The sequence below is a fragment of the Equus quagga genome, chromosome 2, assembly GCF_021613505.1.
Source record: "Equus quagga isolate Etosha38 chromosome 2, UCLA_HA_Equagga_1.0, whole genome shotgun sequence".
Lineage (NCBI taxonomy): Eukaryota > Metazoa > Chordata > Mammalia > Perissodactyla > Equidae > Equus > Equus quagga.
In genome coordinates, this window is record NC_060268.1 from 149582462 (window position 1) to 149643409 (window position 60948).

The window sequence follows — 60948 nt, forward strand, 5'->3', positions numbered from 1 at the left end:
AGTTGAGTTTCACAGGAACGCTAAGAGATGGGGCAGGAAGGGTCATTATTCTCCCTTTATAGTTGGGAAATAGGATCAGCAGTTCCAGATGATGAACTAGGAAAAGAGAAACCGCCATGCAAAACACTCATTTAAATGACTGACAGCCCTAATGGGACTGAAGCCTGGAATTATATAAAGAGAAGGATAAGAAAGGTGAGCAAGGCTCATAATCTTGGAGCTTCACATGTAAATATTTAAAATGAAGCTAATGCTAAAAAGAAAATGTAAAAGGAATGTCTCTAGAGATAATTCAAAGCTATTTATCCCTAAGGGGACAAGGTTACTACTATAATACCTTTATAAGTTTACTACATATACAAGTAGGATTTTAGGGGGCTGGCCCCACGGCCGAGTGGTTAAGTTCGTGCACTCTGCTTCCATGGCCCAGGGTTTTGCCAGTTTGGATCCTGGGCACGGACCTAGCACCACTCATCAAGCCATGCTGAGGCGGCGTCCCACATAGCAGAACTAGAAGGACCTACAACTAGAATATACAACTGTGTACTGGGGGGCTTTGGGGAGAAGAAAGGAAAAAAAAAAAAAGATTGGCAAAAGATGTTAGCACAGGGCCAATCTTTAAAAAGAAAACAGTAGGATTTTAGTTATGGGCTAAGTCTTATTTTTTTCCTTGGTAATATAGTTATGTGTGTGTGTGTGTGTGTGTGTGTTTTATCAAAGTAATATGAGTGCTTGTTAAAATAATTTAATACTAGTCTAGAAGGTCTCTGGCCCACCTTTCCCATCGCATCCTAATCCCTATTTCCTCTTGCCATCAGGGCAGCTGCAGTTAACATTGTTGTTTTTAATTTTGGTAATTGTCACCTTATCTATAAATAGTGAGCTTATATCCCTTTTTGTTGATTTATCTTCTTTAGATATTAGTGACTTTTCCTCCCCCACAGAATAGTTATGTTAGTATTTTTAGTTCTTCTAGTTATTAGTTTTATAACTTCAAATAATGTACCTGAACTTCTGTTTTTTGTTCTGTCACGTATCAACCCTGTCTCTTGACTCTGCATTTTGTAAGGTGATCTTGTTTGTAGAAACATGTTCTTGTTCATGTTTATCTTTTCAGGAATATTATCTGTTTTATAAAATGAGTTGTACTCTGTTGTGTTTGTCATAGGTTGTCTTCAAGAAGAAAAGCAAAAATATTACAACCAGCTCTTGGCAAATGCAAAAAAAGATCTTGAGGTTGAACGACAAACCATAACTCAGTTGAGTTTTGAGCTTAGTGAATTTCGAAGAAAATATGAAGAAACCCAAAAAGAAGTTCAAGATTTAAATCAACTGTTATGCTCACAAAGAAAGGCAGATGTACAACATCTGGAAGATGATAGGCATAAAACAGAGAAAATCCAGAGGCTCAAGGAAGAGAATGATATTGCTAGGGAAAAACTTGAAGAAGAGAAGAAGAGATCTGAAGAGCTCTTATCTCAGGTGGGCCTCACCAGTAAGGTTTTCCATGATTCATAATTCAAAATTTTCATTGTACTTACTGTGTGTCAGAGGCTATTTTAACCACTAGGAAGGAGCAAGGAACAAACCAAGCTCCTGCCCCCTCCTGGGAGTTCATGTTTAGATCGGAAACAGACCATAAACAAGTACCTAAATAAACAAGTACCTAAATAAACAAGTAAACTAAAGCAAATAAAGCAGGGTAATTTGACAAGGAGAAGTTGGGGGCCAGTGGAGGCCTCACTGAGGAGATGGTATTTGGACAAAGAGCTGGTGACAAGAAGGGACCAGGGAAGTGAGTGACTGTGGGAATTTCCTCCTGGCAGAGGAAATCACATACACAAGTCTCTGAATGAGGAGGAGGTAGATATGTGTGAGAACTCAAAAGAGGTGAAGTGAAGAGGGACTCAAGGTTGATTCCTAGGCTGGTGCTGCTGATGCTGTGCTCACGTTAATTCATGTGACGCCTTCCACGTTCTCATCATACTCACAGCTTTATGCCAGGAGGTCTGTCTCAGTAATGTTGGAGTTAGTAAGTTAGGATTATTAGAATTGAATACTACTTCAACAGAACCTCAATTTAAATTTTGCTTGGCAGCATAGAATAATGGAAGAAACATCATTTGGGGTCCATACAAGGTCTCTAGGTCAGGATGTGTGGCCTTAGGAAAATCAGCTAACTTCTCTGGCTTGCAGATTATTCGTGTGTCCATTAATAATAATTACCTCTTCTTGCCGTATGGGGCTTTTGTGCAGGTCAACTGAGAGAGTGTAAACGTGCTTTGTAAACTAAAGGGCTAGGTAAATGTTAGTTATTGCTACTAGTAGAGTAGGAATTTTTTAACTCCTCCAAAAGTTGAGAGAGGGGAAAAACTAGTCTGTAACATTTGCCTTCTTAGTCTTTACCACCCGCACTTCTCCCTACAGGTGCAAGCAGTGATATTTATGAAAGATTAAGCAAAAATGATTGAGAATTTTTCTCCAACTCTGTGGCCAAGGAGGCAAGGCACTGCTAGCTTTTTTCTCCCACTGAGAAGTATTATAGATGTCAGAACCTCCAGGAAAGTGGGTGTGTCCGATGTAGAGTTCAGTGATGGTCATCAGCTTTCAGTCTGGGCCTCAGGGAACTGTCCACCTGGGTGGTTCTGCTCAGGTGCACAGATAGCCATCAAACCACCAGCTGGAATGACTCACCCCGACTTGCAGGTGTTGTCCGGGTTAGCAGGTGTTGTCCCGGTTAGGGATGTGAGTCTTGTGAGCCTTTCGTGCATCCCAGGTCAAGCGATAAAAGCTCGGATATGACGCTGTTGGCTCTGTTTACATCCTTCAGGTCCAGTTTCTTTACACGTCTCTGTTAAAGCAGCAAGAAGAACAAACAAGGGTAGCTCTGTTGGAACAACAGGTACTCATTGACATTGCTTCTAAATTCAACTTTACCCATTAGAAAATGGGATTTTTTTTTCCCTCATGTTCACACTATTCTGTGGACCATTTGAAAGTTGTGAAAAATGTTGTTAAAAATTTTTTTTTTAAAATGCTTACTGTGACTATCTATGCTAGCTATATATTCCTATTACTGTCTTTAGGCTAAACCAGTTTCTCTGAGATGAGATGGCAGTTTTCTTGACAGGTAGATGTTTGCCTTGGCAAATGTTATTCTTCCCCAAACGGCTTCTGTAGTTCCTACTCCAATTACAAGAGTAGTTCTAACAAGATCTCCATAATAGTGCTATCTTATAACCTCCAGTAGAACTCAGAGAGACACCATTCATTCTCACAATACAGACCAGAGATTTTTAGTATATTCCAAACCAGGGAATAGCCATCTCTTTCCCTTCTCCCCCTTCCCCACAAAAAGGAGGATGGAGAGGACAAATTCTAAGCAGTAATTTCTCAAGCTGCTCCTTACTCACCTGTACCTCAAGCATTGGCTTTGCCCCTTGGATAAACCAAATCCTCAACCATAAGCTTCTTTGTTTATCAGCATCTCACTGTGCTCAAATGAATTCTTGCTCTGATGATACAACAGATGTTTGCTTCTTGTGCTAATGAAAAAAATGCAAGCATCCAGTCAAGAGAACTGGACAGTGTATACTAGCTGTACTTGTCTTGTCCTGGGCATTTTTTCCAGATGCAGGCATGTACCTTAGACTTCGAAAATGAAAAACTTGACCGTCAAAATATGCAGCATCAGTTGCATGTAATTCTTAAAGAGCTCCGAAAAGCAAGAAATCAAATAACACAGTTGGAATTCTTGGTGAGTCTGGAATGGATAAACTAAAACTTATTTTCTTCTTTCTCTTTCTTCCATCTTTCCATTTATATATCAAACCAAACTAGGAGGATACAGCTGAAAGAATGTTGATTCTCAAATCAACAGGCAGAGCCTCTGCCTCATTTGAATCAATTGCCCTTTGAGCATCTATTCAGAGCACCAGCAAGAGGGACGTTATGAATCTCTTGGTGGTGATTACATCACCGTGCCTGGGGTCATCCCCTCCAACCCCCTGGGTGCTGTGATCCCAGAGGGAGAGGGTGAGGGAGGAGAATCATAGATCCTGAGCTGGAATTATGTTTTTCTATTTAAAGAGAAAGAAAGAAATGCTTTTTGAAAGGATGATGGACGATTACTGTTAATACACTGTTTTAGGTGTATTGAATTAAAGCACATTTTGTGGGATACACTGAACACATAATCTTTTAAAACAAACCTTTTAAATAACATTGTTCCTATTAGGAAATGGTTTTGACTTACCTATTTTCATCTTACTAATAAGCTTTTGGACCAAACCTGTTGGGTTCTGTGTTTGTGTGTGTGTATGTCCCATTAGCACATATTTGACATATCGTCTTGCAGAATATTTGCAGATGGTGAAACGTTACAGGTAGAATTCTTCAGTTTTCAGAAGAGAAAAAAGCAGTTGTTAAAAAAAAATCATTTGTAACTTCTTTATGAATAAAAGACAGAAAATATATTTTTGGCTCTGTTCTTTAGTATGTCATTGATTTTGACCATTTATAATATTTGAAATTGAAGTTTGTAATTCATTTCTGTTAATTACTGTTTTTCAAAGTATTGAAAGCCAGAGGGTATACAAAAGAATCCCTAATTTTCCTGTACTTTTCTTTGTGCTTTTATTGTCTATCATCTTCACAGTATACTGTAAAATACTCATTTTTAAGCTTTACTGACTATTCTCAGTTCTTCAGAAAAAAAACATCAAAAAGGAAAGTCACAAAGGTATTATACCATATCTTAGTTGTTTCTGTGTATAACCTGTTTGATCTGCTAAAATTCTTTAGTTAATTAATTCTATATAGTTCTTTATTGATGAAGTTGACCCTCTTTTACAAAACTACCAAATTTTGTCAGCCTTGCACACAGGCCTACCTTAACATTTGGCTCTAAGCATTTTAATAAAACCTATCCATATAAACACCCAGGCTTAGCCCTTCCTGGGTAATTTGGGTAATTTATAGCCACCTTGTATGTTACCGCCATAATACTGATGAACAGAGATTCAAAAGAAATTTCTGTCTGCAGGGCTGAAGCAGCTGGAGCCTCTGGAAGCAGTTACAACTGTTGAACGGTCAGCCTTATATACAAACGGTGTTCATCTGACATTTATTTTTCAGAAGCAGCCTCGTGAGCTTGCCTTCACAGAGCCATTATTCACTTTCCAAGGAGAGGCTGAAAACAGAGGAAAAGTTGCCTCGCCAAAAAGTCCCTCTGCTGCACTGAATGAAAGCCTGGTGGAGTGTCCCAAGTGCAACATACAGTATCCCGCCACCGAACATCGTGATCTGCTTGTCCATGTTGAATACTGTGCAAAGTAGCAATGTAATTATCCTTTGTTTTTGTGTCAAAAGATTCAGTACTGTATCTTATGTGAGCTTATGGACGTTTTGAATTACTTGTTTCATCTCTTATATAAGAAACTGCCTGTCTACTTTGAGACTCTGGCATAGGAGTGAATCATTGTATTTTTTTGGCTACTTTGCATTTTCCTTGGCAACTATACCTCCAGGCTTCAGTGACAGCATGTGGTGAGCAGCGACTGCTGAGACCTGAGACGACTAACATTTTGCACTATTAAAGTACTTGATGGAGAAAAGATGGTTTGGGTTATTGCTCATGGGTTAAATCTGTTACACTGGCAAGCAAGTATTTTATGTTTTGTGGCTTTTTTAAAATCAAAGACAATTAACCAAGGATCTTACCGTATTAGCATTTTTTTTCCAAGTGTTTGGTATACCTACAGTTGAGTCCATTGTTAAAAGATGGTGGTACCTTTTCCATTTTTTTCCTTGCTATTATAGAGTGGTTATTAGAAAAGTTGAGAATTTTCTTGATCTTTTTTGCTGCTTACTGTTGAAACTGTAAACCTAGCTATGTTCTAAGCACAATGCAGATTCTACTTAAGGAATACTCCTAAGTAGCCACACACAATGTTTTCTGTCATATTAGCTGGCTGTAACTTTAACTTGAATTTCCTTAGCACATGTTGGTTGGCTAAAATTGTTAAAATGAATTTTAACAAAACTATCTAGCCTTCTCGTTTGGTTTCCAGATATTTTATTTATTTATTTTTGGCACTCTTAAAGCTGGGCAACGTAATGAGCAGATATTTGCTTATTTGAATATATATTTTTATACATACATGTGTAAACCCCAAATTTTTTTATTTCTTCAGGTTTTCTAAAATGCTTAACACTGGGCTACTGTTAGTAATATAAAGGAAAAAAGAATAAAATTATTTAATGTTTTCATATGTCTAGTCTATATGTATATAGATAAGTATTCTAAGATTTCTATCCTGAAAGGAGTGCTAGAGAGTTAACGATTCACATACAGTGTCAAATGATACGGGAGTTAAGGATACTTCAGAACCGAAAACTACACAAAACTCAGAAGGGTTAAGCAAAATCCTCACAATCATTAAAAAAAAAAAAGACAGACATTCTTGGGTTTCAAACTCCAAGTCAACTCTAAGGTCCATCTTCTCTCCACTATGCCAAAAGAAAACCCTTAGGAATTCTCCAAACTCAATATCCTTAAGCGATAACATAACTGGAGTAATGGGATGTTCCTTCAGTTAGAGAGAAAAATGGCAGGACACACCAGCTGGTCTCTTCCATCCCTCTGGTCTGATAGGTCCTGCCTTGTCACATCTTTCCAACCTCTTCCAGTTTTCCAACATCTTTAATTTCATTCTATTAACATTACTAAATGCCAACTATATGCAGGGCTCTGGGCTAGGCATCAGTGACACAGTGATAATAAAATGCTGCGCCATCTTCACAATCTAGTAGAAGACCAACATCTAAACAGGTAAGTATAGTACCTTGTAGGAAGTGCTATAATCAAGGTATATGTAGGGTAGAGGAATTTAAACCCTCACTTTTTTTTTTAAAGATTTTATTTTTCCTTTTTCTCCCAAAGTCCCCTGGTACATAGATGTGTATTTTTAGTTGTGGGGCCTTCTAGTTGGGGCATGTGGGACGCTGCCTCAGCATGGCTTGATGAACAGTGCCATGTCTGCGCCCAGGATTCGAACCGGCGAAACCCTGGGCCACCGAAGCGGAGTACTCGAAATTAACCACTCGACCATGGGACCAGCCCCCAACGCTGCCTTATTCTAATAAAGATTGAAGGTCTGACTCTTCAAAGATACAAATCTTATACTAAGATAAAATAAATAAAAAAGAAGTAGGAGAAAGCAGTAGTAAAACAAGTAAAATGGGGCCACTCATAAGGGTGGACCCCAGGGCAGGCCATGGAGTGCTTCTGAGAGGTGAGCCCTGAGGTTGGTGCTGAGCACAGAGGAACAATCCTGTGCACCATGCACATGATTTACAAATACAGCTGATCTTCAAGAGAAACCCCAGTATCGCAATCCGGGTATGGAGACTATAAGGAGATTTCTCCAGTGTGCTGTCATTGAGAAGAAACCATGTGACATACAGGCGCGTGGCCTCGACAGCAACCTTGCCATAAACACAGCAGTGAGTTCCACTCTGCTGATTTCTTAACAATGTTCTTACGGTGGGTGAAAACGTCATGTCCAGAGGCAATTCCATAATCCTCAGGGGCAGGCGGTGCCATGCTCTCCCAGTGCGTAGCTCTCTGCGGCTCTGGCTTTATCCCAGAGCAAATTTTAGACTCGGAGCCAACTCAAAAGCCCCCTCTGACGGGCCAGGTGGTGAGTGACTGAGGCAGCCGGCGGGCGGGATTGTACGGGCCACGAAATGCTGCCTTCACCCAAAGGGGGCGCAGCTGCTCAGCTCCAGCCCACGTCCTGCGTGGATGTGGGTCCAGGCTGGCTCATCCTGCAGATTTTCCAAGAGAAATCCGGAATTTTCACATATGAAGTCTTCCAGTTTTTAAGTGTTGGAAAATTAAAAAAAAAAATAACACTGTGTGGGCCAAACACAATTCTAGTTTGTAACCTTTGTTTAGAGCATCTGAGTGGGGCAGGAGACGGGCTGAGCTGAGGCGGGCTCTCCGTCCTGCCCACTGTCTTAGGACTGAGGTCTCCTCAAGTCCAGTTCAATCCAACATGCACTGTCTGAGGGACACTGAATCTAGCCCTCCCTGAGCGGCCCTTCCTCCTGCCATCTGGCTTGCTTTCGTGGCTACACTTTCCTAAACAGAACTGGCTGGCTGCCAGCATTTCCTGGCTACCCTCTGCTCCCCAAACCGGACAACTGAGGGAATGCCAGGGTTGGAGGGAGCTGTGAGATTTGGGTCCACGAAATCACTTCGACCCTGGAGCCTGTTGAAAATGTTGATTCCTTGGCCTCCCCCAGCTCTCCTAAATCAGCGTGCGGGGAGCATGGAATATGCATTATTAACAAGCTTTCCAGGGCATTCTGGTGTTTTCCGGAACATGGAGAATGGCTTATCTAGTCCAACCTTGACTTCCTGATGAAACAGAATCCCAGAGAGGGGAGTGACTTATCCAAGGTCACATAGCAGGTTTGCAGGAGAGTGAGGGAGGCCCAGGATCCCAAAGGCAGTGGTTGCAAGAACCCCTACCATTTTGGCTTGTGTGCCATGATTCCAGCAGAATTACTCTTTCCGAGATCCCCAATGCTCTGTCTTCCTAAAGCAAATCCAGTGATATGTTGGCTTGGTTCTCTTTTTTCCTTATCCTCTGTGCTGTACTCTCTGCTTTGAATCTAAAGATATTTTGTCTTTGGATGGTTGAGTGGGAAATACTAGCAAGACATCCAAGTGGCCAATCTAGTGGTGGCATTCAAACAAGGGTGAAAGGTCGGGACCCAGCTAGGGATTTGCATAGAATCTGGAGAGATAATGAAGACGGGAGTATCCTGTGGCCCAGAAGTCGATAGGAGAGCTCAGAATCAAATCAATGTGTGTCTCCCAAACCAAGCAACCAAAGAAAGAAGGAATGGCACGCACCCGAGAGAACAAGCTAGCGTCTAATAATAACCTTCCCTTCTTGCCTGCCAGACTCCCTATATTGATTTAACTCCACGACCAGCATATCTTCCACTACAAGGTTTTAAGTCTCCTGAAGAAATCTCGCCCATTTGAGGGGATGTACCAGGCACTGATCTCATTACTTGACTGACAAACATTGAGTCTATCTGCACCAGGCAAGGTGCCATGCAAGGCACTAGAGTTGGAGAGAAGAGTAATAGCAGAGCCAAGGCAAGGTGGACATCAACGCAGATCAATGACAGCACAGTGACGTAAGTACCCCATTAGAAGTCGCGCCACCACTGAGAGAGGAGAGGCTTTCCAAAGCACGCAGTGACTGAACGAGGTTTAAGGAAACAAATAATATTCAAGTTTTAACAGTGTTTGTTCCTGAACTTATGTTGAAAGGAATCATTAAGCAGAGCTTAAAGAAAAACAGGGCCAGTGGTATATTGCTCACTTTCTGATGCCAGAGGGTGAGGGTGTAGAGGAAAGCTGCAGCGTGCATCCAGCTTCCGGGACAGCGAAATGCATCCCTTCGTATCCCGTTGACTTGATGCTGAAAGTCACGTAGCCACAAAGAGACAGAAAGCAGACTTTTTTGAATGCTAAAATATCAGAGGAGATAATGCATAAACTAAAAGTTTTGATGAAGAAGAAAAAAACAGAAAAAAGCTTTGCTATTTTTACAGATAATGCAGAACGGCACCTATGCCCCTTGTATAGATTATGAAGGTGTGCATTTTCACTTGATTTTTATGAGGTGAAGGTAGGTGGAGGAGAAAAGCTGATACTAGAAGATTAAGAAAAAACTTTGAGAGTATATTATTTTCAGTATAAATTTAACAATCTCTCACATTCGCACATATGCTACAGTAATAATTCCTAAAGGAGTGAACTTTGTGAAAATGATTCTGTTTATTGGAGATCAAAAAGGAAGCATCTCAAAATTTAAATTTTATTTTGTTTTACTTCTTTGGCAATTTCAGGCAAGCATGTTACTGTGGAAAGAGTCCTGAAATGGAAACCACCAGACCTGAGATGAAAATCTGCTTCTGACCTGGAGCAAGTCAGCCCTTCTGAGCCTCAATTTCCTATACCATAAGGATGTTAACGCCTGCCCCAGCTATCTTCCTAGGATGTCCCGAAAGTCAAAATCTAATTTATTTGAGGGAATCCTGTGCAATAAGTGTTTTTAGTGTCCCACACAATATGCTAAAACCTTCATTTGTGTCATGTCATTTTATCCTCACAGGAACACTATATGGGAGTTTCTATAATTGTTCCATTATACAGATGAGAAAGCTTTGGTTTAGAGAGCTCATGTCACTTGTCCAAGGTCACACAGCAAAGAAAGTGGCAGAGCCAGTATTTGATCCCAAGTATGCCCGCCTCTAGAGACTGAGCTGTGAGCTCCTACATTATGAGGCCATTCTCCTCTCACCGTAAAGCCAGAAAATGCACGTGAATGCACATTGCAGACGAGGAAATACCGTCCAGGATTATTTTTATTTTTTAGCAATGATTATAGTGTGGATGGGGATGAAGAGAAGACAAGAGATGACAGTGACATTACCTACCCCCAAGAACCTCCAATCATTTTAGGCATCCATTTTAACCACACTCCTCATCCTCAGCTGCAACTAGCATCCGTGCAGAAGCATTCAGATGCAAGTAACAGAAAAGGCGGACACCATTGGCACATTTACTGTTCGTTAAAAAAGAATTCTGTAATCAGACAATCCCGGTTTAGGTCAGCAGTTTCACAATGTTAAGGTTCTGGATTGTCATTTCTAGAATTTGCTTGGTCCCTACTTTTGTGCACATAATGGCTGCTGCAGTTCCAAACATTATAATCTAATGAGACTTTTTTTAAAATCCAAAAGCAGACAGCTAGCCAGGGTAATGACAGCTAGCCAGGGTAAGTGTTCCTTATATGTCTCTCCTTTTAGTCAACAAAAGGATATTTATTGGAAATGGAAATACCCATTCAGAAACTCCACAGGACACCTCCCTTCCATCTCCTTGACTGGGACTGGATGACACAGAGTGTTGCGATGGGCTAGGCCAGGCTCTGGCAACAAGCCCTGAAACCTCAGTGGCTTAACGCGATGTAGTTTATTTCTTGCTCGCCTCACAATTTTTGTGGGCTGGAGGCCCTCCTTTATCTTGTAGCTACGTCACCTGGAACGAGAAACCCCAAAAGTCATGGGAGCTGAGAAACAGAGGTCTGAAGGCGGCCGCACCAGCTATTAACTGCGCCAGACCGGAAGTGATGCACTCCACTCACATTCCTGTTGGTCAGAATGTGGTCTGGCGGCCCCATCTCCTACAAGGTGGCTGGTAGGACAACTGGCCCAGCAAAGAAAACAACGTGAGGAGCACAGCGTTGTGTGCCACTCATGGCCACCCCTAGATGTCAGAGAAGAAATAGCTGCTGGGTGGGTCTGCCACCCCATTTCTTGCATGCTTGCTCCCTCACCAGGCCACAATGCCTGGTTAAAGATAGGCAGGAGATGTTCTCTGGGCTTCCCTGATTCTCATGGCTTCCTATTCACAGCCCTTTTCTCTCAGTATCATCATCTTTCACTTGCCTGTCACTCACTGCCCCCATCCACTCTGCCCCCAAAAGACTGTGAGCTTGAGTGAAAGGTTGAGTGGTCTTCCCTTCCCATCTCTCATGCCTAGACTAGAGTCTGGCGGTAGTAAGTGCTCAACAGATGTTTCTAGAGCAAGTGAATGAGAGTCTTTTAGAAACAGTGATTCAACCATTTGACTGTCTTTAAGAAATATCTGACTCTTATCTTTAGAATTTCCGGTAGACTCATTGAGGAACAAGAGGTATGATTCAACCTTTGAACAAACATGGGTGCAAAAGAGACTGCGCAGCTGACTTCAAGAATGTGACCATAAAATCAAGTAAATATTTGATCAATGACATCAACATATGGAAAACAGTTCTTTAAGGAAGCTGACGTTTGGAAACTCACTTAGAATACCTTCAATATAGCTTTGGGACTTTAACCAAAACTACATGTCCAAGGCTGAAAGTGCTGAGAATCTGTTGCATGCCCAGAGAAGCCATCACAGTGATGGCAGGTGAGGCAGGGGTAAACATATAGGGTAGTTGGATATATACTCTTTAAGAAATTTAAGGGAGCCAAATAAGTGAGGCACTTTATCAGCAGGGACTATCACCACCATTATAGTTGAAATGTATTGAGGACTATGTGCCAGATATTGTGCTAAAGACTTTATGTGCATATCCAATTCGATCCTCTCAGCAGTGCCAGGAGGCAGGTGCCATGATCATGCTCATTTTACTGATTGGGTTAGTAAGGCTCAGAGAGTTTACTAATTTACCTAAGATCATATAGCTGCTAAGAGGATGGTGGCAAAAATTGAGAACCAGGCTGTTTGCTTCCAAAGACAACGACTCTTAACTATCAAGCTTTAGACTTGCCCCCAGATTCAGGGTACCGGAAAAAAATTTGGCAGGTGTTTTGCTCATCCATTACTATGTAACTATACAGCCCAAAACCCAGTGGCTTAAAACAAAAATGTATTACTACCTCTCGTGGTTGTGTGGATCGACGGGGTCAGCTGGGCGGTTCTTTCTTGGAGTCTCCCATACTGTCTTAGTCAGAGAGTCTTGTGGCCTCACTTCAGAAGCCACACAGTGTCACTTCTACTGCATTCCACTACTTAAAAATGGGACACAGGACCAGCCTAGATCCAAGGGGAGAGGACCACACACAAGGGAACGAGTACCAGGAAGCATCCTGCTTTGGGGCCATCCGGGGGACTGGTTACCACAGTAGACAGAGCTGAATGAGCAAATGGGAAGCACCCCGGGGTGTGTGCAAGGGCGTACCTCTTAGAAAAGACTTTCACATCCACTTCCCATGCCATCCTTTGTAGCAGGCAGGCCAGGGGCAGGCCTAGAGCTCTATTTCACAGAAATGGACACTGTTGCTCAGTGAACGAAGTGACTAACCTAAAGTCACAGCGCTCCTAAATGTGGGTGTGGGGTGTGAACTTTGGTCTTCTGACTCCTAGCCCTGCACACTTTATGGGTTTTCTTAAGCTGCCAAGGCGCAGAGCTCTTTGGCACTTCGAAGCAGGAAGAGGAGACAGAGTCTCCACCAGCACAAATTAATCAAAGGGAAGCAATCATGGATCTAAATTTAAAAAGAAAAAGGATATCGGAGTTGCAAGAGTATTAAAATATGAGAACCCCTACTATAATAGCTGATGCAGGAATGGACGCGTATCTACTGCTCATGGGAGTATAATTTGGTGCAACTTTTGGATGTAAAATAGACACAGCCTTAGAGTTTTGTAAAATCTTTGACCCAGAAATTCCATATCTAGAAGATTTTCTGAAGAAATAGCCAGGAATATGAACAAATATTTAGTTATTAGGGTGTGTTCTGGAGTATTTTTGCTAACAGGGAAAAATTGGAAACAATGCAAATGTGTAACGAGAGGTTTTGTTAAACAGTGGAAGACCATTTTGCCTTTACACTGATATTGTAGAAAAATACTTAATACCACATAAACGGTTTGCAACGTCACTTATGGGGGAAAAGCAGGCTTTAAAGAGTATTGTCGTATCCCATTTTTATTTTAAAAACCGTAAGTATGTCCATGCTCACAGAAAAAGACACGAGGAAGAAATGATACCAAAATGTTAATAGTAGTTATTCAAGGATGGTAGGATTATGTCATTTTTTAATTTAATTTAATTTTTTCTTCTCTATGTTTTAAAATTGCTTATAGCATGTGTTACTTCTATAATGAGTTTTTAAAATGGAAAATAAGAAAGGGAATTAGGAAAATACAGAGGGTTCTAAGCTAATTCCAACTAACCAAATGGAAGGTGTGCACGGGAATAATCTAATACCTTATATTTAACCCTTCAAAGTGCTTTTTAATTCAAGGTCTAATTTGGTGTCTACAACTACTCAATGAGGGATATTGCACAGGTGTTGTTATTTCTGTTTTGCAAATGGGAAAAGTGAGGCTCGTGGTGGTTAAATCTGCAAGGTCAACCTGGCTAGTTAGTGTCAAAACCAGAACGAGAGCCCAGATCTCGTGCGCTGTTCATGGACTTCACGGGAAGTCGTAGCCGACGCCAGAGTCACACCTGGCTTTGAACTGGCACGTCCACTTTCTGTGTTACCTGCTCCCCTGCTTTAGCCTACCCAGAATCCCTTCCCTGTCTTTGGTCTCAGTGGTCCCACTTTTTTCTGTGGAAGCTGCACTCCCTCTGTCTCAGTGTAGATTCCAGCAACGGGCATGTAACTCAATCCCGCCCATGAGAGCCATCCTTGGAAACTGCCAAAGTGTCAGAAAAGAGTTTGCTGAGTTGGTAGGAAGTAAGCAAGAACTGCTATGGCCTCTTTGCTCCCACTAGGGGATTGATGGGCTGCCTGAAACAAACCAATCAGAAAAAAGAGTCAGGAGGCAAAGACACATGCCCGGACGCATTGTTTGGGTACCTGGAATCCTGGGGTACCCAAAGATAAATCCACCTACTGGACTTTTTGCTCACCTGAGCCAGTACATTTCTTTTTTTCTTCCTTCTTCTTCCTCTTTTTTCATTCAAGTTTGAGTTGAATTCCTGTTAGTTGTAATTGAAAGACTCCTGACAATGATACTCTTCCGTCTCAGTTTTCTTATGTGTAAAATGGGGATACTGTTCACCTCCGATGTAGGAGTGCTGGGAGATTTACATGAGTCAATGCACATAAAGCGTTTGTCACATAGTAAGGGTCAGTAGATGCTACCTATTATTTTTAAGGAGTTAGGAAAAATCGAATTCAGAAAATCTCATTATCACCCCAAAAAGAAAAAGACTGCTTCATGCAGAAAAATATAGAGAATATAATGCAAGTTGTGAGAAAAGAGAAAGAGCTGTGTCACCAACTTCCACTGGGAGTCATCTTTTTTTTTTGGTGAAGAAGATTGGCTCTGAGGTAACATCTGTTGCCAATCTTCCTCTTTTTGCTTGAGGAATATTGTCACTGAGCTAATATTGTCACTGAATATTGTCATCTGTGCCAGTCTTCCTCTGTTTTGTATGTGGGATGCTGCCACAGCATGGCTTGATGAGTGGTGTGTAGGTCTGAGCCCAGAATCTGAACCATGAGCCCCATGCCGCCAAAGCAGAGTGAGTGAACTTAACCACTACCACACCAGCTGGCCCCAAGGGAGTTGCTATTTCTTTTATTTCTTTTTTTATTTTTTTAAAGTTATTGAAGATTTTATTTTTTTCCGTTTTCTCCCCAAAGCCCCCTGGTACATAGTTGTATATTCTTAGTTGTGGGTCCTTCTAGTTGTGGCATGTGGGACGCTGCCTCAACGTGGTTTGATGAGCAGTGCCATGTCTGCGCCCAGGATTCGAACTGACGAAACACTGGGCCGCCTGCAGCGGAGCGCGCGAACTTAACCACTCGGCCATGGGGCCAGCCCCAGGAGTTGCTATTTCTTAATTTATAGTCAGGTAGAGGCTCAGCTAGCATCAGGCCCCGCCCTCCCATCTCTCCTGCGTGGGAGCCACCGACCCCACCTTCTCACACACTCCTACACACTCACTCACTGGCTCAGGGCCCCTTTTCAATGCCAGGTGATGCTGGGCCTGGGAAAAATGTTGTGTTGGCAATTGTCCAAGCAGCAGGAATTGCAAGAGAGGAGGAGAAGAGGGAGGTGAAGTGGTTGGCAAGACAGGAATGGCTGATTTTGCAATGCAGTTTGGAGAGAGAGAAAGTAAACTAGGAGAAAGTTAGCCAGGCCTTATAGCCTTGTTCCTGCATTGGTTACAGAAAGAAAGGGCATGGTGCCCACACTCTGCAAATGCTCAGTTAAGGCCACTTGTCTTTTCAGGTAGCTGGGACTCTGATGAAGCTGGGCCAGAGGGCTCTGAGGCTGAGCAAGACATCAGCACAGGAGGAGCAGCATTCACCCCCAAACCCACTCTGCAGGACTAAACAGAAAAGGGTATTATGGAGCTCACAGGATCTCAGAGGGGAGAGCCAGGGAACTGCTCTTGGAGACTCCTCGGTCTAGAACAGTGTCCTCACAGTGGGGGCTGCTCCGGTGGGGTGCCCACTGTCACTACCCCAGGGCCTAGACCCCTCGCATGGTTCACACCACTGGTGCTGGCCACTGGGTGCCAGAAACCCCACAACTGTGCCCTAAACCCTTACACCAAGATGGATTCTGTGCAGCCCCAGCTCCCTCACGTCCTCTCCTGGAGGCTAAGTCTGTCATGGACATCTGATTGGCTAAGCCTAGCGTACATGCCTTGATGTAGTGTCAGCCTTTGACCTTGGGGAGGCAGGACTTATAATGTGGGAAATTTCCCAGTCACAGGATAGGGTTCAAAAGGGCAGTCAAGTATGCGTACATCCTCAGCAGAATTTCTACAGAGTGTGTGTACACATATGAAATAGGCATATGATCCATGTCTCAAGTTACCCTTTCCAGGCTGCTATCATCCTTAAAAATCCAAAGAACCATCACTCAAGCCCCCACCAGCAGCAGGAGCCCAGTCTCCTCATTTGGGTGTCAGCACCTCCGAGTTCAGACCGCAGCTCCAAGTTCCGTCTGGTGACCCCTGCTCCTTGCAGCTCTGCTCCTTCCAGTCGTTATCGCCCCCCTGACATGGACCCAGGTCTCCTTCTCCGCCTCCCTCTGACATGAAGAGCTGACACAGTCCTCAGAGACATATCCCGCCAATGGGGAAGACACTTGCCTCCAATGCAGCAGAGCAGTGGGCTCTGATTTGTCACATCCTCTCCCCTTAGCACTCAGTTCTGGTTTTCCCTCTGCAGAAGCAAAGACCTATTAAAGTGGCCTTAAAGATGAGTTCAGCCACCAAACCTAGGATGCAAGGACAGAAGGAATGTTTTTTAAGCTCTTGGTTTTGGTCTTGTCCCAGGTGAAACTCCATTTTAGGAGAGAGAGTTGAGATACCTCTCTAATGGGTTTCTCCTTTAGAAAAGCCCAGAAAGAAGATTAAGGGCAATGCCCCAGAGCAGTCCCTGTCCCACACACCAGGGTGACTGTGCCTGTCAGGAGCCCCACAGGCCTGGACAAGGGGAGGAGAAACTATGGGTGGAGAATGATTCTCCTTCCTCTGCTTTCCCGGGTCTACCCTTCCCCTTCGAGTGACGTTCATGCACTGCCTGTGTTTGCTCGTGCCCCACCCCCACCCCAACTCACTCTGTATGTCACTCAGTGCTTGTCTGTTGAATGACCCACCAGCTCCTCTATGCATTCTGCTTGAGTCCCCCAGGAGAGCCAGCTACTATCCGCACCTGTCCCCAACAACATTCTGTCCAAGGCCCCTTTGGAATATTTAGTCGGTTGTTCCATATTTATCTATGTTTTGTGAATTTACCTTTAAGACAGGGAGAACATATCATTTGCTCTGAGGTCCTCAACAACTGACAGACTGCCTACCAGTGTTTTTGAATGGAGAGGAGGATGGATGCACGGATGGATGAGCGGACTCCGGAGCTGTAAGGAACAGTGGTCACTGCAGCCAGACACCACGAGGGGGCGGTGTGGAGCAGCTCTGCAAGGTCTCCCCAGACTCTTCCTCCAGACCGGGTCCGGCAAGCTTGCTACAGGTTGTTTTGGTGAACATTTATTTTCATCTGTGACAGGAGGAGTCGAAGCTTGAGAGGGCAATGGCTGTGCCCAGGGGCCCATCGCTCCCGAGCTGGGCTCTTGAGTGGGCCCGGCACTCTCCATTACAGCACGCCCAGAAACCCAGCTCCCTAGGAGCCTCTGGCCCTGATGCCGCCCAGCCCCTGGCAGCTGTCGTTACCCCTGGAGTCCTCCCTGGAGCTGCCAGCGGCCGCTGGCTGGTGAACACGTGCAGCACGGAGGAAACGCACCTCTGAGTGCACCAGGGCCTGCTGGTCTCCCCAACCCCTCAGCGGGGTCCCTGCTTTGGTGACTCGGGCTCTCACTGGACTCTCTCTTTTCCTAACAGACAGGCCTCTTCTTTCCTTTTGGGACCCAAGTCACCTGAACTCCTATTTCCCTGGAAAGGAAGGACCCATTCTCAGCACATATCCTACACCAAATTATCCTTTTCTCCTTAAATCCTACTTCTCTCTGCCATTTCCTCTAGCCTTGCTTTTTAATTTCCTCCATCTCTTTTTTGGTGGGTGGGAGGGGTACTGGGGAGAATGCTAGGATGGTGACGGCTCTCTCCCTCCCCCGTGGCTGCACACATTTTCACAGGAGGCTCCAGAGCACCATGCCTTAGATAGCAGAGGGAGCTATCTGGAGGGCACATGAAACCTCAAAATTTCCTTTTCATTCATGCATTCACTCATTTATTTATTTACTCAATTATTAAAAATATTTTTAAGCATTCAATATGTGTCAGGTACCGAAAAAAATAACACAATCTTACATTTATTAAGCCCTTGCTATGCACTAGGAACCATGCTAAGGGCCTGACATTCATTATCTTTACACACACCTGTGAGGGAGGTGTTATTAGTCCCATCTTGCAGATGAGGAAACAGAGGTCCATAGAAACAACGTCACTCGCCCAAGGGAGCACAAGCTGGTGAGCTACAGAACCAGAAGTCACACCTTCAAGGCTGCCACCCCAATGATCAGGGATTTCCTTCGAATGTTCGTTGTTGGGCTATGTCTGCTCGTGCCCCGGGCTCTCCCCTGAGTCTGCACCTCCGCAGGCAGCCGCAGTGGTTAAGCACACAGCCCCTCGGGTGAAGGGATGAGCAGGAGCAGCAGAAACCCCCAGGCCTGGTAAGCCTTAAGTGTATTGTAACTTTGTAGCTCCTAGAGCAGAATTCCAGAATGTTCCATCAAGTTTGATTCTGCAACTGCACATCTATACTTTGTTTTGGGGCCCAGCATCACCTCAAAGCTGTGGCTCAGAGACGACCCCTTCCAAGGTCACCGGGATGGGAGTCAGGAACAAGGGTCTGCTCAACTGGACCCTAACAAGCCGCGTGAGGTAGACCCTCTCCCTTGCATGCTGAGCCCTTCTGCTGCTTCATCTGTAAAATGGGGGACTATGTTACCTGCCCTGGAGAGCTTTCCCCCAGGTGAGGCAAGAGCATGAACGCAAGAGGGTTGTATTATCACCACAAGCCGAGCTGGTGTGCCTTGACTGGGTTCTCCTGGGGGTCCAGCACAGAAGCTCCTGGCCTTTGGGACCGCACAGCCGCACAGGTCAGGATAATTTTTCTGTTATAAATCTCAGTAAGTCACATAGAGTTGTCAACTTTTTTATGTAGAGTTATTTCTTTTTTTAAATGACTGCCACAAACCCTCTGTCCTAAAAGAAAAAGAAGTTTAACAAAAAAGCAGGCAGGACGTAATCTTGCAATTAGAAGTGGCTGTGTTCAGCCTCGTGGAATATTACACGATCTGTGTGTTTCTCATTTCACTTTAGAACAGTGGAAACTGAAGCAAGGATGGCCTCAGGGGGCCCTTGCTGGAGAGTCTGTGTGATTTATAGGTGTGTCCTTCCACCTTGCAGCCAAGCCCTGGGCTGTGAGAGATGCGCCTACCCGGTCATGGGGCAGTCATGTGCACTGCAGGAGCTAAAGGACAGAATAGAAAAATAATCTTCCAGGAAATTTTCTTAATGCATATTACAAAATAGCTTGCACACCATGACTCCCAGTTTGTAAAATACCCGTATGCTTACAGACAGCCCCAGATGCTCAGAAATACCCCAGAAGGCTATACAGCAAAATCCCACAGGGTTATCTCTGCATGGAAGAATGAGGGCTACGTTTATTTTCTCTGAGTTATTTCTTGCATTTTCCACATCTTCCTGTTTTGTAATCAGAAACAGAACAAATAAAGGAGCCAAAAAAAAAAAAGTGATGCAAGAGGAATCATGCAACACACTGTATGAGACCTTGGCAAGTGGTCTCCTTGGGACATGCGGAATTTCCGCGAAGCTCCATCTTGGACTGCAGAAGACTCCTTTGGCCTTGTGCTGGTGTCACTCACCTCCTGTCTTCACACATCTAGGGCTGGTCCTGGTACCTGGCCCGTGGTATATGTTCCATCGGTGTGTATTGAGAGGACTGCTGTCCTTACAAGGCCAGTCACACTGGCCAAGAGGGGGTCACAGAGAAAAGCTGCCACTTAAGTAGAAGGGGACCATCCCTAAACCGCTTTCCTTTCTGAGTCCAAAAATTTGTATCTGAAGACTTTGATTGCGTCTCTCCTCAGAAGAATGGAACAAAGTGATTCCCAAGGTTCCTTGTATGAGTTTAAGCTCCTGTCTTAGAGGCCATCTGGCTGCTATTAAATGAAGACCGTCTTTAAGACAACAGGGCTTGCGGAGGGTGGGTGTCAGGTCCTCCATTGATTAGGCTTCTTGGTGACAAGCAGCAGGAGTTAATTCTGGCCAATTTAAGCAGGAAAGAATGCATTGGAAAGGCCCCTGGTAACTCCCAGTTTAGACAGGAAGACTGTAAAATGGGCTGGAGCCAAGATCAGTCGAGCTGTGGGGCCCACTGCTGAGGTTCCTGAGTCCTGCCTCCTGTACAGGCCTCTGTTTTCTCATGATTCTGAGTCTTGACAGGTTCAGTGTGGGGGTTAAGAGCATGGACCCTGGAGCCAGATGGCCTGATTTCAGATCACACTTACTAGGACCGTAGGCAAATTCCATGACTTCTGTCTTCTGTTTCCACATCTGTAAAATGGGGATAATGAAAGTATCAACTTGCATCCATTACCTTTTGCTGTGAAACAAATTACCGCAAAACTTAGTGGCTTAAGACAACAGTAAACATTTCTTCTCTCTCAGTTTCTGTGGGGCAGGTATTGGGGAGTGGCTGAGCTGGGCAATACTGTCATGAGGTTCCCATGAGGTTCAGTCTGATGTGGGCTAGGGCTGCAGTCATCTGAAGGCTCAGCTGGGGCTGGAAGATTTGTTTCCAAGGTGGCTTACTCACATGGCTGGCAAGCTGGCTCTAGCTGTTGACAGGAGGCCTCAGTTTCTCCCTAAGTGGGCCGCTTCGGTGTCCTCACAACGTGGTGGTTGCCTCCCCACCAACAGCAAGTGATACCAGAGAGAGCGAGCCAGGCACGGGTTATATGCTTTCTGTGACCTAGCTGGTGAAGTTACATAACATCACTTCTGCTCCATCCATTCATTAGACGAAAATAAGTCCAGCCCACATGCAAGGGGAGGAGAATTAGGCTCCACCTTTTGAAGGGAGGGGTGTCAAAAAATTTGCAGCCGTATTTTACAATCACCAAGTTACCTTATGATTGTCATGAAGATTAAATGAGTTAATACAAGTAAGGGCATAAAACAGTGCCTGGAATATGGTAATTACCACATAAGTGTTTGATTGCAATATTATTATTACTACTATTATTGCTGTTATTCTCCCCTACCCACACTGCGAGTCCACCTGCTCCTCACTCTTCCATCCCAGTTACCTCCGAGGCGAGGGCTGACCCCTTCTTGACTTGTTGGCTCCTAACAGCCCCTCAGGGAAGCAGAGGCTCTTTAGGACTAGGTCCCACCCTCTTTATCTGCCTCAGGAAACAAAGTTTAGTCACACTGGGACTCCAGCACGAGGCACCAGCCCCTTTTTCTATGTCTCAGTCCTTGCAGGTGCTACGAGGCTGACCCTTGCTCTCCTCTCTTCATCTCCTCAGGTGACACACTCGCAACAGTGAGCTTGAGGAAATCTCCCAGGCAAATGATCGGCTTGGTGGGACATGCTTCTGCCCAGCTGGCGCCCCTATTGGACTGGGTCTGGGGGTGGGCTTTGAGGGCTTGAGCGGAAACCACCACCAAGTGGGCAGGGAGAGCGGGTGAGAAAGGCCCTTGCTGCCACAAGCCCACAAACCACAAGGCAGAGCCACAGCAAATCAGCATGAGGGCGCTCCTTGCAAAAGACACCCACCCAAGGGGTGCACACGGGGGCTGAAGTCCAGCCAGGCCCTGCCTGCCAAACTCGGACCTTGGCCGCATCCATACTGAGGAAGGGCTGCCTTTTCCCAACTGTCTGCTCAGAGTGGGGCACTTTTTTCTAATTTACACAAAGCATTGCAGGTGCTAGCTGTGGCCAGGCCACCAGATCTCATTGTAAGATACCTGCCCGGGGCCACTAGTATGCAAGTACTTTACAACCGGGTGGCAAGTGATCGCTCGTTCCCCTTGAGTTTAGCTTTTTCATTTTCCAGTTTCTACTTGGATTCTTTTCTTTTGGCTGATGGCTTGATATGGACAGTAGGATGATTACAGGCCCGAGCACACAGAGCCCTTCCCCTTTCCCAGGAACGGCACGTTCTCTCACGCCTTCCCACTTTGTATGTGCTGGAACACCACTCAATCCTTGTCTACTTGGGAACTCTTGGGTCTCCTTGAAAAGGGAGCATGAGGAGCCTTTCTCAGAGCGCGAAGTGGCCCTTCCTTCACCCCAGGGGCCTGGCTGAGGCGGTTCCTCAGCTGTGAACGCTCTGGGCAATTGGGCCTGAGATCTGGTGGGACCCGCCTTGACAAGATGGGAGGGATGGAGGTACAGAGGCAGGAGGGAGACCCAAAATCATTCCACAGGGACAAGCACCCTTTGCATTCTGCTCTAGAGGAGATCTGAATTTTGCAAGGAGATACTCTGATCTCCGTAAGGACTTATGTCTCAAACCCAGTAGACATAGATAGATAGGTAAATAGATAGATGATCAATAGCTGCTCACGGAGAGGTTTGGAGAGGAAGCAATGGGCCAGTAAGCATTTTCACGTGAACTTTATAAAACTTTTCCAGAGGAAAATTCAGAAAACCACACACAGAAAAAGTTCCCTCCTCCTGTTTGGTTAAAAATGTAAAATAAACAGGCACAGAAGTCGTCCCTCAAGGTGGCCTTCCCTTTAGCTCGGAAACTGGACTGTCCCTATTTATATTTGGTGGATCCGTGTCTCCATTTCTACCATTTTATCTAAGAGGCCAAGGAACATGATAATAATAGTAATTAATGACCATGAGCAATAAATACAACTCTCACAACAAGGGCTCAGCCGGTGGTTTCCTGCCATCTTGTCTCCAAGGAACATGTGAGGTCTGTCCACCCTGACGACTCCACACCCGGCCCCGTGGACCAAGGGGATTCCGCAGCCGTGGAACGAAGCTGAGCCTCGCCGGGGGTTGGTTAAAGGGGTTGGTTAAAGGGGTTGCGGAGTCTGTGGTGAAAACCCTACCAGGAAAAGAATAACATTTCTGGCTTTCGCCGCTGAATGAGACTTCACCACAGAAATCAACAGTCAGAGGTAAAGTCTGGTGAGGCCCCAAGAGGGCACAGCCTCCGGTACAGAGTTCCTCAACCTCAGCTCTATCGGCGTTTTGGGCTGGACAATTCTTTGCTGTGGGGCGGTCCGGTGCATTGTAGGATGCTCAGCAGCAGCCTAATCTCCCTGCCCTCTCCCCTACCCAGTGCCTGCGACTTGACTTGTTGGAGACTGAATGAGTTAATCAACATAGACATAGGCTGACCACAAACCAGGGCAATTTCTGAGTGAAAGAGGGTTCTAATAATAAGTTCACCACCTGAGACTGTCTCCGCAAACAGGGATGTGTGGTCAGTCTTCCAGGTCAGACAGTGCTGAGCACAGGGCCCGACCCAGTGGCCACGGGATGACTCTCGTGATAAGTGCTTTCCGTGGAGGAGCTTCATCGAATCCCCCCCAAACCGTACGAGATAGGTACTATCAGTGTGCCCTTTTTATATATGGGAAACAATAGACGCTAAAGTAACTTGTCCCGGGTTACACTGTGAGTTGTACAGTCAGGATTCTGGCCTGGTAGGCGAGTTTCCAAGCCCGTCTGCTTGACCACTGTGCCCGCGGGTGCTTGGGTGCCCAGGGGAATGCAGCGCTACTGGACAGCCATCGGACTCCACACGAACCGGTAGCTCTAGGTCCTTCACAGTCTCAACATTCAACCCATTGACAAAGCTGAGTTTTCAGGGGTTGCTGTGGTAAGAAGCAGACACATGAAAATCCACGTGGAGCAGGAAATGAGAGTGGCAGGTCCAGCCTGATTCCCAGTTTTGCAGGGCTCAGAAGGTGCACCCACCCCGTTATGAAGTCATTACGGTTATTTGAGAAGGAGACAAAAATTTTATTTTTCAATTCATGTCTATTGTTCTCCCAGATGGCTACTAAGTTGTTAGAAGATAAAGTCTTATTAAGTGATTTGGACCCAGCTGCTTAATAAATCGAACGGTTAGATATTGTTCTTGGCCTAGGAGTGCCACGAAGGTGATGTGAAAGGAGAAGGTTGAGGAGCTTCTGTACTCACCATTTTGCCATTGGGAGAACTCTGGAGGGCAATGACGAAGAGGACCTTCCAGCCCACAGACCGCACCCTGGTCGTCCGCTCTGGGGAAAGCTCTCCCGTCCCCATGGCACATGGAATCCTCTCTCCCTCCCCTTCTCTCTGCCTCTCTCTCTCTCTCTCACATATGCGCAGCTCTCCTTTCCCTCACACAGAAACGAATATGCCCTGACCCCAATCAGACAGTTGCCAAACCCCATCTGAGTTCCTTTTATTTCAATCTCTTGCCCTTTTTCAACTGCGTCAGGAAGCAAACTGGTTCCGTTCTACAACTTGAATGGAGTCAAGATTCAAGCTGGACATCTCCCATTGACATCTCTGCCATCTGTCCCTCAGGCAGAGATCACATTGGCAACTCAGCTGCACATGATCCAGTGATAAGAAGACACAGAAATGCACCGCCTCCCCAGACAGCGCCCCGGGCTGGTGCACCAAATCCTTAATAAATACACAGAGATGATTACAAGACAGAAGGGGCCACTGGGAGGGGCCTGGTACTATGGCAAAGGGGAGAGGGGGTGAGGGCGTAGGTGGTGGGAGGGTGGCTGGCCAGGGAAGTGATCACCAGGTCTAGGGTCACAGCACCCTTTTCACTCTCTGCCTAATTTACTGTGACAGAAGACTAGACAGCAGGGATGTGGCGGAAATGTGTGGGGCAGGGACAGGGGACTTGGTTTTTATTACCTACCAGGGGCCTCCTTGGACAAGTTACTTGTTGCTATAACTCAGTTTCCTCATCTGTAAGGGAACTGGACCGCCCAGTGCTTCTCACACGGGGGTGCCTTAGCACATTCACAGCCCGTGTGTGTACTTGAGAGCCCCGGAGTGTCTGTATTGCTGGGGTGTCAAGTTTATTCAAGATTTTGGGGGTCCCCACTCTTTTTACATGAAAGTGTTTTATATCATTGCTCAGAATGCAAAATTGGCACGTTTCAATTATAGTAAGTAATAGTTGATGACATTTCACAAGCAATTAGTGTGCCAAGTGTTAATCTCTTTATATGATCTTCACAATTACCCAATGAGATACTATTATTCCCGTTTTACATATGAAAGAAACTATATATGAAAGAACAGGGAGATGAAATAATCCACCCAAAGTCACATGTGACTAAGCAATGATAAAACAAAGGATTCTCCTTCCCTCAAAAGATAAAAGACCTGGGCCCCTGGGAGGTGCCTTGGAACCAGCACAGGCCCGCGTCATCTCCAAAAGTCCGCTCTGACACTTCTCAATCCGTTTCAGCTAAATCGGTGGATTTAGGGCTTCGCACACCGGGTCGCCCTGGAGGGTGGAGGCCGGAGAGGCCTAGCGGAGGTTTCGGGGGTGCGGGTAGGGGTTCACTAGGTGGGTTTCCCGACCCCTAGGGCGCTCCGAAGCTGGCCAAGGGCAGGAGGCCTTTGACTTGGCTGCCGCCTCCCACCCAGCCGGGGTGTTTCCAGCCGGCGTCGCCCGGCACTTCCTCGTTCCCGTGCGCCCCAGGCTCAGCTCGCAACGCCCAGCGCCAGCGCTCCTCAGGCGGGAGGGGGTCAGAGGAGAGATGTCGCAACCGCCTCTCTCCCTCTCTTTCCCCGCCTAGGCGCACAGTCACCTCCCAGATGAGCGCGCTCGCAGACGGCTGCGGGCCGCCGGGCGCCGGGCATGTCCCTTGAGTTCACGGAGGCGGTGGGCACCGAGTCCCCGCGCAGCCTGGAGCGCGCCAACCGCACCCGCTTCCCTTTCTTCTCCGACGTCAAGGGCGACGACCGGCTGGTGCTGAGCGCCGTGGAGACCGTCGTACTGGTTCTCATCTTTGCTGTGTCGCTGCTGGGAAATGTGTGCGCTCTGGTGCTGGTGGTGCGCCGACGGCGCCGCGGCACCACGGTCTGCCTGGTGCTCAATCTCTTCTGTGCGGACTTGCTCTTTACTAGCGCCATCCCGCCGGTGCTGGCCGTGCGCTGGACCGAGGCCTGGCTGCTGGGCCCGGTCGTCTGCCACCTGCTCTTCTACATGATGTGCCTGAGTGGCAGCGTCACCATGCTCACGCTGGCGGCCGTCAGCCTGGAGCGCGTGGTGTGCATCGTGCGCGTGCAGCGCGGCTTGCGGGGCCCGGGGCGGCGGGTGCGGGCGGTGCTGCTCGCGTTCATCTGGGGCTACTCGGCGCTCGCAGCGCTGCCCCTCTGCATCTTCTTCCACGTCATCCCGCAGCAGCTCCCCGGCGCCGAGCAGGTGAGGGCCGGGCGGTGCGCGCGCCGGGCTGGCAGGCGGGGATCCGACGGAAACGGTGACCTGGGATGATGATTAACAAAAACAGCAAAACAATAATAGGCCATTTGTTGCACTTAATCGTTGTGTCACTGTGCTCGGTACCGTAAAGTTTTCTCTCTTAAATTTCACTGTAAACCTGCGATGTAGGTGCTGTAAACACCCTCCAAAACGTTGTCAGTGGAGTCCCCAAAATGCCTGTAAATACACTGACTCTTTGTTGCGAGGTTAATGGAATAACGGAGGGCTTAGCAGCCAGCCAGACGGAACTTCGGGGATCCGGAATGGCTACTCGCATTTTATTGAATTCTGCTTTCTCGCCTCGGGTGCTACAGCCCCTCCTTTGCAAAAGAGGAAGCCGAGGTGCAAGGAGGAATAACCTCAGGGTATCTCACCCTCAGTCCGAGGAGGAGCTGAGATCGTGCTCAGCAGACTCAGTTCGGGCTGGGGAAAGGGTCCTGCTTTGAGAACCCGCAGGCAGGTGCGAGTGAACGGGCTGGGGAGAAAGGGCTTTGCAGACCCAGAGACGCCAGACCCAATGCTGCCTCTAGGGAGACTGTGACTTCCCCTCCCGGAGCCTCAGTTTTTCCAATTGTGAGACGGAAGGATTAGACTAGGTAACGGGATCTTGCTCTGGGAGCCTTAGATGATGGGTGGCTTCAGAGTATCCTGAGCGCCCGAAATGTTCGGCAAATCCCAGAGGCTGGGCCGATGAGCTTTATTCTGGGCAGCACGCTCACAGATGTCTTTAGGATCATGGCGGGTGAGGGGGGGCTACCGTCTAAACAAAGTTCTGCGGACAGTTTCCGACCCTGGCTCTGGTGTCCTCGAGTCCCGCGGTCCAGAATCCCGGGTGCGGCGCGCCCTGCTGTCCTACTGCGCGACTGCAGGGTTTGCGCGCCGAGATTCACCCCCGACGCCTGGCCTGAGCGCAGGCCATGGTGGAGGACAGGGGCGGGCGGTTCTGTCATCCTGGTGTGTTGGGTTCCCGGCGCCTCGCGGGCAGGGAGAGGGAAAAGGCTTAGGTCTGTGCGCCCTGCAGGAAGGCTCGAGTCCTGGTTCCTTAGCCTCCCCGAGGGTCCTCCCGAGGCGCGCTTCTCCACGCGCTCCCTTTCCCTACAGAAGTCGCTGGTTTTCTGGCCGGGGACTGGAAAGTCAACCTGGGCCTGAGCAGGGAGCGCCGGGCGACCTGAGCAAGCCCGGCACAAACCACAGTCCCAAAGCGAGGCCTGTGCATTGACTGGAGCGGGTAGGAGGGTATGGAGGCAGGGGAAATGAGATGTCACCCGGGGGAAGGCTTCTAGTTGTGCTGGTGAACACAGTCTGGGGAGGGGCTGCCCCCTTGGGTGTGTCCTCCAGAGCCTGGACACAGAGGTGGGCTTCTCTGGGGGTTTCCTCAGATCAGCCTCTCCCACAGGCCTTATACTGTGGAGTGAGGAGAAGTCTGCATTCGTGTAAGCAGTATCTTTCTTCTTTTTAACACAAATCAAACCTGAAGGTCTCTTTCTTAATACTTTATTGCTTGTGTGAAATACAGTGTGGGGTTTTGGTTGGTTTGTTTTGTTTTGTTTTGTTTTAAGGCCTCGAATGACTAACAGGCAGGAACTGTGTCAGGCCTGTGGCACTTAATCAAAGAAGGTGTAAGCCTGTGGCCACGTCAGCTCAAGTGGGGGCCAGGAAAGCAGCGATTAGCTGAGCGGAGCTGGTGGAGCGCCACTGGCATGGGCAGACCAAGGACCCCAGCTTTCTGGGCAAGCCTTTCCTTCTCAGCTAAGATACACCTGAAAATCCAGGTGGGTCACATACACGCTTCTAAATAAGTGGGAGACCAGGCCCCACTCCAGACCAATGGGATCAGCTGGCGGCTGGGGTTCTGCCATCAGCTTTTTGATTTTTTAAGTTATTCTTTCACTGAGTTACAGTGTTTCTGTATTTTTCACAGAATTTGAGGGATTTCTCCTCATTTTTTTCAGTAAGAAAAAAATCCCTTGAGAAAAACTCAAAGAATTAAAGCTCAAATGGCATATATCTTAAAGGGGTCTTGTGTTTCCAGACGTGTATCTTGTGCCTCTCCCTTTTACGATTGTTTTAGGTACACTCCTACTTAACAGGCAAATTATTCTGAAAAATGAGGCTCTTGTCATCTCCCTGCCAAAAGCTCAAACTAAAACTGCTGGCTGACATGGACACAGGGGGTTGTTTGAACGACAGTGCCTTCCCACAGGTGGGGGACCTTCCACGTCTTGCCCCTGTGTATTTTACCCCTGGGAGGGCCTGTGTGTGTGGTTGGTGCCCTCTATAGCACTTCTGGAATGACCACAGTTGTACTGCAAGGTGCCTCTGTGGAGATCTGGGTCGCAGTGCCCTTCCCTCAGGCCCCCTTGGGGCTGGGCACACACACGTCTCAAGTTTTAGTGCAGAAACGCTTCCTTGGTCTTAAGAGCCTTTGGAGAGGAATCTGGACAAAGCCGCTGGGAGAGAATGGGCCCGCACAACACCTCAGAAGATGGGGGCCAGGGCACTTGTAATGAAAAACTGAGCCAGTCCTTTCCAGCTCTCCGTCATCCTCTTTGTCTTTTCCCCTACCTGCCCTGCCCCCTCCTGCCAGTAAACCAGCAAACAGAAAATGTCCCTGCTTCGTCAAGAGCTGTAACCTGAGCATATAGGAAACATCTTATTTTACAGGTGAGCAAACTGAGGCTCTGTGGTTGGAGAAGTATGTTGAAAAGAACGACAAACAGCGGAAAAAAAAAGTGAAGAGTGCAGCCATTTAAAAAAAGAGACGGAGAAGGATCTGGTCTAGACTGAACTGAGTTTCACAGTTAAAATTAGCAGAGGCTTGTTTTCTCAATCTTCTGCTCCCAGCTTCCTGGCTGTAGATTCTGCCTGCCCCCTCCCACTGGGACACTAAATATGGCGGTTTTGGATGGGGGACATTTTCCTACCCAAACCACCAGCTTGGAGAACGAACTAAGCCCAAGCAGACACCGGCTCCCTCCCCTTGAGGAGAGCTGGCCAGGGAAGCAGTGGCTGTCAGAGCTTTCTGCTTATCTGAGCGCCCCCTCCTCCAGATGGGACCCTGATTACCTTTGTCCATGGGGGCAGTGTGTGCCCAGCAGGCCAGAGTGAACAGACTCTCTAAGACTTCCGTGAAGGGAGGATGACATGAAAGATAATCTAGAAAGTGCTAGATAATTTGTTATTAGGAGTGTGAGGCTTTGGAGCCAAACGTTCTGAGTCTAAATCCCGTCTCTGCCACTTAAAAGCTGCGTGACAGAGGCGAGTGGTTCCACCTCTCTATACCTCCCTTTCCTTATTTGCGGAATGGGCAAGATAACAGCATTAACCTTATAGGATTGTCATGGGGACTAATGTTCAGTAAATGGGCCAACACCTGGCACATACACAGTTAAGCACTCAAGGATTGCCAGCTTTTATTAGTTTCCTTATCTTTGATTATAAACATTGTAAACATTCTTTAAACAGTGTAATTCTTCTGATTGCTGTAAAATAATAGACTGCCATTGTAAAGGGTGGACACAGCCTGACAACTTAGACATCTTAGCCGGCTCAGCTCAGCCTGTTCCAATGGAATTCCTGGCCGTGTGTGCGGTGGCCCAGGCAGGGTGGTTTCCTTCATTGGCAGGTGGAATGGACCATCCACCCTGGCCGGAATGTGCTGCCCATTTATTCTACAGACATGTACCTAGCACCCCTCTCCCCATCCCCCAGCAGGAGTCACATGACTAAGACACTGTCCTCCTTTTCAAGGAGGTCCATTTATTGAGCAGACGGTCCCAGACCCTGGCACAATTCTGTCCTCACAGTAACCCCACAGTAGGCATTCTTCTGTTTATTTTCTGAAAGAGGAAATGCCTGAAGTCACAGAGGAGGCCGAGGATGGAACCAGATTTAGTTCGGGCCTGTCCGTTGCCTCTGGTGCTCTCTCTCATGAGTTCACACTTCCTTAGGAGTGCCTGGTCCCACAGCTCCACCCTGCCCTGATTTAATACCAGGCCAATAACGCCATCGTGTCTCTACTGAGTGTGGATTGGCTGAGGAGACAAACATGGTTTGCTTGCCTTTGTAAATATTAGAGGATACTTGTAAGAAAGTCAGTCCATCTCTTGCACTGATATTTTCTTTCTTTTCTGTTGGGAAGCTGATGGGAGAAGAGATATCCAGCTAGGGTTCCTAGTTCCTTAGAGTGACCTTGAAGTCTTCCATTTTGTTTGAAGAGGTGGGGCAGGGAGAAGAGTTTACGAAGGGGTTCCCAGGGGTACTCCGGGAAGAATCATTAGAGAGGCTGACAGGAAACAGCTGGAATCGGCTGGCACTTCCGAATAAGTCAGCCTGTGTGGAGAGGGGTCAGCATTTGAGCAGTGCCTGTAGACAGATGTCCCCAGCCACAGGAGTCTTCTTAGAAAAGGAGTGATACCTCAGCTGAGTGTGAAGGTGAGAGGCAGTTTAGGCAGGCAAGGACGTGGGGGACTGGAGGGGCGTCACACGCAGAGGAATAGCCTACGTGTTGGCAAGAGATGGTGCTGGCAGGGGCCAACTGGAGAAGGGCCAGGTACACCCCTTTAGAGAGCCTAGATGTACGAGATGAGAGATGGCCTGGTCTGGGAGGAGGTGGGCCAGCGAGAATGAGATATGTGTGTGGGTTGGATAACCACTAAGGCAGATCTTAGAGGTTCCCCCTGAGTGGACAGGGAGGAGGAAGAAGGCCGAAGGCCAGTGCTCAGGTTTCTGGCAGTTTGGGGAATGGCACCTCCATGCCCTGAGTCGGTGACCACAGGAGATGGAACCTTCTGGGCATGGGATATTGGAGGCTTGCTGTGCCTGTGAGGCATCCTGCAGAGATGTCCCCAGAGCAGTGGGGCGAGTCTGGGTTTCAGAAGAAGACTGGGCTGGACAGAGTAGATTGCAGCATCATCTGCAAGAAGCAGCCATGGAAAGGATGAGATTGCCAGGGAGAGGTGGGGGTTGGGATGGGGATACATGTCACTCTTAACCACGCTTAACACCACTGTTCGTGGCCTCCCACCTTCAGCCCTTCTGGTCCTGATCTGAGCTCCAGCCTCCCTGTTCCCCTGGGTGAAGCCCCGTCCTTCCAGCTGACACAACCCCTCCTGGATGCAGCTTTTCCAGGTGGCCCTGTCACCTGTAGCTCTCTGGGCACTTCCAGCTGGCTGCCCTGTATTGAAGTTCCCCAGTGCTCTCCTCCCTCTGAGCGCACCGTAGCCTCCTTGAGGGCGGGGACCAGCCTTGCCCATCCTCACAGTGGCTCATCCGCCATGGTCCTGAGTGGTTGAACGAATGAATTAAAGGTCACTGTCGTTGACTCGGCCGACTCTACCTCTGTAGCTCAGTAACAAAGTAGGCCTGGCAGTTCTGGTTTTCAAATTTCCTTCTTAAAATCAGGGAACAGTCCAAAGGTGCAGAAAAAGTACAGAGAATATTATAACACTCATGCCCCCACCTTCCAGATTTGACTTATGGCCAAACTCCTCTGCAAGTCACAGCCTGGAAGAGAAAACCTGGAATAAAATGCCTTAAGTCAAATGGATTTTCCCACAGAAACAGAATCCTAACATCACATTAGACCTCTGACTGTGGGCCTGCTTTTTTATTTTTAGTTTTTAATGTTTGTTTTTGTTTTGTTTTGTTTTTTTGTGAAGAAGATTGTCCGTGAGCTAACATCTGTGCCAATCTTCCTCTGTTTTGTATGTGGGATGCCTCCGCAGCATCGCTTGATGAGCCACGCATAGGTCCGCACCCAGGAGCCACACCTGTGAATCCCAGGCTGCCGAAGCAGAGGACATGAGCTTAACCACTGTGCCACCAGGCCAGCCCCTGCTTTTTTATTTTTTCATGAAAATAAACATTGCATAACCAACGATACCATATAAAGCTTTTTAAAGAGCATAAAAATCGGTCATTTAGTCCACACAGGCTAGCCACACTGTCTCTTAGTTGGTGTATGGGGCTGCTGTGCAGAGTTCTTATCTTCCTTCCTCACCACATTCTGTGCCTGGAGTGATTGCCACAAGTCAAAAGGTGAAAAAGCATCTTCAGCAGAGTCATGGAATTTGAGAGGCTCCTTGATATGAGTTTATTGTCTTTGTTGAAAAAATAGCTGGTTAGATTTGCTAAACTATCATGATAATCTATGTTTCATGTTGGATCATCACTTCTCTTAAAAATTAACTTCTCTTAAAAACTGACTTCCATTTTTTCAGTCTTATAAAAGTAATATAGGTACATTATGGAAAATTTAGAAAATTCAGATAAGCCAAAGAATAAAAATAACTTAAGAATCCTCTCTAGAAGCAGTCTCTCTTCCTTTTCTGGAGCGTATCCTTCCAGTCTTTTTTCTACGTATGTGTGTGGGTGTGTGCATAGGGGTGAAGCTGTTCATTCAGGCCTACACATTTTCTTCAACAGCCCTGGGCTAGTTCATGCATATTTAGGGATCTACATTTTTGTCCCTAATGTAGGGAGAACACCTTGTTTTATCATTAGACATTCTCCTACCAAATCTTGTCAATCCTGGAGCGATTTTGGCAGACATTCTGGAGAAGAATTTCGGAAAGTGTTGGGGCCTCTCGGGAGTTTTAAGAAATGGTTCTGGGGTCGTCTGTTTTTCTCCCCTCCCTATACATTTTCCCACCACAAGTATAGGCATTAGAGACCAAGTTGTGTTCAGGGCTGGAGGCTGTTTCTTCTGGTTGCTCCTTCAGCACGTCTGCCGCCCACCAGTGTCCTGGAGTGAGGGGTCCGCAGTGGGCAGAGGTCTGAGTGCAAGTGAAGGCTGCATGGATTATCAAAAGAGCCATGTCACCACTCTGCCGACATTCAGAAGCTCTTTGAGAGACACGAGTTTCTTTCCAATCACCAAAATGTAGAAAGAGCTCCCATCAGATGTGCACAGTGCAGGTGGGGATGGAGGAACAAGGGCTTGGAAAGTCGCATACCTTCGTGAGTCATCCCCACCAAATGGGAAAAGGCAGGAACATCCTCACTCGTCTTTTCAATCTCCGCTGCTTGACTAGCCTTAGAGTTTTCTTGGCAGGCCCCTGGATAACCTTCATGACGACTTAGCTCTTGGAGGGAAATATTGTATGATTAAAAAAGATTACACCTGGGGCTGGCCCCGTGGCCGAGTGGTTAAGTTCGCGTATTCCGCTGCCGGCAGCCCAGTGTTTCATTGGTTCGAGTCCTGGACGCGGACATGGCGCTGCTCATCAAACCACGCTGAGGCAGCATCCCACATGCCACAACTGGAGGGACCCACAGCGAAAAATGTACAGCTGTGTACTGGGGGGCTTTGGGGAGAAAAAGGAAAAAAATAAAATCTTTTTTTTAAAAAAAGCATTACACCTTTAGTGTTTTAGACTATTGTTTACGAGGATGTTTCTAAGCCTTAGTTTCCTCTTCTGTGTAATGGGAAAAATAATAACATGCCTTTCAAAAAGGTCGTGGTGAGCATTTAGTGAGATAATGGATGTGAAGTGCTTCCCAGCCCAGAATAAATGCTCAGAGACTAGTAGAGGTTGCTATTTTCTATTGAAACTGAATAGAAAAAGAAGTGACTATTTGACTCTATTTTGAGTTTAACCACCCAATTATGATAGATATTGGGAAATGATAAAAATTCTTTGCCTAGTATAGCATTCAACAAATATTGGTTGAATGAATGTATGGTGCTACTTCTGGACGTTGGTTAAGAAGCCTTGTCTACCAAAAATCAATAATATGGTCGTTTTACACAGAACATGCTTGTAAAAATATGTTCTACATGCTGGAAGTGTTTAGGACAACTTGTTTTCTAAATAGTTTTGCTCCTGTAGTCAAGCAGGCAGGGGAAATTTGTGTTTGGGAGGACACATAGATAGGTGGGTAGATAGATGGATAAATAGGTAGATATGTCTCTTTTCATTGATCTATTTATTCATTGGAAGGAAGTTGCTACAGTAGCTCTTAGTAACTATCCAATAAGTTCCCCACATGTTTCGGGGTTTGTAGTTAGTGACAAACATCTGAATTCAGCTCAACATAGTGATAACAGAAGAGTCACAAACCTTCATGCTCTTCTGCCATATTCCAGTGGTTTTCCATATTTTTTTTGGTGAGGAAGATTGGCCCTGAGCTAACATCTGTTGCCAATCTTCCTCTTTTGCTTGAGGAAGATTGTCCCTGAGCTAACATCTGTGCCAATCTTCCTCTATTTTGTATGTGGGACGCTGCCGCAGCATGGCTTGATGAGTGGTGTGTGGGTCTGCACCTGGGATCTGAACCCGCCAACCCCAGGCCACAGAAGTGGAGCGTGTGAACTTAACCACTACACCACTGGGCGGGAAGCCATGGCCTTCTATGATGCAGCATGACAGATTTTAGACATTTGAACGTCCCCGCAATGAACACTTAATGCCCTCACATAGGCCGGGCGGCCTTCAGCATACATAGTGGACTGCACTGAAACCTCGTTCCTGTTTTTCTATGCTCGTGTGAAGCTCATCACTTCCAATCTATGTCACCTAATCTATGTAACCTTGGAGGGGTCAGATTTTTTTGCCTGTAAAATGAAGGGCTTGAAAGAAAAGGCTCAAATGCTCTTTGCAGCTCAGTCCCAGGAAGTGGCAAGACCGCTGGACCTGGAGTCATACCTGGGAAACGACTCTAGCTCTTTCCAGCCGGTGACCTGAGGCCCAGTCGCCTCCTCTGGAGAATGGGAATGATAGTGATGGTTATTCTGAGGGTCAGAGGCAAATGATTTGTAAGTGGGGTAGTGTGGACAGTGGAAGGGATTTTGGGATTTCTTGTCATACCAGTTGTGTAAGAGAGCCAGGCAGCCCCCAGCTGGGACCGATCTAAAGGCCAGATAAGAAGCCAGCATTCAAATGATGTTCTCTTCCTTTCATAACTAGGAAATTTCGATTTGCACACTGGTGTGGCCCAGCCTTGCCGGAGAAATCTCCTGGGATGTGTTATTTGTTACTTTGAACTTCCTGGTGCCAGGACTGCTCATCGTGATCAGTTACTCCAAAATCTTACAGGTACCTTTGCTTCGAGCGTCGCGGCTGAATGTCACTCAGGCTCGGGGCGGGGGCGGGGGGGGCTGCAGGTGGAATCTGAGCATTTCCAGTCGGAAGTTACCTCAGGTTCGTGCCGGTCCATCCTAGTTCACAGCCCAGATCCACCCCCTCTGCAACCCTGAGGAACGAGAGTTTGGTGTTTTAAAAAAAAGTTCTATTTTTGTCATTTTTGTTATTATTTTTTTGCTGATCACTAAAGTAATAAAAGCTCATTATAAAAAACTTAAGAAAGACATATAGAAATGTGTAACAGAAACTACAAATCTACTTTACTCCCTTTGTTAACAGTTCAAAGTACATTTTTTAGGTTATTTTTCTTATAAATTTATATGCACACACACACTTTATGTGTGTGTATACATTGATATGCGTGATATATATGTGAGGAGCCATAGAAAATGGTCAACTATCGACTGTTCACCATGGGTCAACCCAATGTTGTTTTTTTTTTTTTCAAGTTTGAGATAATACTCTCTGCTCTGTAACTTCCTTTTTTCACCTAACATTATATCATGACAAGTTCCTACATCTCTGCCTTATTATTTTTAATGGTTTCATTGTCTTCCGTCACACAGATGTGACATAATTTCTTTTATGGGCCTTTGGGTTGTGTCCAGTGTTTCCCCATCACGAACAGCAAGGTAGTGAAAGAGAAGTACACTTTTAAAAACTTTTTATTGAAGTATAATATCCATACAGGAAAACACACCCAGCATAAACACACATCTGACAAACTGACCACACTCCCCAAAGCAGCTCCCAGAAACAGAAGGAGGAACAGGACATTCTAGAAGCTCCTCCTGCTACCTGGCAGTTGCTACCTCCCACTCCCAGGGAATGCACCTTTCCAAAGCGCGCTGCGACAGGAAATGCGCTCTGCCTTCCGAGGGAGTGTGTGCAGGGACGCAAAGAAGACCCTCGACCCTGTTTCCTGTCACTCGAGGCAGCCCAGTTGTGTGGACAGGGTGGGCCCAGGCAGACAGCAGGGACGTTTCCCAAGCTCATTTTAGAAGGTTTTACAGTTATTGAATCTTGGTTTCATCTGATGTGAGTCATCTGGCAAATTAGCATATTGAAGTGGGGCCCTGTAGGTCCCCGCTCGCCGTCTGGCCACTTTAATGGTCCTTTCTCTGTAGCTGAGGATCTGTCACCTTCTTAGATGCTCAGAACGCAAAGCCAGGCCAACCTCCATCCAGGTCTGCTAATCCCTGGGCCCTGTGGAGATGGCCCCCCATGTTATTGCCTAGACTGTTCCCCACCGGTTGTTTTGTGACCCCCTTAAGCGATGCCCCACTTGGGGCTTGTTCAAGAGTAAAAGGCAGATTCAGGCCTGAATATTTATAGACCATTAAGGTCTATGAAGTGCTTGCAGCAGGGGCCTGGCAGGTGTAAATGTTATGTAAGTGTTAGCTATTATCTTTATACTAAAAGAAGTGAGGGAAAAAGGAGAAATATAGAATGAATTTTTAAAAAATTACTTAACCATTATTTATGTAGTGTTTACAAAATGTCAGGATTAAATCATTTAATCCTGGTAAGAATTACAGACCTGAAAACCAAGGCACAGAGAGGTTAAGTGACTTGCCCAAGGTCACACAGCTCATAAGCAGCAGTGTCAGGATTTAAACCCAGGCAGTCTGGCCCCAGCGTCCCAACACTTTCATTCCTCAGACATTTGTTAAAGATCTGCTCTGTGCAAAGTGTTGGTGGGGAGTGGAGATTGGTCAAGAGTGAGCAAGTCACATTCTCTATCTAGAAGGAGCTTTAACTTAAAACAAGAAAGGGAAGAGCGAGACAGCAGCACTGCTATTCAACACAGTGAAATCCTGAAACACAAGGTGGAGCGATGCTGAGACTTAGTGTGAAAACGCTTTGTGGACTGTCAGTGCTACACAAATGTGAGAGATGAATAAGGGGTAAAAGAGAGAAGAGCCAAGGGCCATGAAAGACACACACAGAGATGTGGAAAGGGTTATTTTAATAACATGGCTCTGAGTCCCGAATCTGCCACTTACGTGCTGTGTGGTCTTTGGCAAGTTGCTTACCTTCTCTGAACCTCAGTTCCCTCATCTGCAAAATGGCGATCATAATTCCAACCTTGTAAGACTGTTGGGAGACAGGGAAGAGTTGCTGCTGGTGGAACTATGGCGTCACACCTGCCTGTAGCAGGGGATGAATAAATTCCGTCTGTTGTTACTTGTTAGGCAAGGCTGTTCCTCTAATCTTTCTCTCAGAGCATGCTGGGAAAAGGTACCGCTGAGGTTTTTGAGAGAATAAACAGCAGGGCCCAGATTTGGAGCATGGCGAGAACAGGGAACTGACACAAGAGCAGGGGTGGTCAAATGCAGGCGCCGTCTTTGAACCCCTTCTAGGGCGGTCCCACTCCTGAGTCCCTCAGAGGCCAGAGGGTTCTGGGCGGCCCCTTTCACTCCCGCCTCATGCTTCTCAGCTGCCTGCCAAGGGAGGATTGACTTATTCTGTGGAGAGCCTTCCCAGCCCTCCACCTTTCTCTCAGGCCGGGGCCCACCTGGAAACATTCAGGAGACCCCAGGTGCCCTGATGATGGGGGAGGTGTCCCCTTATCCATCTGCCTCTAAACCACAGTGCATCACTTGCCAGACGCTTTGCATATAACCCATGGCCGGCCTTCAGTTCTCCCAGTTCACCCAGAACAGCTCCCGGGTGAAATGGAATATGTATCATGACTCACAGTTATGAAATGGTGCTCTGAGTGATGCGTCAAAGACACAATCTAGATCCTGTCACTTCCCTCACACATGGAGCAGAATCCAAGGCCCCCATCTGAAGGCCCTGTGTGATCCGGCCCCTGCCTGCCCCTCTCACCTCATCTTCTCCTTCTCTTGTGTCCACGTTGGCCTTGGGGCTGTTCCTCACACACGTCAACACAATGCTGCCTCAGGACCTTTGCACCTGCCATCTCCTCTCCTGGATTTCTCTTCCCCAGATCATTTAGGTGGGGAAATTTAGGTCTCTGCTTAAAGGGCTCTCCCCGAGAGAGACTCCCCATCATTCTCTAGTTCCTTACCCTAATTTATTTCTCTTCAAAGAATATACGACCCCTGTCATAGTCCATTTATGTGTATTTAGTTGTGTATCATCTGTCTTGCCCACTAGAATGCAAGCTCCATGAGGGCAGGGACTTCGTTTTGTTTACTATTCTGCCCCCGTGCCTGGAACAGAGCCTGTGGGTGCTCAGTAAACACTCGCTGGGTGAGTGAGGCACAAACCTGAGATCACATCGAAAGGGCAACAGCACCTTCTCCTTTGGGGCAGTGGGAGAATCACCGGCCAGGAGTCACGAGACCCGGATGCTAGTCCAAGCATGTTCCCGTGTGCCCTCAGGCAAGTCACTCACCTACTGTGCGCCTCAGTTTCCTCTGGAGCCAGATGGGCCTCAGTGGATTGTTTAACCCAAGAAAAGGAGAGTGCGGATGTGATAATGCTTTGAACAGACTGCCAGACTCTAATACAAAAGAGATCTAACTTGTGATTTTGAAAATCACGATGTTAATACAAATTCAAGACTTAAAAAAAATTCCTTTCCACCCCATTAACAAAACGGACTGTTGCCCGTTTCCCAGGAGGACGGTGACGTTTGTCCTCACTTTGCATCTGTGGGTTTGCCAGGCTGGTAACTTGGCAGCAGGCAGGGCGCAAGGTGGATGGAGGGTCTGGGCAGCCCCCCCTAGCTTGCGTCTCTCTCCCTCTGAAGATATTCGTTCCTTGGAGACACGGAACCGGCTTATCTACCAAGCTTTGTCTGTCAAGAGCGTAACTGTAAGATCAAGCCAACATCAATGTTAATTAGCTATATTCATGGAGACACAATTCGCAAGTCACCTGAAGCCACGGGACGTGTAAATACACCCCCCACCTCTTTCCCACCAGCTCCGCCTCTCACCTGTCACTGCTGCCTCTACCTCGGGTGCCACGTGTAGCCCAAGCAGTGCCTCTTTCAGGTCACCGTGATCTCTTACTCCCCTAGAGCAGTCTCCCCTGAAGAGCTCTCCATGGGATGTTAGACGTTAGAAGGGGGCAGGATCAAATGAGTTTAGGAAATGCTAGTTACTCAAAGTTAAATGGATTTCTTTCCCGCAGGACTTCTCAGAGCTTTTATTATGCTAATGTGCTTCGAGACTCTCCCACACAGGAATAGCGCAGGTGGCATCACTAAATCTGTCTGCAGACCCCCTTTGCCCCACAGAGCGTCTCTCTGGACGGGTGCCCCACGGAATCTCCTTTGGGAAACCCTGCTCTGAAGTCCCCACCCTGGCTGCTGGTTCCGCCTGGGCGAGGATTGAGAGCAGGCTTCACCTGGGCTCTTCCCTTCCCAGGTGCTTCATGTGGTCGGGGCCGTGGCCTTATCCACTCTTCTGCCTTCCCTGCTTGTCTTTCCTCATGACTCAGCCATGCTGTCCACCTTCAGGGGCTTTTTCCAGTCAACAGTTCCCCGGGGTCACAGTGTCCCAGCCACTCCCGAGCGCCTCTGATCAGGCTGTGGATCAGGCTGTTGATGCTGGCTGCTGGGGCTCAGTTTACATTGTCACCCAGCAACCATGGCCATGGCCAGCGAGATGCTTCTACCCTTGGTGACAGTTTGTGTGTTTCTTGTTCCCCCTCCCCACTCACCACACACACACTAGAATGGAAGGGTGAGGTGGGCGGGGCTCCTGTGTTTCTCGCTGTATATCCAGCACCTATTAGAGTGCTTGGCACACAGTAGGGGCTCAAGAAATATTTGTTGAATAAGAGAGTGAGCATCTGGCTTGAAGCTAGAAAACCCTCTCCTGAGAAGTGAAACCTGTTTCAGCTCACGTGAAGGTGTCAGGAAGCGAATACACAACCCTTTCTCCATGCTGGGCCCTCATTCCCCAGCTCTGGTGCCTGCCTGCCGGTGGGGGGAAGGGAGTGGGCCCTCTGCAAAGACAGAGTCTGTTGTCTGATAATTCTAACGAGGAGGTTGTTGACTGACCAAGCAGCCCCCGAAGGAGATCCCACCACCAGGGGCGGAGCTGTGTCAGTGGGGAGCGACTTCTCCCAGCACCTGTCAGCACCGTGGCCTGCTGGCTTGGTGTGGCAAAGAGGTGTGAGGTGTGGAGAGTGTCCCCTCATGGCCTTCAGACACTATGTGGGCCTGAAGGCAATGAGTCTCAAAAAGACAGTGACTTTACAAAAAGCTAGACAGGTCATGGTGAACACGATGCAGTCTATACAGAAACGGAAATATAATAATGCACACCTGAAATTTACACAATGTTATGAGCCAAAATGACCTCAATAAAATAATTCTTTTAAAAAACTCTTAGAAAAAAAAAAAGACGGTGACTTTACAAAGTGACTCTCTTCAAAGGACTGGGGGAAAACCTCTGAGACTGCTGTCTTAGATTAGTAGTCTTCACACCTGAGTGAGCGAGAATTGCCAGGGGAGTGGATGAGAAGGGCAGATTTCTGGGCCCCAGTCAGACCCACAGAATGGGGGCATCTGAAGGTGGGCCCAAGCATTTGCATTGTATCGAGTGCCAGGTGGCTCTGATGCGGGGGGCGTGGAGGACATTCCTGGGAACTCTGTCGCCTCTCCTGGCAGTGGCCAGCCCCTGCCATGAAGAGTTTGAGCGCCTCCCCCTGAGGGATGCGTCCCCTACTTGACCCTGAGGCCTTGAGTAAGTCGCTTTGCCTCTCAGGGCCTCCATCTCCAGTCCCCAAAATGGAGCAATGACAGAACCTACCCTATAGGCTTGTTTTAAGGATTCAAGTTAATCCTGAAAAGTGAGTTGAGCATTTAATGTAATGTAAAAGCAGGTGAAGAATTCTGTGCAATGCCAGGGACATTTTAAACCCTGGGTAAAAGTTGACTAGTCTTGTCATCTAATGTGGGGAGGGGAGCAGGGGAGGAGCCTCATTTAATTATAATGGGAGCTTTTTCCTGCTCACTCCCAGAAAGCTGTGGGAACTGTGGACAGAAGGAAATGGTAGCATCAGTCAGTGTTAATAAAAACCCAACCAGTATTCACTTGGCCCATGAATCAGTCACAGTCATTGGCAGGCGTTTTCTAGAGCCCTGGGCCACAGACGCCACGGCGCTGCCCAGCCCCCCAGGAGCCTGCCATCTGGCGAGGGGGTCAGAGGTGAGAATGACCCGTCAACATCTACCACATAGTATATATGTCAAGTGCCACGTGAGTCTCTGAAACAAAGAGCTGCCGGATGCCAAGACGGAGAGGAACCAGAAGGCCTTCTCAGAGCTCCTGACGTTAGAGCTTGGAGTTAAAGGCTAAGCGGAAGAGTTGCCATTGACGGAGATTGCAGAGGGCGGGAAGGAGCTGGTTTAAGATTAAGAGCACGGGCTGGAGTCACGCTGCCAAGGTCGGGAACCCAGCTCTGCAACTTCTTGGCTGGGTTCTATTGGACACTTTCCTTAACTATTTGAGCCTCAGTTTCCTCATCTGTAAAATGGGGATCCTCAAGTACACATGCCACAGAATGACTGGGAGAATGTAAAGAGAGAAACCAAGTGATAGGTACAGGGCCAGGTACACGGAAAATGTTCGACAAATGTGAACTTCCACCAATATCATTCATTCAAAAAATATTCATAAGATATTGTACCAAGGACTCCATCCTTATGGCAGGGCATTGTGGACAGCACAAGCAATGAGGCTGCTGTTGGAATCACCCCGTGTGTGCCCCTGCAGGCTGCACTTAGACCTAGAGTGACACCGTCCTCAGAGGTGGTGCCATTTCCCGATTTCCTACCTACCCGCCCCTGCCCAGCTGTGACTCTCTCCCGTCTATTGGCCAAAGGAGTCTTAGGATAACAGCTTTCCCCTAACGTTGATTCTACACCTCCAGACCTGGATGTGCCAATGTGACCTCCAGCATGTGGGTCTCCGATGGTGGGCTGTGTCCTGAGAAAGCCCACCCTGCAGAGCAGGCGGTGGAGGGGAGGGCTGAGGACGATGGCGCCCCATTGGAGCCTTGCACACTGGATCATCTTTAGCGCAACGGAGCTGGATTTCCGCAGATGGGGGCTTTGACATTGATCATCATAAAGGAGTGAACTTTACCAGGTTATTTAAATTCCTGAGGTTCAATTTCCTTGTCTCTGAAGTGGGAATAATAATAGTATAAATCCGAAGAGTAGTTGTAAAGATTAAATGTGACAATTTATAAAACAAATGTGTAGCGAGGTGCCTGGCGCACAGGGAGCCTCCATAAAGCTCAGGGATCCAGATTCCTATTGTTCTTGTTCCTATTGGGGAGCAGGTGGGAGGTGAAAAGGGCCTGTTCACTCAGCGTCTGTTGCCCTGGTCCCCATCACCAAGTGGTAGACCTGAACTGCTACCCAGAAGCAAGCAAGCAATTACCTTAATCATAAAGCAAGGAAACAGCTATCCTTTAATTAGCTGGTTAGAAGTGTTCTAAGGAGAATATTTTAAGCATTCTCATCTTGGAGTTGAACTTGCCCGAATTGTGAATGATGCTAATTACCTTCAAATTGCTTCCCCTCTTTAAATTCAAGAATCTTAGGGGAATGGGCCTAGGAAAGCCAGCACAGAGCTAACAGTGAGATTTGTGGCCATTCAAGTCTCCAGGCCATTTAAGCACCCACTGTGTGGCCAGTGGCCTGCTCCTGCAGGAAAAGCAGGAGGACATGGGACCAGACTCAGCACATGGGAGTTAGCAGCGACCACGAGCGTGGCCAAGACATTCTGAATTGGATCTCTTCCCTAGGGGCGGGGGTCACAGGCTGGAACAAAGCATGTCAGGCTAACAGGCACAGTGCCCCATCACATCCTGGACTAGCTGTGCGTCGGTTTGTCCCCCACCCTCCCACCACCACCAGCCCCTGCCCCCTACCTCGGAGCATCCTTGAAGCTGATCAAGGGATAGAGGACAGTAGGCCTTCTGCCCTCTGACTATGTCTAGAGGACAATTCGAATTAGGCAGAAGGACAGGACACTGGTTGCATCCCCAGGGCAGCCTGAACCTGCGCACTGGACTCTTTCCAGCCACCAGGGAGGTCAGACTCCCACAGCGTGTCTACCACCTTGCACCATGGAGACACACTTAAATGGCAGCTGCACCTTCTCTTTCACAGACTCAGCTTCCACGAGGTTTTTGCTCTCTGCAGTGAGCACTTCCAAGACTCCTGTTTTCGAAGTAGTTTGACTAAACCCTCTCCCAGGAGGCAGATTTCCTCACCTGTAGAATGAAGGAGGGGAGTAGGCCCTGGTTACTCAAGGTTTGGTCCTCAGACCAGCGGCAGCAGTGGCGGCACACAGGAGCTTGTTGGAAATGCTGGATGCCAGCTCCACTCCAGACCTGCCGAGCCGGAATCGACATTGAGACAGCGTCACGCAGTGTGTCTCGCAGGCACAGGAGTCTGAGAAGCGCTGCTCACCTGACGCTTGGGCCCCATCCCGCTCCAACACTGAGGTTTTGAGATGTTATGAAGCATTGGAGTGTTCCAAACATACTGTGATTATGAGGGACAGTGGGATGAGAGGAGCCGCAGGGCTTTATTTTAATCTGGTCAGGCCGCCTCAGGTGATGGGCCATTTCCACGTCCAAAGCTGCCTGCTGCCAACTAACAACCAGCCTCTCTGATTGACGCTGAAGCAAGACCCTCTAATGGAACAGACTGGACCGGAGACCCAGGGAGAAATGCCTGCAAGGTCTCCTGAAAGAAGAGTCCAGAACTTCCTTCTCAACCCATGTAGCCGAGGCTGCCTTCCTTGCCCACAATCCCTCTGCTATAATGCTGGCCCTGCTCATTAGTACAAAATATTAGAAGTTCTAGCAGTTCCACTGTTAGGAATTTACTTTACTGATACGCTCACCTAGGCGTGCAAAGATATGCCCAAGGATGTTTATCCCACCAATCGTCACCTCTCAACTAGGGGCATAAATAGGAAATGGTTTTGATTTTTCAACAAATGTCACCAGCAGTGCCCTGATCGGCTCCTCTTTCTTCCTGGGAAGGGCAACCTTTAATGACACCAAAGTCTGATTCCAGAACTTTCTGGTCATTTTTGGGGTATGCCTGCTCATTTTAACCCATCAATCTCACAGTCAGTTTAGAGCTTCCCCCTCCCGACAGTGCAGGATGGGCATGGGGTGGGTGGGGGAGCAGGGTCGACTGTTCCGTCTGTGCCCTGGTCTCCCTCGTGGACAAGGAACGACACGGATGCCCTGGTGAGGTGGCTGTCCCCGTCAGCTGGCTGTCGCCTCTGATCTCCACGTAGCTGGTGGTGGTGCCAACAGACCCTGCTGATCGGGGGATCATTCCCAAACAGCGCCCATCCCCTCACCCCAGGTGCTGGTGGGCCCTTCTCAGACCCAGCCTCACTTTTGGACTGACACTGGGCAGCAGCTGTCCTAGCAAATGAGCAGCCTCCGATCTCATCCACCTTCCATAGCCCCCCATTCGGGCCCATGGCAAGATTAGGATCCATTTTCAACTGTCCCTAAGAAACGAAAGGAACCTACGTGGGGGTTCAGTGCTCCCTTTCTGCCTGGCCTGGCCACACCCTTATGCCAGGTCCCACTGCCCTCTTCCCCACCCGACACCCTGGAGGGGAGCAGAGAGGGAGAAGCATGTGTTCTGCCACTTCAGCCAGTACCTACATGCCCCCCCCCCCCCCCCCCCGCAAAAGGCTAAATAAATAAAATACCTATCAATAGGGGCCTGGATAAATTGTGGTACAGCCACACTATGGAATCACTGACAAGATAAGAAGAATGAGGAGCTGATATGGAATGAGCACCAAAGTATACTGCTACGTGAAAAAGAAGCGAGGTTCAGAGCGGGGTGTGGCGTGGTCCCATTCATGTACAAAGCAGAAGTGCAGGCACCTACGATCCCATAGCCAGGCACGTGTGTGGAGGAAGAGCATTCCAGAAGGACATATAGGAAACGGTTCATTTTGGTCACTTCTAGGGAGTGGAAATGGAGGGCACAGAGGCTAGAGGCCTTATTTATTTTTTTGAGGAAGATCGGCCCTGAGCAAACATCTGCTGCCTATCCTCCTCTTTTTGCTGAGGAAGACTGGCCCTGAGCTCATATCCGTGCCCACCTTCCTCTACTTTATATGTGGGAAGCCTACCACAGCATGGCTTTTTGAGCAGTGCCATGTCCGTACCGGGGAACCGGTGAACGTGCGTGATTAACCGCTGCGCCACCAGGCCAGCCCCCTTATATATATATTTTTGATTTCCTTCAGTATCACATTGTTTGAGTTTGTACCTTGAGCACATATTGCTTTTATACAAATAATTACTTACCTCTTTTAAAAAAAGAAATAACAGGGAAAATGTGTGTCTTAGTCTGTTCAGACTGCCATAACAAAACACCACAGACTAGGTGACTTTCAAGCAATAGAAATTTGCTTCTGACAATTCTGGAGGCTGGAAGTCCAAGATCAGGCACCAGCATGGTTGGGGTCTGGTGAGCTCTCTTCCGGTTGGAGACTGCTGGCTTCTCCCTGTGTCTCCATATGGTGGAAGGCCAAGGGAGCTCTCTCTTGGGTCTGTTTCATAAAGTCACTAATCCCATTCATGAGGGCTTTGTCCCCATGACCTAATCACCTCCCAAGGGCCCACGTCCCAATACCATCACCTTGGGGGTTAGCTTTCACCATAGGAATTTGGGGGGACATTCGGACCATAGCAACGTGCTTCTGTTCACATATCTCTCTTCTACACCATCCATGCAAGGCTCTTCACTTCCCTTCTTCAACTCTATTTACAACATGGATGATTTCCTGCCTCATTTCTCAGGAGGCCAGCCAGCTGCCCCATTTCTCCAGTGCATCCTAATCACAGGCAGAGTGCCAGGCCTCTGAGAAGGCAGCTCTCTCCATACAAAGTTCCAAAGCCAAATAGCCCCAGGCAGCGGGAATGGCAGATCCCAATTCCTGGGCCCTCTGCTCCTCCGAAACCAAACGCCCCTGACAGCCTGCAGTAAAATGTGCCACCAGCTCTGTTTTGTGTTCCTGCAGATCACAAAGGCATCCAGGAAAAGGCTCACGGTGAGCCAGGCTTACTCCGAGAGCCACCAGATCCGCGTGTCCCGGCAGGACTTCCGGCTCTTCCGCACCCTCTTCCTGCTCATGGTCTCCTTCTTCATCATGTGGAGCCCCATCATCGTCACCATCCTCCTCATCTTGATCCAGAGCTTCAAGCAAGACCTGGTCATCTGGCCGACCCTCTTCTTCTGGGTGGTAGCCTTCACGTTTGCCAACTCGGCCGTAAACCCCATTCTCTACAACATGTCACTATTTAGGAACGAATGGAGGAAAATTTTTTGCTGCTTCTTGTTCCTGGAAAAAGGAGCCATGTTTACAGACTCGTCAGGCAGAAAAAATGATTTGTCGATTATTTCCAGCTAATAAATTTTTCTCTATAGGCAGAGTATGTCACTCTCCGGCAAGCCACGGTATGTTTTCAAAGGGAGTTAATTTCCAGGACCATCATGCCAGTGCACCTTTGCTTTGAGAAAATGTAACCTATGCAAATGCACATTGACAGCACCAGTAAATTAAGGGGTGATCATTCAGTAAAACACTTTTATCCTTATAAAAGAATCTGCTATGGGTTCCTTTAAAGATGAACTTTTTCAATGTGTTTATTATAATGTGATTGAATTCAATAAATTTTTATTTATGACTGCTCAGCAATCACATCTCCTACATATAAAGCCACACTTGCTGGTTTCTGCAGTGAGTCTTGGAACGGATCTAGGACTCAAATTTTTCCTTCGAAGGGCTGTGGCCACTCTATGTCCGGCCTTGGACTTGCAAGTCCTCAGATCATTCATTAATGTCAAGAACGCTAGAGGAATTTCCAAGGAACACTTAAAGGTGAGATGTTTTTTCACTGATAGGAAGTGCCATGAACCCCTTTAGGAGAAGCAGTGTCATCTTCTCTCTTCATGGAGAATATAGGATGACTCCAAAAATGTTTGAGAGTGAGCATGTGTGATTCACTTCATTGATCCACCCGTTGGATGACTCTTAAGCACGTGACGTGGCCACCAAGTGTTCTTGGTGTCGGGAATACAGTGGTGACCCGAACAACCATCGCCCCTGCCCTCCTGAAGCTTACTTACCTTCTAGTTAGGGGGAGAAACTAAACAGAAGTCAATAAATAATATAGCATTATGGAGTGAGTTAACGTCATGAAGAAAATAGGACATGACAGCAATTTAGCTGGGGTGGGGAAAAGCCTAGGAAGACCTTTCTGAGGGGTGAAACGTGGGCCAAAAGGTTAACCACAAGTAAGAGCCAGTCATGTGAATCCAGGGGAACAGGGCTTTGCAAGAGAGCAGACACTGGGGCAAAGAGTTATTGTGCTTGTGGGACGGAAAGACTAGTGTAACCAAAGCAAAGCAAACTATTGGTGAGCATCCTTTGCATTAGGCACTGACCTTGATGCTGGGACAGATGCTGCCCTGCTGGAGCCCATCTATTGAAACCAGAGAAGTTACAGGGCTGGATTCTGTAGAGCCTGGGAGGCCCCCATAGAGAATTTATTCTGTGTTCAATGGGCAGCCACCGGAGGTTTGCAATTGGGGACTGATCTGACCTGATAGATGTTTTAAATATTACTCTGGCTGCTGGGCAGGCAATGGACTTTGAGGAGCAAGAACTAAAATGGAGACCAGTTAGGCAGCTGCTGAAGTAGAAAAAGAAGTTGGGGAACTTGGAGGTGGGTGGCACCAATGGCGTTTGTGAGAAATATCTTGGGACATACTTTGGGAAGGTGTAGCTAATATGATTTATTGATGGACAGGATGTAGAATGTGTGGGAAAGAGAGGATTCAAGGATGACTCCTAGATTTTTAGCCTGACGCTGGTCGGATGGTGGGGCAGGCAACAAAAACGGGGAAGACTGGGAGAAGAATAGGAGTGGAAGAGCCAAGAGTTTCATGTTGGGCATGTAAGTTTGAAATCCCGGTGGGAACCAAATAGAGAACAGGCAGCTGGATGCAGGGCTGTGGAGCTTGGGCCTGAAGATACAGCTTGGGAGTCATCAGATAGTGTTTATAGACCTATGGCTTTGTGAAGAATCCCTGGGAGAGAAGAGTCGGGGAGAAGCCAGAGCCAGAGAACTCAGGGACATGCCATCACTTGGAGGTTGGTCCAATGACAGGAACATGCAGGAGCTCAGGGCCTGGCACGTCGTAGGTACTCAACAAATCTCTGTTGCCAAGTAAATAAACACCAGTAGTTGCCATCACTCACGGATTTTCTTGAGTAGCTTCTGAAGTAATATTTATGGTGATCACAAGCTCGAGCAAGAGGACAGAGATCTTTTGTCCATCTTTAGTTAATCGATTCAGTAAATTAAAGCTGTTTTGTGAAGTGACGCGTGGCTATCTCATGGGTCTCTGAGGTTGTCATAGGAAGCTGAAGAGCCGGGCCCTGACAGCCTGCTGTTCCATGTGATGACAGGCAGAGCTTTCCCATGCACGGTCACCCGTCTCCTCCCTCCTTGGTGGAAGAACAAAGCACACGGGGTGGGGACCCAGGAGCCTCCCATGGGCCCTTGATATGCCAGCATCCAGACAGAGATCTCCTCACACATGGGAGAGCAGTGCCCTTCCCCACCTCCCAACACACTTCACAGCCATGAGCCTGGCATCCCGGTGTCTGCACAGCTCCTAGTGCTCTAATCGAATCCCCACTGCAGCCCATCAGGCAAGTGCTGTCTCCCCATATTCCACAAGAGAAGAGTGAGGCTCAGAGAAGCCATGTAACCAGCCCCACATCACACAGCTAATATATATCTGAGCTGGATTTTGACTTAAAACTAAGACTCTGTGGTACCAAAGACAGATTCTTTTTCAAGAAGAGAAACTGAGGTTCCTGGGAACCCCTGGGAAACTGAGGCAAACAGCTTTGCTTGTGGTTATATACTAATGCTCACAAGTGCTGCTAATGGTGTGGGACACTGATCTGCCCCAGTCCCAGCTACTTCCACCTCCACCTACCCCGGTTCCTGCACACTCCAGGTAGGGGGCACCCTGACCTTCCTCCAGACCTGGCTTCCTCTCAAGGGAAAGGGCCTCCTCTCCCTCAACATTTTGGCACATCTGAAACAAGTAGTGAATAAGTGGTAGCAACCATGTAGGCCTGGGGGGTGTTTCCTAGAGCTCATCCAGACCCATACCTCTCAGCCCCTTGAACCCAGCGGTAGGTGAGCCCGCCATCCTGCCCACCTCATGGGCCCAGGGCTGACCGAGGCCTTGGGCTTGCTGGCCTGGCCTAGCCTACACTCACCTCCTCTTTTGGCCTTGGTGCCTTCGCCAGGCTAGTAGTTAAGGTCTTCCTGGGTTAATGAGGAAACCCCTTTTTCAGGAAGTTGGGAGAAGCCACAGTCATTAATAATGGAGATTAGGCACCAGAATAGGCCAAAGATCATAAAGAGCCAGGAGGGAGGGAAGAACGCCCCCTGGCATATGAACATACACCCTACCCAACCACCTTCGGGACTTCTCACTTTGACACACATGGGAACACAACTAAGAACCCAAACCATTGGAAATGGGTGACTATATTTTAATAAATCAAAGTCTGGAACCCTAAGCCTCAAAAGGTCCCTTAGAAAACTCCAGTAAAGACATACATCCGAGGGCAAATAGATTCACTTATTCCCACATACATTTTTATGTGACTGAAGGTTTTATGTTTACCTAGGGAAGGGGAGAAGAGAGGGCCAAACTAAACTAAGATAAATAGAGTTGAAGGCTGAGTAAGAGTTAGTGGGAAGTTTTCAAATGAAACTTGACATCCTCGATGTTGCTACAAAAGGTTTCTGTCTGATTTACCATCACAATAACCTGAAAGATAGAAAACAAAGCCATTAATGACAGAATGATGGACCCAGTGTTTGATGTAGATAATGAATATCAGGATACGCTTGGCTTTATTCAAATACTTTTTGTAAGGTTATATCTGGATGTGGCTGTAATTCATAAACATCCCCACGGCTGTTTTTAAAACTCTTTGAATTTCTCTGGGGAAAATGGGGGCTGAGTGAATAGGATCTGCTGTATGAAATAGTGTTCTTTTTATTTGTCTTAAATTTGCCCCACTGCATTTCAAAGGGTTGGGGGCACAACCTCCTATTTCAGGAAGTGGAGGCCAAGTCATCCTGATCTCAGCCACTCTGTTACTGGTCTTACAGAGTGGTCACCAGGTCCTGTATCATATATCACCAGGTGGTGCCACAAGAGGTTTCAGAGTCACAAAAAAACCTTGGCTTGTGTCCAATTCAGCTACCTATTGAAGATCTTGGGCAATTTTTGTAATCTTTCTTAGCCTCCATTTCCTCATCTGTAGAAAGTGGATAATCAGAGTATTTACTTCATAAGGTGTCTCTGAGGATTAAGTGAGATGAAGTGGGAAAAGGGCTTGGCCTGGAGTCTGGCCAAGGTGAAATCCTTTACCAGCCCTTCATGTAGGCTGCCCCAGGGTAAAACAGCAAAACCTTTCTGATTTATGTTTTTGGTCGGGGTTCATATCCATTTGGTGTAGTGCAGGTCAGCCAGTTAGATGACCGATAGACAAGTTCAGTTTTGTCCCTTTTTTCCTACATTTTAGCATTACCCTATTTGGATTCTGAAACCCAGTTTCCCATGAGTGAGTGAGTATCAATTCAAAATAGACTGCCTACTTTCTTTCAGACTGTTCTTGGTTTTTAAATCAAGATCAGACAAGGGTAATACCTATAAAAAGATCCAATAGTTGTTCCAAGGGATCTCAAAAAGCGTAAGTGAGGAAAACCAGCTAGTCAATTTAATGGTTATTTGGTTCCCTATTAGAAAAAGAGCATTTATTGAAATCATTCTCTTTTGAATTTGCTACAGTGATGTCGCTCTTTAAGTTTTACACCAGTGGCCATGTTTGCTGCCCAGCTCTTCACTGGGACCACTCAATCCCCAAACAATATTAATTCAGTTAAAATGGTTTTTTGGGCAGTGTAGCCAGGGGCAAAATCATGTGAACACAGACTGGGCCTAAGGGAGTATAAAAAAAGGAGAAGAGTGTCCCCTGCAGTTTTATTTAATTAAAAGAGCCAGGGTTTTGGAAAAAGGCCTCTGCCCGCTCCATCTGCATCAGCGTCGTGGTAAGGCCAGTGGAAGATGTGGTCAAGAAGGACCACCAAGACTTGGGCTCCAAGGGGACTCCTAAGACTCCCTATTTTCTCCTACATGCAGACGAAATGTGTCTCACTGGCATGCGGGCCCAAACTCTCTAGCCACTGACCCCTCAGAGAGAGCCAGGGGTGCCCTGCCCCGGCCTCCACTTACCGTTGTGAGAGATCAGCCTGTACTGCCTAGCCAGGCACAGCTCCTCCTGCCTCCGCCTCACGATTCTCTGCACTTCTGGGGGAAAGCCGTTCGGGTCGCGGGCAAACACGAAGGAGTAGCTGTCAGCACAGGTGCCATCGAGGTTTAGGAGGCGGCAGGAGTACTGCACGGCATAGGTGTCATAGTCTGTGTCGATGATCCAGTGGTCATCGTCTGCAAGCAGAAAGCCAAGAGCCAATGCCGCTCCCGCCGCGGGCTCGGATGTCAGGGAAACTCACCATGAAGCCCGAGACACCAGCCACTTCCTGAAACTGGTTTCATTTCACTAGGAAGCAGGAGATGACGGGGAATTCTGAGAGCTTTTACAAAATTGGGAAAATGAAAAAGGACCTTTTTCTCCTTTACAGAGAAAAATCCTGGGGAGGGGGGGACCTCATTCACTTCAATGAGTCTCTCTCACCCTGACAATAAATGTGATAGTATTTTTCCAAAGAACAATGCAGAATGCGGGCCCATCAAAACCACAAGATGGAGCTTTCTACTGTTGTCTTCTCCATTCACCCTCCAACAATATCTCTGCCTTTGTGGCTGTTGTCTGACGGCCACCAACTTATGTTATTCCCAACATCAGAATGTATCTTTTGCACTGATCTGTATTAGCTAGTTCGTGGTCATCTCCCTAACCACGTGGCCCTCCTGCCTCTCCAGCCACTGGAGGACGACACTCTGATGATCTGGTTCACGGTTTTTCTGGCTCCATCCTAATTCTGGCCTAGTAACCTGACTCACTTCTCCATGCTGGCAAAAGACAGTAGTTTTTGCCTTGGGGGCACAAGATGCCCACCCTCCAACATCAGACATTCTTTCTCAGAGCTTGTATTCTTGCCCCTGAGGGAGGTAGAGCTGAGCCCTTGAAGAATTTACATTATTCCTGAGGCTGGGATGTAAGCCATGAAGAATAAGTGTAAACAAAGGTGATAAAAATGTCAACAAAGGCAGGATTAACGGGAAATAACATTAATGAGAACGTAGGTGAGAGATTTGCTATGCACAAACAATGCTCGAGTTTATCCAAATGCCTTATATTTGGTAAAAAGTGCTACATCTCTACTTGATTTAACATTCTCCACCACATATAACCATGACTAGGCCTTTCTGAGCACTTAATTATGTGTCTGTTACTGTGTGGGCACTTTCTAGGTTTTCTCAATTATTCCTCAGGTCAACCCAAAAGTGCACACTATCATCCCTATTTTATAGATGAGGAAACTGAGGCACAGAGAAACTAATTCACCCAGGATCGCAAAGAGCAGGACCGAAGTGGGATTCTACCTGAGTCCGGAGCCCAGATGCCTCACCTCTACACCACATTGTCTGCAGGCAATCAGTAAACGGATGGGACAGGGGACAAGAAACAAGAAACAAAAAGCCTTTGTGTCTCCATCTCACACCCAGGGCATGGGCAAGTATTGCGCTCTGCTCTAAGCCGTGCTCCATGCTGGATGAATGCGGAGGAACCTAGCTCCCCCAGCAGGAGAGGGTGAAGGGAGATCTCTAACGCTTGCCCTAAGTCACCTCTGGGTACACCTCTTGGCTCTGAGAACCCCCGGGGCGCTGGCCTAGGAGGGGTTCAGCCCACACTCAAGGCCTGCAGGAGAGCTGCAGAGGAGTGGGTGCTGGTGCCCCCTCTTCGGCTCGCTCCAGGCCCACCAGGGGGAAGAATGAGCCGTCCCTGCACCTCCCAGGCTTTCCCACAGTGAGAATGTCAGACGCCAGGGGTAGGGTACCCAGACACGTGACAGCTCAGAAGGGGCCATGCAGTTAGTCAGCAGATGGACCAGGAACAGAAGCCGTGGGGCCACCTGCTGGGCTTCACTCGAACCACGCACTTCCCTCACAGGCCTCTGGGCATCGGGGCAGTCTTCCTCCTCTCCAAATGAAGTCTTTCTTCCCTAGTTGTGGGGCTTGCTGTGTCGGTCACAGGCCCCCCCCAGCAGCCTGCTTGTCAGGCATAAAAGCGGTCTCCTTTAAAACGTTACCCAGATTCATGATTGAGGTAGCTATTAGCTCAGCAAATCTGCAGCTTATTATTATTTTTTTTTTTCCAGAATTGTTGCCAGAATGTGAATTCTAACATAGGAACTAAGTAACTTTCAATGCTTGGTTTTAGGAAAATTGACTACCGTTCTTGATTTTAAAAGAAGGCCTAAGTTGGTTTGGTTTATCTCCAGGCTTTTTTTGGCCAAAGATTCAGACAAAGAATTTAAATCATAACAATCTTTACCAGACTCTCCCTCCTAAGACAAGAGATGAACTGCCCGAGGGCTGCTCGAAAGAACGAGCTCGGCCCTCCAACCTCCTCACTCCCAGCAGCTGAGTAGGGGGGCCTCTGGAGAGCCAGACACCCCCAGACATTTCTGGACAGCAGCTATCTGCACATAGTACAGCTATGGAGAGAGAGCGATCAAGGCAGCGGGCATGTGGCCAGGAGCCCTGACCCCCCACTACCATCCCAGGAAGTGGGGTTACACTGCAGCTGTGTCTACACTGTACCCACACAGAAGGGTTCAGAGGTTTTGATTGCCAGTCCAAAAGCCAAATAAAACGCCTGGTAGAGGGAGCTGTCTCTGGTGACTTGGTTCCCTTGAAGATCTGTCATCCACTGCAGTGGGCCTGGAAGGTGTCACTTCAGCTGCCTACATCTGTGTCCTCCAATCATCTAAAGCGACAGAACCAGGTGAGAAGCACCCTGCAGTTCTCAGGTCTAACTGTCCAGCTGATCTGGATGGTGCGTGTGATGCTATTCCTGGCTAATTGCCCCCCAAAATCCAACAGGCCCCGGCAAAGTGAGTGGAGTCCGAGCCTTGAAACCCAAGCAAGCTGAAAGAACTCTTTGGACTGAATTATCTAGAGAGGTGTTCTCAAGCTTCATTGTGCAGAAGGAGCATACCCAAGGAGCATACTAAAAATGCAGACTCTGGGGCCCCACCTCAAGAGACTCTGATTCAATAAGTCTGGGTTTGGGCCCACAAATCTGCATTTTTAACAAGCGCCCCGGATGACCTAGACGTAGGTGGTCCAAGGACCTTGACTTAGAGGAACTCACGTGGACAATCAGGCCTGCATCGCTTTGAAAGGGCTCCTTTAACAGTAGAGTGAGAGACTCTATCTGGAAGGTGGACAAAGGAGATTCTTTGTCCAGGTCTTTCTGGAAGAGCCCAAAGCAACGATGCTCATAGCTAGTCTTGGTTGAGCGCTTACTATGCATCAAGCTTTCTTCATGCATTACTTTAATTAGTCCTCCGAACAATCTTATGAAATAGGGACTATTCTTTATCCCCATTTCACAGCTAGGAAAACAGAAGTTCAGAGAGACTAATCAATGGTGGAGCCTGTAAGCAACCAAGATCTGCTGATGGCGGCGTCCTTCACCCCTGAGACATCCTGCTTGCTGCTGGTGGGACTAGGGCAGAAGGAGGCTGGGACAGAGCATGCCCAAGGCTGGGGCCATGTCAGAGTCTAACACTGAAATTTGATATTCAACTGTAGAAAATTATTCCTTTAATTTTAAAATAATTTGACAACAAATTTAACGAGCATTTGTTCCTGAGCTGTTTTCTCCGCACAAGTGTGCCTCGTTTTAAACATATCTGTGTGGTGAAATGCAGTATATGATGAAGGGGAGAGATCAAGAACGCAGGCTACTCTTGGAGGCCTTAGCATCCTCCTGACCAAGCCAGTGTATAATGCTAGACCAACGTCAAGGAAGGAAGAAATCGGCACAGAGGAATGAAAGAGGCTTTGTAAAAACCCCTCAAAATCAGGTAAAAGACAGGAAGGTAGAAGCATTAAATCATACAGTTTGTGGGGTACCTGGAAAACAGAGAGACCGTTCCTGCCCTTTGACATCCCCTGGGAAAGAGGTGTCACTAAGTGCCACTAATTAGCTGCATGCCCCTAGGCTAGTCACTTGTCTAATGTGGGCCTCAGTTTCTTCACTTGTAAAACGAGAGACTGGAACCTAATGGTCTTTGTGGGTCCTCCCATCCCGGACCCAGAATATAAAGGTATTATTTCATGATAGAGGAGATAATAAGCAGCAATAATATCACACACTTACAGAGAACTCCGGTCTCAGAAACTGTTCTAAGTGCTTTCGGCCTATTAACTCATTGCATCCTCATCACACAACTCCGTGAGGTAGGTGCTATGATCACCTTCTTTTGCAGATGAGGAAACTGAGGCACAGAGAGGCTAAGGAACACACCCAAGGTCCCACAGGTAGTGGGTTGAGTTAGGATTTGAACTCAGGCAGTCTAACTTTAACCCTGCACGCTTAACCACTACACAGCACTGCTTCTTTTCTGAAAGGCATCTAAGAAAGAATTTATCCTAGGCCTTCCATAGAGTAGTTATCTCTTTTAATATCGATAGCAATCACTTTCAAGATTTCAATAGGGTTTTTTTTCCAAATGAAATCCTAGATAGAATCTCAACGTACAAGCAGTAAAAGCAGAACTAAGCTAGTTTGGCAGGGGCAGGCAGAGGCAAGAGGCAAAGCCTGCTTCCTCACTGGGTCCTCTCCCACCCTCCCCAATGCAGTACCGACAGAATCCTAGCCCTAAAGGAGTGCGTCTCAAAATGCTATGGAGTACTGCGTGTTTACATTTTCTAAAAATTAGTAATTTTGTACCTCCTGGTATTGATTTTTGTAATCCATTATCAGAAAAGCATATCTTTTATGCTAAATGATCCACGTTAGGAAGATTTGCTACATTATTTGAAATAATTTTTATTACTTCTAAGGAGAAAAGTTTTTGCCCCTTGTTGAACAGCGAGTCCATCTGTACAGTGTAAATCAATACTGAAGACGCAATTTGATAAAAAATCCAATTTCATCTAACACACAACTTTAGAGAAGTCCAGGAGTATGTGCCAAGTGTCGACGGGCTGCATAAAGGACACTTCCGCCCTGGATCACTGAGCTAAGAGAGTCCCCTGAAGAGCTCCCTGGGGTCTCTCTCCCAGGAGAGCTCAAACAATGCTTTGTAAAAGTTGCCCTGTATTAGGAGTCCCCGCTGTTCAGGGCCACTGAATCCTGGCCTGGGAGTTGGAACCCCTGGCTTCTAACACTGGCTCTCACAGACTCATCGCATGACCTTGGGCAAAGCACTTCTCTTGGCCTCAGTTTATTCGTCTGTATTTTGAACCCCCTTTGTAAGGCTAGCTCGCCATCTCTAAGATCCCATGATATTTACCCCCTGGCCTGCATTATTCTGTAGGTACCAAGTAGACTCCAGATTTGAAACTTAGGAGAAATGGGGAAAAAAGCAGAAAGAGCATGTAGATATGTGTTCTCATCATCAAGCCAATTTTTAGGATACTCTTCCGAGAGTCCTCAACACCCTGTCCCCCATCCGAGCTTCAGTGCTTGGGAGAAGGGGAAGAGGTCACTGCCACCCAGAACACTGTGCCTGGCTCAGAATCTCAGCCTTGGCAGGCAGGGCACCCGAGAGGGAGCCAGCTCTATGCACAATACCCGCTACATCCTCGGATGAGGGTCTCCCAGCCTCTGCTGGGGCCCCAAGTAGTGACGCTGTTGCACGGATTGAAGATACGGAAGAAATGCAAACCAGGTTGAGTGGTCATGTGGGCGGTCTTGGGGAGATGGGAGGTCTAAGCATGGAGTGGCTGACGGGAAAATGGCAGAAGGAGGTCACCTGACAAGCCCAAAGGTCCTTTTGAGCTTGGGCCAGGTTTATTGAGCTGCGGGGGGTGTGGGGGGTTGGGGCGTGGCGGGGAGGGGCACAGCTACTCCCAATCTCATCCCCCTAATCTCAGGCCCTGCTGAGGTTTCCTGCCATTTACAGACCATTCTTCCCGAGGGTGCCGTTGGAGAAGAAACACAGCGATTTGGCCAGGTATGCCCCCCGTCCCCAAGACAGTCCTACTGAGCTGACTACTCACTTCCTTTCTGGAGAAAGGACGCTACGCCCCAGTACTTCATCTTGAACTTGGCAGGGTCCTCCGTGTCTGTGAAGGTGCCCACCATGTCTGCGCACACGTCCCAGTTACTGCAAAAGCCAACGGGATCCTGAGCCAGGCCGGACAAAGGGTTTCCTCCCTCCATCCCAACCCAGGTGCTCCGTTCCCTCCCCAGTCAGGATTTGGCACCTAGCCCAGGGGACACCGCAGCACAAAGCCACCCAGAGGCCACTGACTTCAAAAGACGAACTCGGCCCTTGGCCGTGGCGCTCATCTGGCCATACTCGTCCACGGAGAACTCAGCGACGATGTTGTCCTGCAGGAAGAGGCCCTCGGGGTCCTTCTTGGCCATGGCGTACCAGGTCCCGGAGAACTGCGAAAAAGATGAGAGCGGGGCTTGGTGTCTGGAAGCGCACGGCCGCCGCCGGGAAGGGGGGACGCGGGGGACCGGGGATCCGGGCCACGGGGGCCACCTGGGCCGATACCTACGCGAGCCTTGTCGAAGTTCTCCTTGACTCGGAAGCTGCTCACCCGGCAGTCGCGCTCTGCGCGGGCGCTGCCCAGCGCCGCCAGCACCACGAGCGCCCACACCCACTCCATCTTGCCCAGGATTCGCCCTGCGGGAGACGCAGCGATGAGCGCCGGCAGCGGGACCCCCCGGCCCCCAGTGCCCGCCCGCGCGCCCCCCCGCGCCGCCGCTCACCGTCGGGAGCTCGCGCAGCCTGGCCGCGGCGTCCGGGCGCGCGTGGAGAGAGGCGAGCGCGCCGCGGGGCCACCGGGCGCTTTATAGCTCCGGCGGGAGGGGGTCGCCCTTTCGCAACCGCGCGGGGTGAAGGACCGAGGGGGAGGTGCCGGGGGCCGGCGGGCCAGCCCTTGCATAACGCGCCCTGACTCACCGCCGCCCGGGCGCAGGGAGGGTCCCTTTGGGCGACAGCCTCACCTCCAGTGCCGTCTGGGGCTGGTGGAGCTGCCGCGCGGGGTGGCCTCGGCGGAGCCCAAACTCTCCAGCGGCGACGAACCGCGGGAACAAGTCCTGGCCTAGTCAGCCAGCCGCTGTGCCAGCGGCCGCCAGCTGCGGCCTGGGGTGGCCACGGGGCCCAGTTGCTCTGGCTGGAGGCTCCAGTCGGCCTGGCGGGAAGACCTCCGATGCTGCCTTGTGCGCTAGTGCCCGCGCCCCGGCCGTGCCAGATTGGACCCTTCGCCCTCTGAGGGCCAATTGTGCAGGGGTTTGGGAATATTTCGGCCAAGTAGTTTTTCATTTTATAAAGGATGTATTTTACTCTCTTTCAGGAGAGTTGTGGTGCCTTCTGGGTCAATATTTGTTCTTTAGTTTCAACATCTTTAGAAGCATTAAAACCCTCTCTGTTAAATATTCTCCAGAAACGCAAGCCTGGTCAGGACAGGAAATATTTTAGCAACCTTGGTGGTCGGCTACTTAACTCTGTGGCACCTCGCTCAAACCGCTTGGAAGCACACCTACCAATTGTTTATGATGCAATTTTATTTCAGAGCCATAGTGGAATTTTGTTTTGTTTTCAAAACAGCTAGGGTGAGTTGGCGAGAGTGGACGAGAAAGGGGAGGGGAGCAAAATTCTATAACGTCAGTGGTCAGTTAAGTTAAAATGCTGTGACTGGTTATGTTATTTTGCCCGAGTGATGGCACAATTTACTGACCATATTTTTCTCTCTCCATTCAGAGTTATAGAGTTCCTCTCATCTGACCAAGTAGTCAGAAGATGCAGCTTTTGACTGAATGAGAATTAGTCTTATGGCAAAGAAGTACCTTCTTTTTGTAAGATTCCTTGTATACAATATCAGTTGTGTCTCCATGGCCCAAACTGGAAAGAACCAACATGAATTTGGACCATTTTGCTACAGCCAGACTTGAAATAAGAGAGGGCAGAGGAAGTGAAGGGTGGCTGGCAAACAGAGAAAGAAGGAGTTGATTGGTCCGCAGACCAGCTCTTTCAGGGATTGGGGCTACTTCTGAGTCTCAGAGGTGTCTCTGGAGTGCCACTGATGACGCATTTAAGTCCTTACTGCCCAAGAGCTTGGAAAACTCTGTTTCTGACCAACCAGCTAACTAGGAGATCTTCTGCTTAGGCCAGTTTTATCACAGGATACATAATCCCAAACAGCTCAAATAATGTCAGCTCCAGAGCCACTTCTCCAGGGACCATGTGTGTGGCCGTATATCTGGTAGTATCTATGCACCCTAGGTGAGAAAGGACTTTTGAGCATCTCTCTAGCTTGGATCCCGTCTTCGACATTCCAGAGTAGAGGTCCTCCAGCTTCTGCTCCAACACCTCCATTGATGGAGAGCTCCTGGCTGAGCCCAACTGCCTTTGCACAGTTATTACTGCCAGAAGAGCTCTCCTAATACCCCGAGCCATTTCTCCTAGAACATATTTTGGTGGTCCTTGCACACACCGTATGTTGAATAAATGTAGGTCATTTCCGTGCATTTTTATGGGGACTGTTTTTGCAGCAACATGTTTTCATTTATTTGTTAGATGCTTAGAAGTTGGTCTAACTGTTCCTTCTCTTCTCTCTCTCTCTTTTAATGATAAATCATGAACCTTGGTGTCCCAGATACCAGCAAAGAAAAACAATTTATTTTGGCATTCCCTCCTGAATTTCTTCATGATGACAAATACGTGAATACAGGTCAACTGATGTTTTTAACTTCGATGCTTAAAAATTTAGCCTCATAAAATAATTTTTCAAATATGCATACATTATCAACAATTATATATATGTGATATCAACAGGAAAAATGTTCATAGTGACTACTTCTGTGTGATGGGGTTAGGGACATTTAAAGGCTTTTAAAAATTTTTGCAATCTTTTGTATTTTCCAAATTTTCTTACAGTGAAAATGTATAATCAGAAAATAAAACAAATATTCTCTTTGCAAACATTTTTCTTTTTCTTCCAGAAATAAAATTATGTTTTAAATTATATCTATGGAT

At 47.7% G+C, this 60948-nt stretch overlaps 3 protein-coding genes across 3 annotated transcripts in view; 2 read left to right on the forward strand and 1 right to left on the reverse strand.

Annotated features, from left to right (window-relative positions):
• Nucleotides 1–5748, forward strand: part of CEP55 (centrosomal protein 55) — a 19845-nt gene extending 14097 nt beyond the window's left edge. Inside the window, exons 6-9 of the mRNA XM_046654079.1 lie at nt 1169–1482; nt 2831–2902; nt 3632–3757; nt 5137–5748. Coding sequence (XP_046510035.1) covers nt 1169–1482; nt 2831–2902; nt 3632–3757; nt 5137–5337 — 713 coding nt within the window. The 3' untranslated portion in view covers nt 5338–5748. The remainder of the gene's footprint in view (nt 1–1168; nt 1483–2830; nt 2903–3631; nt 3758–5136) is intronic.
• Nucleotides 5749–25726: 19978 nt separating this feature from the next.
• Nucleotides 25727–47343, forward strand: FFAR4 (free fatty acid receptor 4). Its single transcript, XM_046655029.1, has 3 exons — nt 25727–26521; nt 35488–35616; nt 46677–47343. Exons 1-3 carry the CDS (start codon nt 25955–25957, stop codon nt 47064–47066), a joined length of 1086 nt encoding a protein of 361 aa, XP_046510985.1. The 5' UTR covers nt 25727–25954; the 3' UTR covers nt 47067–47343.
• Nucleotides 47344–50223: 2880 nt separating this feature from the next.
• Nucleotides 50224–59250, reverse strand: RBP4 (retinol binding protein 4). The gene is made up of 6 exons (XM_046655027.1): nt 58680–59250; nt 58466–58593; nt 58213–58349; nt 57959–58065; nt 51992–52204; nt 50224–50518 (listed from the first exon to the last, which is right to left on the reverse strand). The coding sequence occupies exons 1-6, from the start codon at nt 59233–59235 to the stop codon at nt 50481–50483; spliced, it is 1179 nt and encodes a 392-aa protein (XP_046510983.1). The 5' UTR covers nt 59236–59250; the 3' UTR covers nt 50224–50480.
• Between the last annotated feature and the right edge of the window lie 1698 nt (nt 59251–60948).

Bases quoted from the DNA above. Each gene is read 5' to 3' on its own strand.
- FFAR4 (XM_046655029.1), top strand. From the start codon at position 25,955: ATGTCCCTTGAGTTCACGGAGGCGGTGGGCACCGAGTCCCCGCGCAGC. The intron at 26,522-35,487 runs GTGAGGGCCGGG...TTTCATAACTAG, and splicing joins AGCTCCCCGGCGCCGAGCAG to GAAATTTCGATTTGCACACT. The intron at 35,617-46,676 runs GTACCTTTGCTT...GTGTTCCTGCAG, and splicing joins GTTACTCCAAAATCTTACAG to ATCACAAAGGCATCCAGGAA.
- RBP4 (XM_046655027.1), bottom strand. From the start codon at position 59,235: ATGAAAAACTACTTGGCCGAAATATTCCCAAACCCCTGCACAATTGGC. The intron at 58,594-58,679 runs GTGAGCGGCGGC...CGTCTCCCGCAG, and splicing joins GGCTGCGCGAGCTCCCGACG to GGCGAATCCTGGGCAAGATG. The intron at 52,205-57,958 runs GTGAGTAGTCAG...TTCTGCTTGCAG, and splicing joins GTCCTTTCTCCAGAAAGGAA to ACGATGACCACTGGATCATC.